This window comes from Streptopelia decaocto, assembly GCF_964273445.1.
Source record: "Streptopelia decaocto genome assembly, contig: HAP1_SCAFFOLD_51, whole genome shotgun sequence".
Taxonomy (NCBI): Eukaryota; Metazoa; Chordata; class Aves; order Columbiformes; family Columbidae; genus Streptopelia; species Streptopelia decaocto.
Window position 1 is genome coordinate 332526 of NW_028117052.1, and position 70880 is coordinate 403405.

Sequence of the window (70880 nt, forward strand, 5' to 3'; positions counted from 1 at the left end):
CGTGATGCTACGCTGTCGTTGATGGTGAGGTTGTCTGCTTGGGAAGAAGTCTTGAATGGTTTTGTGCTGTTGACCCTATCTTTGCTTGCACTCGATGGCTCTTTTCCTCCTTTGGCTTTTATCCTTGATATCTTGCTTGAGGGTCATGCCAGCCCTCTCAGGCTTGGTCTTGCTCCTTGCAGCTGTTGTCTTCTTCTGTAGGCCCTCCGTGATCCTAACCAACTACGTAGTCTTGGTTTGCTTTCATCCCAGCTGGACTTGATCTTTCCTGAAGCCGAGGAATGAGAAATGTCCGTAGTCGTCCAGGCGAGTTCTCAGCGGGGCTTTGCACCAGGCTTGCCTGACACACCAGAATGCATTTGCCTGTATCACATTTGTGGCTCACAGTCGGGCTGTGACCTACTTGTGCCTGCAGGAGCATTTTCCTACTCTGCTGTGTGCAAGCAGTGCCGGAAACTCCTGGTGCTCCACGTGATGCTGTATTCCCTATTTCTAGGCTGTAGATCTTCAGGCGGGCTTTCTTGATGTAGGGGATTTCTCCTGTGTCAGAGCTTCAGCTGGGAGGGAGTGTGGGGGCTGTAGAACTCCACTGTGAGAGAAGAGCTTCTTCTGGTTCATGGATGCTGAGGACCTGGGATGTGTCTAGTTTGGAGAGATGGAGGCTGAGAGGCGACCTCGTTGCTCTCTACAGCTTCCGCGGAGGGAAAATGGAGAGGGAGCTGCTGATCCCTTCTTCCCGGCAGCCAATAGCAGAAGGCTCAAAGCTGCATCCATCCCTCAGGGGAGCTTTGGACTTGACAAGAGAAAAGTTTTCTTTCCCAAGAGGGTGGTCAAACAGGGTGGAACAGGGCTCCCGGAGCCCAGGTGGGCGATGCCCCATGCCTGTCAGTGTTGAAGAGGCATTTGGACGATGCCCTTAATACCATGTTTCAACTTTTGGCCAGCCCCGAAGTGGTCAGGCCTTTGGACTAGATGATGACTGTAGGTCCCTTCCAGCTGAAGTCTTCTCTCCTCTCCTTCTGTTCCTACCTCCTCCTTTCCCTAGCAGTAGCAGACGCTGAGGAAATTTCGGATGTCCTTGCTTCCCATCCCTGCACTAACAGAAGGCATTGAATAACCTGAAGCGTGCCCCATCTTCGGCACTTGCTCCGTCACCTTGTGGCAAGGAGGCACGTAGCTTCTGATGCGGGTGAGAGCCCTAGGCCCCCTTGCAACATCTGGGCATCCCACTTCTTAGAGCTACTGCCCCTGGCTCTGCAGGGCATGATGATGGTGAGCTCTGCAGTGCTCCTCAAGAAGGACTTCCCTTGGTCCTGCCACTGCTACCCAGTGGAAAAGGATTTCCAGGCATCAGATGAGTTTGGGAAGTGGCCCTGCTAGGAGATTGTCTTGCAGTGGAGAACCTCCCGTAGCTTCATCCAAGGTCTTCCTCCCTCAGCTGCTGCCCTGGGATTCCGCCAGCCAGCTCCCCAAGTGCTTCATCTGGGATGTGTTTGGGCTGCCCCCGGGCCAGCTCTGGCGGTGGACACGGGGGGCTGCTCCTTTTTATCCTGCCCGGGGCATTGTGACCTCAGCGTTGCCGGGTGCTGGCATTGTGACGTGGGGGTGACAGAGCCCCCGTGTGCAGCCCCGCCCGCCGCCCCTGCGCCCAGCGCCCTTTGGAAGAAGCCTTTGGGGTGCTGGAGGGCCCCGGATCAGTCCCCGTGCCTACGAGATAGGGGACTAATCAACCTAATCGTGTCCCTTTTTGGCAAAAATACAGTGCGGTTTTGTTGCCGGTCCAGCCTTCCTTCCAGTAGCGATACTGCCCGTGACCACCTCCCGTTCGATTCCACGAAGGTGCCTTGTGTCTGGCACCTGGGGCAATGTCTGGCTCTGTTTTGACTTTCTCTTCCTTAGACAGCTCCCGCCTCAGTGAGTGTTTTGGCACCGATGGGTTTGGGGACCCAGCGGGTTTTCTCTCCTTGGCTGTTTAACACTGGGACCTTCCTACCCGTGCCCTCTGACCGTGGCTTCCACAGCGAAGTGTTGGCTCTGGGCCAGTTTGCAAATCAGCCCTTCTCGTGCAGCTCTGGACAGTATGTGATGGGGAGAAGGTAACAGTGCAATCTTTTGCACGCATGCAGTCCAGTGACGCATTTTGTTTACAACCGTGATAGGGCTTGTAAACCACCATTGTGCTCTCTCTAGATCGTGCTTTGGAGGGCTTGCTTTTGCTGGAAGCAGCCGCTAATGACCTGATAGTTAAGAAACAGTCTGCCCTGGACAGACACAGAGAGTTTTCTAATGGACACAATGTTGCTATCTTGCTGCTTTTCCTGCGGCGAATTGCAGGTGGCATCTTGAATAAAAAGGTGAAGCTTGATTGCGTTGGGTTTAGTGTGACTTGTGCAGGAGCGAGGCTGATGAGAACAGGCCCGTGTGTGCGTGCGATCCCACCCGTCTCTGTGCCGGCAGGTTGGGCAGTCCCCCTCATGGCCACCTTTTCACTCTGTGCCTTGTCCACTGTTAGTGCACGAGAGGAGGCAAGAGCCAAGAGGTGCCAAAGCTGGGGAAGTTTTCTGAGGTGAGGTGGCTGCGTGTAGGAGAGAGCCCTGGCAGAGCTCCCAGCTGGGCCTGACCCTTGGAGAACCCGGAGTCCCCGGCAGCTCAGCCGCATCTCTCAGCGCTCAGGGACCCGGCTGCTGCGGGCACATCTGCTGCCTCCTGGAACATCTCCCTTTCCTCAGTGCAAAGAGGAGAAAGCAACCGTTCCTCCAGGGAGCCTGCACTTGGTATGGTGAGCAAGCACAGCAGGGCCGTGGATGTAGCCACAAGTGCTGTTGACAATCCCTAAGCGAGCACCTATTTCAAAGGCACGGAAGGAAGTGTTTGGAAGTCTACTTCTGCCAGGGTCCTGGGGGTGCTCCTAGGCCTCAGCAGCTGGGACCGGCCTCCCCTGGGACCCCCACCCACCGCCACCGTCTCCTGCCAAGGGCCCAGCTCAACATGGGGCCTTGGGTCCCTGCCTGAGCCATGGTGTAGGTGTGTGTGCCCGTCTGCGCCCTGCAGAGAGCTGCTCTCCTGGATGGAGCCCTCAGGGCTCGGTCAGGGCTTGCCCTGCAGAAGTCCAGGCTCCCAAGAGAGCAGAACTTTTCTGTTCTATTTGCTCACCATGAATCGAGCAACGATGAGACTACTGTTTCCCAGAAATGCCAGGGGGGTTTTGGCTCCAAGAAGACTTTCAAGGACGCAAAACACACAGAAAAAAAGTGGGACCAGGGTTTTGTTTCTTTAATGTAGTTCTATTTTGTTGTTCATTTTTGTTTGATGGTAGGTAGGCTGACGGTTGCAGGTTGGCTGCTTGGTTTAGGCGGGGTTGTTTAGGCTGGTCGGTTGAGGTTTGGTTGAGGGTGGTTTGGGTTGGTTTTAGATTGTATTTGGTTGGTTTGGATGTGAGAGCAATTTGTCTGAGACCCATGTCACCCCATTGATCTGCCAGGGTTGATTGGGCTGATCTGGCCGGCTAGGCAGGTGTCCCCTTCCTCCCTCCCTGCTCCCTGCGTGTCCTTCCCGAAGCTAGGTGGTCAGTCCAAGAGGATGAGCTTCCCAGTTGGAGGGGTACCGTTCATGGGTCAAGAGTATACAGTAGCTGCACTCCCCTTCTAGAAGCTCCAAAGAAGCTCAAGGTGCATTTGTAGGAGAACCTGGCTGGGGTAGCGGAGCTTCCAAGACTGCAGACACATCCAAGTGAGGCACTGCATGAGGTCAGGCGGGGTTTGGGTTGGTTGGGTGTTTTTGGTCATGTAGGCTTTTTGGGGTGTTTTAGCTTGTTTGTTGAAGTGTTGGCTGGTTGAGACTGTTTTTTAGCTTGGTTGTTTTAGGTTGGGTTTGGTGGTTCTATTTCGGCTTAGGCAATTTGCTTAAATCATTTTGTTCAGGTTGCTTATGTTGTTTGGTTTCCTGTTTTGGGGGTTGGTTTAAGTTGTTTAGTCTAGGTGGTTATTTTAGCTTGGTTGTTTCAGGCGGTTTTAGGCTTTATGAGGTGGCTTTGAAGTTGTTTGAGATTGTTGCTTTAGGTTGATTAAGGTGGGTCTGTTTAGATGTCTTCAGCTTGTTTAGATCAGGGTTGCCGAAGGGTGTTTGAGGAATGCTGGTTTATGTAGTTTGAGGTTGTTTTCGGTAGGATTTTTTAGGTCATTTGTTTTAGGTAGGTTTGTTTGAGGGTGTTGAGGTTGCTTTAGTTGGTTTGGCTTAGGTTGGTTGAGGTAATTTGTTGTAGATGGTTTCAGGTGCTTTTTAGGTTGTTGTTGGCTGATTGTTTGAAGTTTTTGAAGGCAGATTGAGATTGGTTTAGGTTCTCGAAGGCTGATTGTTTTCAGCTGTTTAAGATTGGCTTAGGTTAGTTGTTCTATGCTGGTTTAGGTAGGCTGTCCTAGCTAAGTTTAGGGCCACCTCGTGGAGCAGCAGGCACCCAGCCCAAATGGCCCAAAGAAGCCGCGGCAAGTGGGCCATGCTCAGTGCTGCAGAGGAAGGCAAAAAACCCCCAGAGACACTTGGTGTCCCACATGGGGGGAAAAAAAAGCCTTCCTCCCCCCAGCTGCAGGGCACGAGAGGCCATCTTCCTGGTGCTTGAGCAGCAGGTAGGAAGCGAGCCAAAAGGGCCCAGAGGAGCTCTGAAAAGTGGTCATGCTCAATGCTGCAGAGGAAGGCAAAAAACCCCCGGGGACCAGTGCCAATCTGCCCCGGGAGAAAAAATTCCTTCCTGACCCCAGTGCTGGCGATCGGCTGTTCCCTGAGCATGTGAGCCAGACCGGGCTCCTTGTCCCACAAGCTGCTCACGCCTCCCAGGAGCTGCACAAGCCCTATCCTCCCTTGAGCTGGAGCCATCTCGGGGACTTCCCAGAGTGCCCAAATGCCTCTGACCTGATGGACCTTGGGGGCGAGAATCCTTCCTGTGCCTGGTGGGACACCAGTGGGTGCTCCAAAGCACTGCAGCCCCTTGCAAGCCCTCTGTATCCTATGTCTGATGGCTCCTGAGCCTGTCTGCGCATGGGATGAAGATGGTGAGCTCTGCAGTGCTCTTCAAGAAGGCATTCCCTTTGTCTTGTCCCACAGCTATGCACCTGAAGAGGCTTGCCAGCCAGCCAGCTAGCCCGCCAGCCATCACATAAGCTTGGAAGGTGGCCCTGGCAGTCCCTGTGCCATTCCTTCCCAATGCAGCAAGTGATACGTGATGCTACGCTGTCGTTGATGGTGAGGTTGTCTGCTTGGGAAGAAGTCTTGAATGGTTTTGTGCTGTTGACCCTATCTTTGCTTGCACTCGATGGCTCTTTTCCTCCTTTGGCTTTTATCCTTGATATCTTGCTTGAGGGTCATGCCAGCCCTCTCAGGCTTGGTCTTGCTCCTTGCAGCTGTTGTCTTCTTCTGTAGGCCCTCCGTGATCCTAACCAACTACGTAGTCTTGGTTTGCTTTCATCCCAGCTGGACTTGATCTTTCCTGAAGCCGAGGAATGAGAAATGTCCGTAGACGTCCAGGCGAGTTCTCAGTGCGGCTTTGCACCAGGCTTGCCTTTCCTCTGGCAATGCCTTGTCTGACACACCAGAATGCATTGGCCTGTGTCACATTTGTGGCTCACAGTCGGGCTGTGACCTACTTGTGCCTGCAGGAGCATTTTCCTACTCTGCTGTGTGCAAGCTGGAAACTCCTGGTGCTGGAAACTCATGGTGCTCCACGTGACGCTGTATTCCCTATTTCTGGGCTGTAGATCTTCAGGCGGGCTTTCTTGATGTAGGGGATTTCTCCTGTGTCAGAGCTTCAGCTGGGAGGGAGTGTGGGGGCTGTAGAACTCCACTGTGAGAGAAGAGCTTCTTCTGGTTCATGGATGCTGAGGACCTGGGATGTGTCTGGTTTGGAGGGATGGAGGCAGAGAGGCGACCTCGTTGCTTTCTACAGCTTCCGCGGAGGGAAAATGGAGAGGGAGCTGCTGATCCCTTCTTCCCGGCAGCCAATAGCAGAAGGCTCAAAGCGGCATCCATCCCTCAGGGGAGCTTTGGACTTGACAAGAGGAAAGTTTTCTTTCCCAAGAGGGTGGTCAAACAGGGTGGAACAGGGCTCACGGAGCCCAGGTGGGCGATGCCCCATGCCTGTCAGTGTTGAAGAGGCATTTGGACGATGCCCTTAATACCATGTTTCAACTTTTGGCCAGCCCCGAAGTGGTCAGGCCTTTGGACTAGATGATGACTGTAGGTCCCTTCCAGCTGAAGTCTTCTCTCCTCTCCTTCTGTTCCTACCTCCTCCTTTCCCTAGCAGTAGCAGACGCTGAGGAAATTTCGGATGTCGTTGCTTCCCATCCCTGCACTAACAGAAGGCATTGAATAACCTGAAGCGTTCCCTATCTTCGGCACTTGCTCCGTCACCTTGTGGCAAGGAGGCACGTAGCTTCTGATGCGGGTGAGAGCCCTAGGGCCCCTTGCAACATCTGGGCATCCCACTTCTTAGAGCTACTGCCCCTGGCTCTGCAGGGCATGATGATGGTGAGCTCTGCAGTGCTCCTCAAGAAGGACTTCCCTTGGTCCTGCCACTGCTACCCAGTGGAAAAGGATTTCCAGGCATCAGATGAGTTTGGGAAGTGGCCCTGCCAGGAGATTGTCTTGCAGTGGAGAACCTCCCGTAGCTTCATCCAAGGTCTTCCTCCCTCAGCCGCTGCCCTGGGATTCCGCCAGCCAGCTCCCCAAGTGCTTCGTCTGGGATGTGTTTGGGCTGCCCCCGGGCCAGCTCTGGTGGTGGACACGGGGGGCTGCTCCTTTTTATCCTGCCCGGGGCATTGTGACCTCAGCGTTGCCGGGTGCTGGCATTGTGACATGGGGGTGACAGAGCCCCCGTGTGCAGCCCCGCCCGCCGCCCCAGCGCCCAGCGCCCTTTGGAAGAAGCTTTTGGGGTGCTGGGGGGCCCCGGATCAGTCCCCGTGCCTACGAGATAGGGGACTAATCAACCTAATCGTGTCCCTTTTTGGCAAAAATACAGTGCGGATTTGTTGCCGGTCCAGCCTTCCTTCCAGTAGCGATACTGCCCGTGACCACCTCCCGTTCGATTCCACGAAGGTGCCTTGTGTCTGGCACCTGGGGCAATGTCTCGCTCTGTTTTGACTTTCTCTTCCTTAGACAGCTCCCGCCTCAGTGGGTGTTTTGGCACCGATGGGTTTGGGGACCCAGCGGGTTTTCTCTCCTTGGCTGTTTAACACTGGGACCTTCCTACCCGTGCCCTCTGACCGTGGCTTCCACAGCGAAGTGTTGGCTCTGGGCCAGTTTGGAAATCAGCCCTTCTCGTGCAGCTCTGGACAGTATGTGATGGGGAGAAGGTAACAGTGCAATCTTTTGCATGCATGCAGTCCAGTGACGCATTTTGTTTACAACCGTGATAGGGCTTGTAAACCACCATTGTGCTCTCTCTAGATCGTGCTTTGGAGGGCTTGCTTTTGCTGGAAGCAGCCGCTAATGACCTGATAGTTAAGAAACAGTCTGCCCTGGACAGACACAGAGAGTTTTCTAATGGACACAGTGTTGCTATCTTGCTGCTTTTCCTGTGGCGAATTGCAGGTGGCATCTAGAATAAAAAGGTGAAGCTTGATTGCGGTGGGTTTAGTGTGACTTGTGCAGGAGCGAGGCTGATGAGAACAGGCCCGTGTGTGCGTGCGATCCCACCCGTCTCTGTGCCGGCAGGTTGGGCAGTCCCCCTCATGGCCACCTTTTCACTCTGTGCCTTGTCCACTGTTAGTGCACGAGAGGAGGCAAGAGCCAAGAGGTGCCAAAGCTGGGGAAGTTTTCTGAGGTGAGGTGGCTGCGTGTAGGAGAGAGCCCTGGCAGAGCTCCCAGCTGGGCTGGACCCTTGGAGAACCCGGAGTCCCCGGCAGCTCAGCCGCATCTCTCAGCGCTCAGGGACCCGGCTGCTGCGGGCACATCTGCTGCCTCCTGGAACATCTCCCTTTCCTCAGTGCAAAGAGGAGAAAGCAACCGTTCCTCCAGGGAGCCTGCACTTGGTATGGTGAGCAAGCACAGCAGGGCCGTGGATGTAGCCACAAGTGCTGTTGACAATCCCTAAGCGAGCACCTATTTCAAAGGCACGGAAGGAAGTGTTTGGAAGTCTACTTCTGCCAGGGTCCTGGGGGTGCTCCTAGGCCTCAGCGGCTGGGACCGGCCTCCCCTGGGACCCCCACCCACCGCCACCGTCTCCTGCCAAGGGCCCAGCTCAACATGGGGCCTTGGGTCCCTGCCTGAGCCATGGTGTAGGTGTGTGTGCCCGTCTGCGCCCTGCAGAGAGCTGCTCTCCTGGATGGAGCCCTCAGGGCTCGGTCAGGGCTTGCCCTGCAGAAGTCCAGGCTCCCAAGAGAGCAGAACTTTTCTGTTCTATTTGCTCACCATGAATCGAGCAACGATGAGACTACTGTTTCCCAGAAATGCCAGGGGGGTTTTGGCTCCAAGAAGACTTTCAAGGACGCAAAACACACAGAAAAAAAGTGGGACCAGGGTTTTGTTTCTTTAATGTAGTTCTATTTTGTTGTTCATTTTTGTTTGATGGTAGGTAGGCTGACGGTTGCAGGTTGGCTGCTTGGTTTAGGCGGGGTTGTTTAGGCTGGTCGGTTGAGGTTTGGTTGAGGGTGGTTTGGGTTGGTTTTAGATTGTATTTGGTTGGTTTGGATGTGAGAGCAATTTGTCTGAGACCCATGTCACCCCATTGATCTGCCAGGGTTGATTGGGCTGATCTGGCCGGCTAGGCAGGTGTCCCCTTCCTCCCTCCCTGCTCCCTGCGTGTCCTTCCCGAAGCTAGGTGGTCAGTCCAAGAGGATGAGCTTCCCAGTTGGAGGGGTACCGTTCATGGGTCAAGAGTATACAGTAGCTGCACTCCCCTTCTAGAAGCTCCAAAGAAGCTCAAGGTGCATTTGTAGGAGAACCTGGCTGGGGTAGCGGAGCTTCCAAGACTGCAGACACATCCAAGTGAGGCACTGCATGAGGTCAGGCGGGGTTTGGGTTGGTTGGGTGTTTTTGGTCATGTAGGCTTTTTGGGGTATTTTAGCTTGTTTGTTGAAGTGTTGGCTGGTTGAGACTGTTTTTTAGCTTGGTTGTTTTAGGTTGGGTTTGGTGGTTCTATTTCGGCTTAGGTGATTTGCTTAAGGTCATTTTGTTCAGGTTGCTTATGTTGTTTGGTTTCCTGTTTTGGGGGTTGGTTTAAGTTGTTTAGTCTAGGTGGTTATTTTAGCTTGGTTGTTTCAGGCGGTTTTAGGCTTTATGAGGTGGCTTTGAAGTTGTTTGAGATTGTTGCTTTAGGTTGATTAAGGTGGGTCTGTTTAGATGTCTTCAGCTTGTTTAGATCAGGGTTGCCGAAGGGTGTTTGAGGAATGCTGGTTTATGTAGTTTGAGGTTATTTTCGGTAGGATTTTTTAGGTCATTTGTTTTAGGTAGGTTTGTTTGAGGGTGTTGAGGTTGCTTTATTTGGTTTGGCTTAGGTTGGTTGAGGTAATTTGTTGTAGATGGTTTCAGGTGCTTTTTAGGTTGTTGTTGGCTGATTGTTTGAAGTTTTTGAAGGCAGATTGAGATTGGTTTAGGTTCTCGAAGGCTGATTGTTTTCAGCTGTTTAAGATTGGCTTAGGTTAGTTGTTCTATGCTGGTTTAGGTAGGCTGTCCTAGCTAAGTTTAGGGCCACCTCGTGGAGCAGCAGGCACCCAGCCCAAATGGCCCAAAGAAGCCGCGGCAAGTGGGCCATGCTCAGTGCTGCAGAGGAAGGCAAAAAACCCCCAGAGACACTTGGTGTCCCACATGGGGGGAAAAAAAAGCCTTCCTCCCCCCAGCTGCAGGGCACGAGAGGCCATCTTCCTGGTGCTTGAGCAGCAGGTAGGAAGCGAGCCAAAAGGGCCCAGAGGAGCTCTGAAAAGTGGTCATGCTCAATGCTGCAGAGGAAGGCAAAAAACCCCCGGGGACCAGTGCCAATCTGCCCCGGGAGAAAAAATTCCTTCCTGACCCCAGTGCTGGCGATCGGCTGTTCCCTGAGCATGTGAGCCAGACCGGGCTCCTTGTCCCACAAGCTGCTCACGCCTCCCAGGAGCTGCACAAGCCCTATCCTCCCTTGAGCTGGAGCCATCTCGGGGACTTCCCAGAGTGCCCAAATGCCTCTGACCTGATGGACCTTGGGGGCGAGAATCCTTCCTGTGCCTGGTGGGACACCAGTGGGTGCTCCAAAGCACTGCAGCCCCTTGCAAGCCCTCTGTATCCTATGTCTGATGGCTCCTGAGCCTGTCTGCGCATGGGATGAAGATGGTGAGCTCTGCAGTGCTCTTCAAGAAGGCATTCCCTTTGTCTTGTCCCACAGCTATGCACCTGAAGAGGCTTGCCAGCCAGCCAGCTAGCCCGCCAGCCATCACATAAGCTTGGAAGGTGGCCCTGGCAGTCCCTGTGCCATTCCTTCCCAATGCAGCAAGTGATACGTGATGCTACGCTGTCGTTGATGGTGAGGTTGTCTGCTTGGGAAGAAGTCTTGAATGGTTTTGTGCTGTTGACCCTATCTTTGCTTGCACTCGATGGCTCTTTTCCTCCTTTGGCTTTTATCCTTGATATCTTGCTTGAGGGTCATGCCAGCCCTCTCAGGCTTGGTCTTGCTCCTTGCAGCTGTTGTCTTCTTCTGTAGGCCCTCCGTGATCCTAACCAACTACGTAGTCTTGGTTTGCTTTCATCCCAGCTGGACTTGATCTTTCCTGAAGCCGAGGAATGAGAAATGTCCGTAGACGTCCAGGCGAGTTCTCAGTGCGGCTTTGCACCAGGCTTGCCTTTCCTCTGGCAATGCCTTGTCTGACACACCAGAATGCATTGGCCTGTGTCACATTTGTGGCTCACAGTCGGGCTGTGACCTACTTGTGCCTGCAGGAGCATTTTCCTACTCTGCTGTGTGCAAGCTGGAAACTCCTGGTGCTGGAAACTCATGGTGCTCCACGTGACGCTGTATTCCCTATTTCTGGGCTGTAGATCTTCAGGCGGGCTTTCTTGATGTAGGGGATTTCTCCTGTGTCAGAGCTTCAGCTGGGAGGGAGTGTGGGGGCTGTAGAACTCCACTGTGAGAGAAGAGCTTCTTCTGGTTCATGGATGCTGAGGACCTGGGATGTGTCTAGTTTGGAGAGATGGAGGCTGAGAGGCGACCTCGTTGCTCTCTACAGCTTCCGCGGAGGGAAAATGGAGAGGGAGCTGCTGATCCCTTCTTCCCGGCAGCCAATAGCAGAAGGCTCAAAGCGGCATCCATCCCTCAGGGGAGCTTTGGACTTGACAAGAGGAAAGTTTTCTTTCCCAAGAGGGTGGTCAAACAGGGTGGAACAGGGCTCACGGAGCCCAGGTGGGCGATGCCCCATGCCTGTCAGTGTTGAAGAGGCATTTGGACGATGCCCTTAATACCATATTTCAACTTTTGGCCAGCCCCGAAGTGGTCAGGCCTTTGGACTAGATGATGACTGTAGGTCCCTTCCAGCTGAAGTCTTCTCTCCTCTCCTTCTGTTCCTACCTCCTCCTTTCCCTAGCAGTAGCAGACGCTGAGGAAATTTCGGATGTCGTTGCTTCCCATCCCTGCACTAACAGAAGGCATTGAATAACCTGAAGCGTGCCCCATCTTCGGCACTTGCTCCGTCACCTTGTGGCAAGGAGGCACGTAGCTTCCGATGCGGGTGAGAGCCCTAGGCCCCCTTGCAACATCTGGGCATCCCACTTCTTAGAGCTACTGCCCCTGGCTCTGCAGGGCATGATGATGGTGAGCTCTGCAGTGCTCCTCAAGAAGGACTTCCCTTGGTCCTGCCACTGCTACCCAGTGGAAAAGGATTTCCAGGCATCAGATGAGTTTGGGAAGTGGCCCTGCCAGGAGATTGTCTTGCAGTGGAGAACCTCCCGTAGCTTCATCCAAGGTCTTCCTCCCTCAGCCGCTGCCCTGGGATTCCGCCAGCCAGCTCCCCAAGTGCTTCGTCTGGGATGTGTTTGGGCTGCCCCCGGGCCAGCTCTGGCGGTGGACACGGGGGGCTGCTCCTTTTTATCCTGCCCGGGGCATTGTAACCTCAGCATTGCCGGGTGCTGGCATTGTGACATGGGGGTGACAGAGCCCCCGTGTGCAGCCCCGCCCGCCGCCCCTGCGCCCAGCGCCCTTTGGAAGAAGCCTTTGGGGTGCTGGGGGGCCCCGGATCAGTCCCCGTGCCTACGAGATAGGGGACTAATCAACCTAATCGTGTCCCTTTTTGGCAAAAATACAGTGCGGGTTTGTTGCCGGTCCAGCCTTCCTTCCAGTAGCGATACTGCCCGTGACCACCTCCCATTCGATTCCACGAAGGTGCCTTGTGTCTGGCACCTGGGGCAATGTCTCGCTCTGTTTTGACTTTCTCTTCCTTAGACAGCTCCCGCCTCAGTGGCTGTTTCGGCACCGGTGGGTTTGGGGACCCAGCGGGTTTTCTCTCCTTGGCTGTTTAACACTGGCACCTTCCTACCCGTGCCCTCTGACCATGGCTTCCACAGCAAAGTATTTGCTCTGGGCCAGTTTGCAAATCAGCCCTTCTCGTGCAGCTCTGGACAGTATGTGATGGGGAGAAGGTAACAGTGCAATCTTTTGCACGCATGCAGTCCAGTGACGCATTTTGTTTACAACCGTGATAGGGCTTGTAAACCACCATTGTGCTCTCTCTAGATCGTGCTTTGGAGGGCTTGCTTTTGCTGGAAGCAGCCGCTAATGACCTGATAGTTAAGAAACAGTCTGCCCTGGACAGACACAGAGAGTTTTCTAATGGACACAATGTTGCTATCTTGCTGCTTTTCCTGTGGCGAATTGCAGGTGGCATCTTGAATAAAAAGGTGAAGCTTGATTGCGTTGGGTTTAGTGTGACTTGTGCAGGAGCGAGGCTGATGAGAACAGGCCCGTGTGTGCATGCGATCCCACCCGTCTCTGTGCCGGCAGGTTGGGCAGTCCCCCTCATGGCCACCTTTTCACTCTGTGCCTTGTCCACTGTTAGTGCACGAGAGGAGGCAAGAGCCAAGAGGTGCCAAAGCTGGGGAAGTTTTCTGAGGTGAGGTGGCTGCGTGTAGGAGAGAGCCCTGGCAGAGCTCCCATCTGGGCTGGACCTTGGAGAACCCGGAGTCCCCGGCAGCTCAGCCGCATCTCGCGGCGCTCAGGGACCCGGCTGCTGCGGGCACGTCTGCTGCCTCCTGGAACATCTCCTTTTCCTCAGTGCAAAGAGGAGAAAGCAACCGTTCCTCCAGGGAGCCTGCACTTGGTATGGTGAGCAAGCACAGCAGGGCCGTGGATGTAGCCACAAGTGCTGTTGACAATCCCTAAGCGAGCACCTATTTCGAAGGCACGGAAGGAAGTGTTTGGAAGTCTACTTCTGCCAGGGTCCTGGGGGTGCTCCTAGGCCTCAGCGGCTGGGACCGGCCTCCCCTGGGACCCCCACCCACAGCCACCGTCTCCTGCCAAGGGCCCAGCTCAACATGGGGCCTTGGGTCCCTGCCTGAGCCATGGTGTAGGTGTGTGTGCCCGTCTGCGCCCTGCAGAGAGCTGCTCTCCTGGATGGAGCCCTCAGGGCTCGGTCAGGGCTTGCCCTGCAGAAGTCCAGGCTCCCAAGAGAGCAGAACTTTTCTGTTCTGTTTGCTCACCATGAATCGAGCAACGATGAGACTACTGTTTCCCAGAAATGCCAGGGGGGTTTTGGCTCCAAGAAGACTTTCAAGGACGCAAAACACAAAGAAAAAAAGTGGGACCAGGGTTTTGTTTCTTTAATGTAGTTTTATTTTGTTGTTCATTTTTGTTTGATGGTAGGTAGGCTGACGGTTGCAGGTTGGCTGCTTGGTTTAGGCGGGGTTGTTTAGGCTGGTCGGTTGAGGTTTGGTTGAGGGTGGTTTTGGTTGGTTTGAGATTGTATTTGGTTGGTTTGGATGTGAGAGCAATTTGTCTGCGACCCGTGTCACCCCATTGATCGGCCAGGGTTGATTGGGCTGATCTGGCCGGCTAGGCAGGTGTCCCCTTCCTCCCTCCCTGCTCCCTGCGTGTCCTTCCCGAAGCTAGGTGGTCAGTCCAAGAGGATGAGCTTCCCAGTTGGAGGAGTACCATTCATGGGTCAAGAGTTTAGAGCAGCTGCACTCCCCTTCTAGAAGCTCCAAAGAAGCTCAAGGTGCATTTGTAGGAGAACCTGGCTGGGGTAGCGGAGCTTCCAAGACTGCAGACACATCCAAGTGAGGCACTGCATGAGGTCAGGCGGGGTTTGGGTTGGTTGGGTGTTTTTGGTCATGTAGGCTTTTTGGGGTGTTTTAGCTTGTTTGTTGAAGTGTTGGCTGGTTGAGACTGGTTTTTAGCTTAGTTGTTTTAGGTTGGGTTTTGTGGTTCTATTTCGGCTTAGGTGATTTGCTTTAGGTCATTTTGTTCAGGTTGCTTATGTTGTTTGGTTTCCTATTTTGGGGGTTGGTTTAAGTTGTTTAGTCTAGGTGGTTATTTTAGCTTGGTTGTTTCAGGCGGTTTTAGGCTTTATGAGGTGGTTTTGAAGTTGTTTGAGATTGTTGCTTTAGGTTGATTAAGGTGGGTCTGTTTAGATGTCTTCAGCTTGTTTAGATCAGGGTTGCCGAAGGGTGTTTGAGGAACGCTGATTTATGTAGTTTGAGGTTGTTTTCGGTAGGATTTTTTAGGTCATTTGTTTTAGGTAGGTTTGTTTGAGGGTGTTGAGGTTGCTTTATTTGGTTTGGTTCAGGTTGGTTGAGGTAATTTGTTGTAGATGGTTTCAGGTGCTTTTTAGGTTGTTGTTGGCTGATTGTTTGAAGTTTTTGAAGGCAGATTGAGATTGGTTTAGGTTCACGAAGGTTGGTTGTTTTCAGCTGTTTAAGGTTGGCTTAGGTTAGTTGTTCTATGCTGGTTTAGGTAGGCTGTCCTAGCTAAGGTTCGGGCCACCTCTTGGAGCAGCAGGCACCCAGCCCAAATGGCCCAAAGAAGCTGCGGCAAGTGGGCCATGCTCAATGCTGCAGAGGAAGGCAAAAAACCCCCAGAGACACTTGGTGTCCCACATGGGGGGAAAAAAAAGCCTTCCTCCCCCCAGCTGCAGGGCACGAGAGGCCATCTTCCTGGTGCTTGAGCAGCAGGTAGGAAGCGAGCCAAAAGGGCCCAGAGGAGCTCTGAAAAGTGGTCATGCTCAGTGCTGCAGAGGAAGGCAAAAAACCCCCGGGGACCAGTGCCAATCTGCCCCGGGAGAAAAAATTCCTTCCTGACCCCAGTGCTGGCGATCGGCTGTTCCCTGAGCATGTGAGCCAGACCGGGCTCCTTGTCCCACAAGCTGCTCACGCCTCCCAGGAGCTGCGCAAGCCCTATCCTCCCTTGAGCTGGAGCCATCTCGGGGACTTCCCAGAGTGCCCAAATGCCTCTGACCTGATGGACCTTGGGGGCGAGAATCCTTCCTGTGCCTGGTGGGACACCAGTGGGTGCTCCAAAGCACTGCAACCCCTTGCAAGCCCTCTGTATCCTATGTCTGATGGCTCCTGAGCCTGTCTGCGCATGGGATGAAGATGGTGAGCTCTGCAGTGCTCTTCAAGAAGGCATTCCCTTTGTCTTGTCCCACTGCTATGCACCTGAAGAGGCTTGCCAGCCAGCCAGCTAGCCCGCCAGCCATCACATAAGCTTGGAAGGTGGCCCTGGCAGTCCCTGTGCCATTCCTTCCCAATGCAGCAAGTGATACGTGATGCTACGCTGTCGTTGATGGTGAGGTTGTCTGCTTGGGAAGAAGTCTTGAATGGTTTTGTGCTGTTGACCCTATCTTTGCTTGCACTCGATGGCTCTTTTCCTCCTTTGGCTTTTATCCTTGATATCTTGCTTGAGGGTCATGCCAGCCCTCTCAGGCTTGGTCTTGCTCCTTGCAGCTGTTGTCTTCTTCTGTAGGCCCTCCGTGATCCTAACCAACTACGTAGTCTTGGTTTGCTTTCATCCCAGCTGGACTTGATCTTTCCTGAAGCCGAGGAATGAGAAATGTCCGTAGTCGTCCAGGCGAGTTCTCAGCGGGGCTTTGCACCAGGCTTGCCTTTCCTCTGGCAATGCCTTGTCTGACACACCAGAATGCATTTGCCTGTATCACATTTGTGGCTCGCAGTTGGGCTGTGACCTACTTGTGCCTGCAGGAGCATTTTCCTACTCTGCTGTGTGCAAGCAGTGCCGGAAACTCCTGGTGCTCCACGTGACGCTGTATTCCCTATTTCTAGGCTGTAGACCTTCAGGCGGGCTTTCTTGATGTAGGGGGTTTCTCCTGTGTCAGAGCTTCAGCTGGGAGGGAGTGTGGGGGCTGTAGAACTCCACTGTGAGAGAAGAGCTTCTTCTGGTTCATGGATGCTGAGGACCTGGGATGTGTCTAGTTTGGAGAGATGGAGGCTGAGAGGCGACCTCGTTGCTCTCTACAGCTTCCGCGGAGGGAAAATGGAGAGGGAGCTGCTGATCCCTTCTTCCCGGCAGCCAATAGCAGAAGGCTCAAAGCGGCATCCATCCCTCAGGGGAGCTTTGGACTTGACAAGAGGAAAGTTTTCTTTCCCAAGAGGGTGGTCAAACAGGGTGGAACAGGGCTCCCGGAGCCCAGGTGGGCGATGCCCCATGCCTGTCAGTGTTGAAGAGGCATTTGGACGATGCCCTTAATACCATGTTTCAACTTTTGGCCAGCCCCGAAGTGGTCAGGCCTTTGGACTAGATGATGACTGTAGGTCCCTTCCAGCTGAAGTCTTCTCTCCTCTCCTTCTGTTCCTACCTCCTCCTTTCCCTAGCAGTAGCAGACGCTGAGGAAATTTCGGATGTCCTTGCTTCCCATCCCTGCACTAACAGAAGGCACTGAATAACCTGAAGCGTGCCCCATCTTCGGCACTTGCTCCGTCACCTTGTGGCAAGGAGGCACGTAGCTTCTGATGCGGGTGAGAGCCCTAGGCCCCCTTGCAACATCTGGGCATCCCACTTCTTAGAGCTACTGCCCCTGGCTCTGCATGGCATGATGATGGTGAGCTCTGCAGTGCTCCTCAAGAAGGACTTCCCTTGGTCCTGCCACTGCTACCCAGTGGAAAAGGATTTCCAGGCATCAGATGAGTTTGGGAAGTGGCCCTGCCAGGAGATTGTCTTGCAGTGGAGAACCTCCCGTAGCTTCATCCAAGGTCTTCCTCCCTCAGCCGCTGCCCTGGGATTCCGCCAGCCAGCTCCCCAAGTGCTTCGTCTGGGATGTGTTTGGGCTGCCCCCGGGCCAGCTCTGGCAGTGGACACGGGGGGCTGCTCCTTTTTATCCTGCCCGGGGCATTGTGACCTCAGCGTTGCCGGGTGCTGGCATTGTGACATGGGGGTGACAGAGCCCCCGTGTGCAGCCCCGCCCGCCGCCCCTGCGCCCAGCGCCCTTTGGAAGAAGCCTTTGGGGTGCTGGGGGGCCCCGGATCAGTCCCCGTGCCTACGAGATAGGGGACTAATCAACCTAATCGTGTCCCTTTTTGGCAAAAATACAGTGCGGATTTATTGCCGGCCCAGCCTTCCTTCCAGTAGCGATACTGCCCGTGACCACCTCCCGTTCGATTCCACGAAGGTGCCTTGTGTCTGGCACCTGGGCCAATGTCTCGCTCTGTTTTGACTTTCTCTTCCTTAGACAGCTCCCGCCTCAGTGGGTGTTTTGGCACCGATGGGTTTGGGGACCCAGCAGGTTTTCTCTCCTTGGCTGTTTAACACTGGGACCTTCCTACCCGTGCCCTCTGACCGTGGCTTCCACAGCGAAGTGTTGGCTCTGGGCCAGTTTGCAAATCAGCCCTTCTCGTGCAGCTCTGGACAGTATGTGATGGGGAGAAGGTAATAGTGCAATCTTTTTCACGCATGCCGTCCAGTGACGCATTTTGTTTACAACCATGATAGGGCTTGTAAACCACCATTGCGCTCTCTCTAGATCATGCTTTGTAAGGCTTGCTTTTGCTGGAAGTAGCCGCTAATGACTGGATAGTTAAGAAACCGTCTGCCCTGGACAGACACAGAGAGTTTTCTAATGGACACAATGTTGCTATCTTGCTGCTTTTCCTGTGGCGAATTGCAGGTGGCATCTTGAATAAAAAGGTGAAGCTTGATTGCGTTGGGTTTAGTGTGACTTGTGCAGGAGCGAGGCTGATGAGAAGAGGCCCGTGTGTGTGTGCGATCCCACCCGTCTCTGTGCCGGCAGGTTGGGCAGTCCCCCTCATGGCCACCTTTTCACTCTGTGCCTTGTCCACTGTTAGTGCACGAGAGGAGGCAAGAGCCAAGAGGTGCCAAAGCTGGGGAAGTTTTCTGAGGTGAGGTGGCTGCGTGTAGGAGAGAGCCCTGGCAGAGCTCCCATCTGGGCTGGACCTTGGAGAACCCGGAGTCCCCGGCAGCTCAGCCGCATCTCGCGGCGCTGAGGGACCCGGCTGCTGTGGGCACGTCTGCTGCCTCCTGGAACATCTCCTTTTCCTCAGTGCAAAGAGGAGAAAGCAACCGTTCCTCCAGGGAGCCTGCACTTGGTATGGTGAGCAAGCACAGCAGGGCCGTGGATGTAGCCACAAGTGCTGTTGACAATCCCTAAGCGAGCACGTATTTCAAAGGCACGGAAGGAAGTGTTTGGAAGTCTACTTCTGCCAGGGTCCTGGGGGTGCTCCTAGGCCTCAGCGGCTGGGACCGGCCTCCCCTGGGACCCCCACCCACCGCCACCGTCTCCTGCCAAGGGCCCAGCTCAACATGGGGCCTTGGGTCCCTGCCTGAGCCATGGTGTAGGTGTGTGTGCCCGTCTGCGCCCTGCAGAGAGCTGCTCTCCTGGATGGAGCCCTCAGGGCTCAGTCAGGGCTTGCCCTGCAGAAGTCCAGGCTCCCAAGAGAGCAGAACTTTTCTGTTCTGTTTGCTCACCATGAATCGAGCAACGATGAGACTACTGTTTCCCAGAAATGCCAGGGGGGTTTTGGCTCCAAGAAGACTTTCAAGGACGCAAAACACAAAGAAAAAAAGTGGGACCAGGGTTTTGTTTCTTTAATGTAGTTTTATTTTGTTGTTCATTTTTGTTTGATGGTAGGTAGGCTGACAGTTGCAGGTTGGCTGCTTGGTTTAGGCGGGGTTGTTTAGGCTGGTCGGTTGAGGTTTGGTTGAGGGTGGTTTTGGTTGGTTTTAGATTGCATTTGGTTGGTTTGGATGTGAGAGCAATCTGTCTGCAACCCGTTTCACGCCATTGATCGGCCAGGGTTGATTGGGCTGATCTGGCCGGCTAGGCAGGTGTCCCCTTCCTCCCTCCCTGCTCCCTGCGTGTCCTTCCCGAAGCTAGGTGGTCAGTCCAAGAGGATGAGCTTCCCAGTTGGAGGAGTACCATTCATGGGTCAAGAGTTTAGAGCAGCTGCACTCCCCTTCTAGAAGCTCCAAAGAAGCTCAAGGTGCATTTGTAGGAGAACCTGGCTGGGGTAGCGGAGCTTCCAAGACTGCAGACACATCCAAGTGAGGCACTGCATGAGGTCAGGCGGGGTTTGGGTTGGTTGGGTGTTTTTGGTCATGTAGGCTTTTTGGGGTGTTTTAGCTTGTTTGTTGAAGTGTTGGCTGGTTGAGACTGGTTTTTAGCTTAGTTGTTTTAGGTTGGGTTTGGTGGTTCTATTTCGGCTTAGGTGATTTGCTTTAGGTCATTTTGTTCAGGTTGCTTATGTTGTTTGGTTTCCTATTTTGGGGGTTGGTTTAAGTTGTTTAGTCTAGGTGGTTATTTTAGCTTGGTTGTTTCAGGCGGTTTTAGGCTTTATGAGGTGGTTTTGAAGTTGTTTGAGATTGTTGCTTTAGGTTGATTAAGGTGGGTCTGTTTAGATGTCTTCAGCTTGTTTAGATCAGGGTTGCCGAAGGGTGTTTAAGGAACGCTGATTTATGTAGTTTGAGGTTGTTTTCGGTAGGATTTTTTAGGTCATTTGTTTTAGGTAGGTTTGTTTGAGGGTGTTGAGGTTGCTTTATTTGGTTTAGTTCAGGTTGGTTGAGGTAATTTGTTGTAGATGGTTTCAGGTGCTTTTTAGGTTGTTGTTGGCTGATTGTTTGACGTTTTTGAAGGCAGATTGAGATTGGTTTAGGTTCTCGAAGGCTGATTGTTTTCAGCTGTTTAAGGTTGGCTTAGGTTAGTTGTTCTATGCTGGTTTAGGTAGGCTGTCCTAGCTAAGGTTAGGGCCACCTCGTGGAGCAGCAGGCACCCAGCCCAAATGGCCCAAAGAAGCCGCGGCAAGTGGGCCATGCTCAGTGCTGCAGAGGAAGGCAAAAAACCCCCAGAGACACTTGGTGTCCCACATGGGGGGAAAAAAAAGCCTTCCTCCCCCCAGCTGCAGGGCACGAGAGGCCATCTTCCTGGTGCTTGAGCAGCAGGTAGGAAGCGAGCCAAAAGGGCCCAGAGGAGCTCTGAAAAGTGGTCATGCTCAGTGCTGCAGAGGAAGGCAAAAAACCCCCGGGGACCAGTGCCAATCTGCCCCGGGAGAAAAAATTCCTTCCTGACCCCAGTGCTGGCGATCGGCTGTTCCCTGAGCATGTGAGCCAGACCGGGCTCCTTGTCCCACAAGCTGCTCACGCCTCCCAGGAGCTGCGCAAGCCCTATCCTCCCTTGAGCTGGAGCCATCTCGGGGACTTCCCAGAGTGCCCAAATGCCTCTGACCTGATGGACCTTGGGGGCGAGAATCCTTCCTGTGCCTGGTGGGACACCAGTGGGTGCTCCAAAGCACTGCAACCCCTTGCAAGCCCTCTGTATCCTATGTCTGATGGCTCCTGAGCCTGTCTGCGCATGGGATGAAGATGGTGAGCTCTGCAGTGCTCTTCAAGAAGGCATTCCCTTTGTCTTGTCCCACTGCTATGCACCTGAAGAGGCTTGCCAGCCAGCCCGCCAGCCATCACATAAGCTTGGAAGGTGGCCCTGGCAGTCCCTGTGCCATTCCTTCCCAATGCAGCAAGTGATACGTGATGCTACGCTGTCGTTGATGGTGAGGTTGTCTGCTTGGGAAGAAGTCTTGAATGGTTTTGTGCTGTTGACCCTATCTTTGCTTGCACTCGATGGCTCTTTTCCTCCTTTGGCTTTCATCCTTGATATCTTGCTTGAGGGTCATGCCAGCCCTCTCAGGCTTGGTCTTGCTCCTTGCAGCTGTTGTCTTCTTCTGTAGGCCCTCCGTGATCCTAACCAACTACGTAGTCTTGGTTTGCTTTCATCCCAGCTGGACTTGATCTTTCCTGAAGCCGAGGAATGAGAAATGTCCGTAGTCGTCCAGGCGAGTTCTCAGCGGGGCTTTGCACCAGGCTTGCCTTTCCTCGGGCAATGCCTTGTCTGACACATCAGAATGCATTTGCCTGTATCACATTTGTGGCTCGCAGTTGGGCTGTGACCTACTTGTGCCTGCAGGAGCATTTTCCTACTCTGCTGTGTGCAAGCAGTGCCGGAAACTCCTGGTGCTCCACGTGACGCTGTATTCCCTATTTCTAGGCTGTAGACCTTCAGGCGGGCTTTCTTGATGTAGGGGGTTTCTCCTGTGTCAGAGCTTCAGCTGGGAGGGAGTGTGGGGGCTGTAGAACTCCACTGTGAGAGAAGAGCTTCTTCTGGTTCATGGATGCTGAGGACCTGGGATGTGTCTAGTTTGGAGAGATGGAGGCTGAGAGGTGACCTCGTTGCTCTCTACAGCTTCCGCGGAGGGAAAATGGAGAGGGAGCTGCTGATCCCTTCTTCCCGGCAGCCAATAGCAGAAGGCTCAAAGCGGCATCCATCCCTCAGGGGAGCTTTGGACTTGACAAGAGGAAAGTTTTCTTTCCCAAGAGGGTGGTCAAACAGGGTGGAACAGGGCTCCCGGAGCCCAGGTGGGCGATGCCCCATGCCTGTCAGTGTTGAAGAGGCATTTGGACGATGCCCTTAATACCATGTTTCAACTTTTGGCCAGCCCCGAAGTGGTCAGGCCTTTGGACTAGATGATGACTGTAGGTCCCTTCCAGCTGAAGTCTTCTCTCCTCTCCTTCTGTTCCTACCTCCTCCTTTCCCTAGCAGTAGCAGACGCTGAGGAAATTTCGGATGTCCTTGCTTCCCATCCCTGCACTAACAGAAGGCATTGAATAACCTGAAGCGTTCCCTATCTTCGGCACTTGCTCCGTCACCTTGTGGCAAGGAGGCACGTAGCTTCTGATGCGGGTGAGAGCCCTAGGCCCCCTTGCAACATCTGGGCATCCCACTTCTTAGAGCTACTGCCCCTGGCTCTGCAGGGCATGATGATGGTGAGCTCTGCAGTGCTCCTCAAGAAGGACTTCCCTTGGTCCTGCCACTGCTACCCAGTGGAAAAGGATTTCCAGGCATCAGATGAGTTTGGGAAGTGGCCCTGCCAGGAGATTGTCTTGCAGTGGAGAACCTCCCGTAGCTTCATCCAAGGTCTTCCTCCCTCAGCTGCTGCCCTGGGATTCCGCCAGCCAGCTCCCCAAGTGCTTCATCTGGGATGTGTTTGGGCTGCCCCCGGGCCAGCTCTGGCGGTGGACACGGGGGGCTGCTCCTTTTTATCCTGCCCGGGGCATTGTGACCTCAGCGTTGCCGGGTGCTGGCATTGTGACGTGGGGGTGACAGAGCCCCCGTGTGCAGCCCCGCCCGCCGCCCCTGCGCCCAGCGCCCTTTGGAAGAAGCCTTTGGGGTGCTGGGGGGCCCCGGATCAGTCCCCGTGCCTACGAGATAGGGGACTAATCAACCTAATCGTGTCCCTTTTTGGCAAAAATACAGTGCGGTTTTGTTGCCGGTCCAGCCTTCCTTCCAGTAGCGATACTGCCCGTGACCACCTCCCGTTCGATTCCACGAAGGTGCCTTGTGTCTGGCACCTGGGGCAATGTCTGGCTCTGTTTTGACTTTCTCTTCCTTAGACAGCTCCCGCCTCAGTGAGTGTTTTGGCACCGATGGGTTTGGGGACCCAGCGGGTTTTCTCTCCTTGGCTGTTTAACACTGGGACCTTCCTACCCGTGCCCTCTGACCGTGGCTTCCACAGCGAAGTGTTGGCTCTGGGCCAGTTTGCAAATCAGCCCTTCTCGTGCAGCTCTGGACAGTATGTGATGGGGAGAAGGTAACAGTGCAATCTTTTGCACGCATGCAGTCCAGTGACGCATTTTGTTTACAACCGTGATAGGGCTTGTAAACCACCATTGTGCTCTCTCTAGATCGTGCTTTGGAGGGCTTGCTTTTGCTGGAAGCAGCCGCTAATGACCTGATAGTTAAGAAACAGTCTGCCCTGGACAGACACAGAGAGTTTTCTAATGGACACAATGTTGCTATCTTGCTGCTTTTCCTGCGGCGAATTGCAGGTGGCATCTTGAATAAAAAGGTGAAGCTTGATTGCGTTGGGTTTAGTGTGACTTGTGCAGGAGCGAGGCTGATGAGAACAGGCCCGTGTGTGCGTGCGATCCCACCCGTCTCTGTGCCGGCAGGTTGGGCAGTCCCCCTCATGGCCACCTTTTCACTCTGTGCCTTGTCCACTGTTAGTGCACGAGAGGAGGCAAGAGCCAAGAGGTGCCAAAGCTGGGGAAGTTTTCTGAGGTGAGGTGGCTGCGTGTAGGAGAGAGCCCTGGCAGAGCTCCCATCTGGGCTGGACCCTTGGAGAACCCGGAGTCCCCGGCAGCTCAGCCGCATCTCTCGGCGCTCAGGGACCCGGCTGCTGCGGGCACGTCTGCTGCCTCCTGGAACATATCCCTTTCCTCAGTGCAAAGAGGAGAAAGCAACCGTTCCTCCAGGGAGCCTGCACTTGGTATGGTGAGCAAGCACAGCGGGGCCGTGGATGTAGCCACAAGTGCTGTTGACAATCCCTAAGCGAGCACGTATTTCAAAGGCACGGAAGGAAGTGTTTGGAAGTCTACTTCTGCCAGGGTCCTGGGGGTGCTCCTAGGCCTCAGCGGCTGGGACCGGCCTCCCCTGGGACCCCCACCCACCGCCACCGTCTCCTGCCAAGGGCCCAGCTCAACATGGGGCCTTGGGTCCCTGCCTGAACCATAGTGTAGGTGTGTGTGCCCGTCTGCGCCCTGCAGAGAGCTGCTCTCCTGGATGGAGCCCTCAGGGCTCGGTCAGGGCTTGCCCTGCAGAAGTCCAGGCTCCCAAGAGAGCAGAACTTTTCTGTTCTATTTGCTCACCATGAATCGAGCAACGATGAGACTACTGTTTCCCAGAAATGCCAGGGGGGTTTTGGCTCCAAGAAGACTTTCAAGGACGCAAAACACACAGAAAAAAAGTGGGACCAGGGTTTTGTTTCTTTAATGTAGTTCTATTTTGTTGTTCATTTTTGTTTGATGGTAGGTAGGCTGACGGTTGCAGGTTGGCTGCTTGGTTTAGGCGGGGTTGTTTAGGCTGGTCGGTTGAGGTTTGGTTGAGGGTGGTTTGGGTTGGTTTTAGATTGTATTTGGTTGGTTTGGATGTGAGAGCAATTTGTCTGAGACCCGTGTCACCCCATTGATCTGCCAGGGTTGATTGGGCTGATCTGGCCGGCTAGGCAGGTGTCCCCTTCCTCCCTCCCTGCTCCCTGCGTGTCCTTCCCGAAGCTAGGTGGTCAGTCCAAGAGGATGAGCTTCCCAGTTGGAGGGGTACCGTTCATGGGTCAAGAGTATACAGTAGCTGCACTCCCCTTCTAGAAGCTCCAAAGAAGCTCAAGGTGCATTTGTAGGAGAACCTGGCTGGGGTAGCGGAGCTTCCAAGACTGCAGACACATCCAAGTGAGGCACTGCATGAGGTCAGGCGGGGTTTGGGTTGGTTGGGTGTTTTTGGTCATGTAGGCTTTTTGGGGTGTTTTAGCTTGTTTGTTGAAGTGTTGGCTGGTTGAGACTGTTTTTTAGCTTGGTTGTTTTAGGTTGGGTTTGGTGATTCTATTTCGGCTTAGGCAATTTGCTTAAGGTCATTTTGTTCAGGTTGCTTATGTTGTTTGGTTTCCTATTTTGGGGGTTGGTTTAAGTTGTTTAGTCTAGGTGGTTATTTTAGCTTGGTTGTTTCAGGCGGTTTTAGGCTTTATGAGGTGGCTTTGAAGTTGTTTGAGATTGTTGCTTTAGGTTGATTAAGGTGGGTCTGTTTAGATGTCTTCAGCTTGTTTAGATCAGGGTTGCCGAAGGGTGTTTGAGGAATGCTGGTTTATGTAGTTTGAGGTTGTTTTCGGTAGGATTTTTTAGGTCATTTGTTTTAGGTAGGTTTGTTTGAGGGTGTTGAGGTTGCTTTAGTTGGTTTGGCTTAGGTTGGTTGAGGTAATTTGTTGTAGATGGTTTCAGGTGCTTTTTAGGTTGTTGTTGGCTGATTGTTTGAAGTTTTTGAAGGCAGATTGAGATTGGTTTAGGTTCTCGAAGGCTGATTGTTTTCAGCTGTTTAAGATTGGCTTAGGTTAGTTGTTCTATGCTGGTTTAGGTAGGCTGTCCTAGCTAAGTTTAGGGCCACCTCGTGGAGCAGCAGGCACCCAGCCCAAATGGCCCAAAGAAGCCGCGGCAAGTGGGCCATGCTCAGTGCTGCAGAGGAAGGCAAAAAACCCCCAGAGACACTTGGTGTCCCACATGGGGGGAAAAAAAAGCCTTCCTCCCCCCAGCTGCAGGGCACGAGAGGCCATCTTCCTGGTGCTTGAGCAGCAGGTAGGAAGCGAGCCAAAAGGGCCCAGAGGAGCTCTGAAAAGTGGTCATGCTCAATGCTGCAGAGGAAGGCAAAAAACCCCCGGGGACCAGTGCCAATCTGCCCCGGGAGAAAAAATTCCTTCCTGACCCCAGTGCTGGCGATCGGCTGTTCCCTGAGCATGTGAGCCAGACCGGGCTCCTTGTCCCACAAGCTGCTCACGCCTCCCAGGAGCTGCACAAGCCCTATCCTCCCTTGAGCTGGAGCCATCTCGGGGACTTCCCAGAGTGCCCAAATGCCTCTGACCTGATGGACCTTGGGGGCGAGAATCCTTCCTGTGCCTGGTGGGACACCAGTGGGTGCTCCAAAGCACTGCAACCCCTTGCAAGCCCTCTGTATCCTATGTCTGATGGCTCCTGAGCCTGTCTGCGCATGGGATGAAGATGGTGAGCTCTGCAGTGCTCTTCAAGAAGGCATTCCCTTTGTCTTGTCCCACTGCTATGCACCTGAAGAGGCTTGCCAGCCAGCCAGCTAGCCCGCCAGCCATCACATAAGCTTGGAAGGTGGCCCTGGCAGTCCCTGTGCCATTCCTTCCCAATGCAGCAAGTGATACGTGATGCTACGCTGTCGTTGATGGTGAGGTTGTCTGCTTGGGAAGAAGTCTTGAATGGTTTTGTGCTGTTGACCCTATCTTTGCTTGCACTCGATGGCTCTTTTCCTCCTTTGGCTTTTATCCTTGATATCTTGCTTGAGGGTCATGCCAGCCCTCTCAGGCTTGGTCTTGCTCCTTGCAGCTGTTGTCTTCTTCTGTAGGCCCTCCGTGATCCTAACCAACTACGTAGTCTTGGTTTGCTTTCATCCCAGCTGGACTTGATCTTTCCTGAAGCCGAGGAATGAGAAATGTCCGTAGACGTCCAGGCGAGTTCTCAGTGCGGCTTTGCACCAGGCTTGCCTTTCCTCTGGCAATGCCTTGTCTGACACACCAGAATGCATTGGCCTGTGTCACATTTGTGGCTCACAGTCGGGCTGTGACCTACTTGTGCCTGCAGGAGCATTTTCCTACTCTGCTGTGTGCAAGCTGGAAACTCCTGGTGCTGGAAACTCATGGTGCTCCACGTGACGCTGTATTCCCTATTTCTGGGCTGTAGATCTTCAGGCGGGCTTTCTTGATGTAGGGGATTTCTCCTGTGTCAGAGCTTCAGCTGGGAGGGAGTGTGGGGGCTGTAGAACTCCACTGTGAGAGAAGAGCTTCTTCTGGTTCATGGATGCTGAGGACCTGGGATGTGTCTAGTTTGGAGGGATGGAGGCAGAGAGGCGACCTCGTTGCTTTCTACAGCTTCCGCGGAGGGAAAATGGAGAGGGAGCTGCTGATCCCTTCTTCCCGGCAGCCAATAGCAGAAGGCTCAAAGCGGCATCCATCCCTCAGGGGAGCTTTGGACTTGACAAGAGGAAAGTTTTCTTTCCCAAGAGGGTGGTCAAACAGGGTGGAACAGGGCTCACGGAGCCCAGGTGGGCGATGCCCCATGCCTGTCAGTGTTGAAGAGGCATTTGGACGATGCCCTTAATACCATGTTTCAACTTTTGGCCAGCCCCGAAGTGGTCAGGCCTTTGGACTAGATGATGACTGTAGGTCCCTTCCAGCTGAAGTCTTCTCTCCTCTCCTTCTGTTCCTACCTCCTCCTTTCCCTAGCAGTAGCAGACGCTGAGGAAATTTCGGATGTCCTTGCTTCCCATCCCTGCACTAACAGAAGGCATTGAATAACCTGAAGCGTTCCCTATCTTCGGCACTTGCTCCGTCACCTTGTGGCAAGTAGGCACGTAGCTTCTGATGCGGGTGAGAGCCCTAGGGCCCCTTGCAACATCTGGGCATCCCACTTCTTAGAGCTACTGCCCCTGGCTCTGCAGGGCATGATGATGGTGAGCTCTGCAGTGCTCCTCAAGAAGGACTTCCCTTGGTCCTGCCACTGCTACCCAGTGGAAGAGGATTTCCAGGCATTAGATGAGTTTGGGAAGTGGCCCTGCCAGGAGATTGTCTTGCAGTGGAGAACCTCCCGTAGCTTCATCCAAGGTCATCCTCCCTCAGCTGCTGCCCTGGGATTCCGCCAGCCAGCTCCCCAAGTGCTTCGTCTGGGATGTGTTTGGGCTGCCCCCGGGCCAGCTCTGGTGGTGGACACGGGGGGCTGCTCCTTTTTATCCTGCCCGGAGCATTGTGACCTCAGCGTTGCCGGGTGCTGGCATTGTGACATGGGGGTGACAGAGCCCCCGTGTGCAGCCCCGCCCGCCGCCCCAGCGCCCAGCGCCCTTTGGAAGAAGCCTTTGGGGTGCTGGGGGGCCCCGGATCAGTCCCCGTGCCTACGAGATAGGGGACTAATCAACCTAATCGTGTCCCTTTTTGGCAAAAATACAGTGCGGATTTGTTGCCGGTCCAGCCTTCCTTCCAGTAGCGATACTGCCCGTGACCACCTCCCGTTCGATTCCACGAAGGTGCCTTGTGTCTGGCACCTGGGGCAATGTCTCGCTCTGTTTTGACTTTCTCTTCCTTAGACAGCTCCCGCCTCAGTGGGTGTTTTGGCACCGATGGGTTTGGGGACCCAGCGGGTTTTCTCTCCTTGGCTGTTTAACACTGGGACCTTCCTACCCGTGCCCTCTGACCGTGGCTTCCACAGCGAAGTGTTGGCTCTGGGCCAGTTTGGAAATCAGCCCTTCTCGTGCAGCTCTGGACAGTATGTGATGGGGAGAAGGTAACAGTGCAATCTTTTGCACGCATGCAGTCCAGTGACGCATTTTGTTTACAACCGTGATAGGGCTTGTAAACCACCATTGTGCTCTCTCTAGATCGTGCTTTGGAGGGCTTGCTTTTGCTGGAAGCAGCCGCTAATGACCTGATAGTTAAGAAACAGTCTGCCCTGGACAGACACAGAGAGTTTTCTAATGGACACAGTGTTGCTATCTTGCTGCTTTTCCTGTGGCGAATTGCAGGTGGCATCTAGAATAAAAAGGTGAAGCTTGATTGCGGTGGGTTTAGTGTGACTTGTGCAGGAGCGAGGCTGATGAGAACAGGCCCGTGTGTGCGTGCGATCCCACCCGTCTCTGTGCCGGCAGGTTGGGCAGTCCCCCTCATGGCCACCTTTTCACTCTGTGCCTTGTCCACTGTTAGTGCACGAGAGGAGGCAAGAGCCAAGAGGTGCCAAAGCTGGGGAAGTTTTCTGAGGTGAGGTGGCTGCGTGTAGGAGAGAGCCCTGGCAGAGCTCCCAGCTGGGCCTGACCCTTGGAGAACCCGGAGTCCCCGGCAGCTCAGACGCATCTCTCAGCGCTCAGGGACCCGGCCGCTGCGGGCACATCTGCTGCCTCCTGGAACATCTCCCTTTCCTCAGTGCAAAGAGGAGAAAGCAACCGTTCCTCCAGGGAGCCTGCACTTGGTATGGTGAGCAAGCACAGCAGGGCCGTGGATGTAGCCACAAGTGCTGTTGACAATCCCTAAGCGAGCACCTATTTCAAAGGCACGGAAGGAAGTGTTTGGAAGTCTACTTCTGCCAGGGTCCTGGGGGTGCTCCTAGGCCTCAGCAGCTGGGACCGGCCTCCCCTGGGACCCCCACCCACCGCCACCGTCTCCTGCCAAGGGCCCAGCTCAACATGGGGCCTTGGGTCCCTGCCTGAGCCATGGTGTAGGTGTGTGTGCCCGTCTGCGCCCTGCAGAGAGCTGCTCTCCTGGATGGAGCCCTCAGGGCTCGGTCAGGGCTTGCCCTGCAGAAGTCCAGGCTCCCAAGAGAGCAGAACTTTTCTGTTCTATTTGCTCACCATGAATCGAGCAACGATGAGACTACTGTTTCCCAGAAATGCCAGGGGGGTTTTGGCTCCAAGAAGACTTTCAAGGACGCAAAACACACAGAAAAAAAGTGGGACCAGGGTTTTGTTTCTTTAATGTAGTTCTATTTTGTTGTTCATTTTTGTTTGATGGTAGGTAGGCTGACGGTTGCAGGTTGGCTGCTTGGTTTAGGCGGGGTTGTTTAGGCTGGTCGGTTGAGGTTTGGTTGAGGGTGGTTTGGGTTGGTTTTAGATTGTATTTGGTTGGTTTGGATGTGAGAGCAATTTGTCTGAGACCCGTGTCACCCCATTGATCTGCCAGGGTTGATTGGGCTGATCTGGCCGGCTAGGCAGGTGTCCCCTTCCTCCCTCCCTGCTCCCTGCGTGTCCTTCCCGAAGCTAGGTGGTCAGTCCAAGAGGATGAGCTTCCCAGTTGGAGGGGTACCGTTCATGGGTCAAGAGTATACAGTAGCTGCACTCCCCTTCTAGAAGCTCCAAAGAAGCTCAAGGTGCATTTGTAGGAGAACCTGGCTGGGGTAGCGGAGCTTCCAAGACTGCAGACACATCCAAGTGAGGCACTGCATGAGGTCAGGCGGGGTTTGGGTTGGTTGGGTGTTTTTGGTCATGTAGGCTTTTTGGGGTGTTTTAGCTTGTTTGTTGAAGTGTTGGCTGGTTGAGACTGTTTTTTAGCTTGGTTGTTTTAGGTTGGGTTTGGTGATTCTATTTCGGCTTAGGCAATTTGCTTAAGGTCATTTTGTTCAGGTTGCTTATGTTGTTTGGTTTCCTATTTTGGGGGTTGGTTTAAGTTGTTTAGTCTAGGTGGTTATTTTAGCTTGGTTGTTTCAGGCGGTTTTAGGCTTTATGAGGTGGCTTTGAAGTTGTTTGAGATTGTTGCTTTAGGTTGATTAAGGTGGGTCTGTTTAGATGTCTTCAGCTTGTTTAGATCAGGGTTGCCGAAGGGTGTTTGAGGAATGCTGGTTTATGTAGTTTGAGGTTGTTTTCGGTAGGATTTTTTAGGTCATTTGTTTTAGGTAGGTTTGTTTGAGGGTGTTGAGGTTGCTTTAGTTGGTTTGGCTTAGGTTGGTTGAGGTAATTTGTTGTAGATGGTTTCAGGTGCTTTTTAGGTTGTTGTTGGCTGATTGTTTGAAGTTTTTGAAGGCAGATTGAGATTGGTTTAGGTTCTCGAAGGCTGATTGTTTTCAGCTGTTTAAGATTGGCTTAGGTTAGTTGTTCTATGCTGGTTTAGGTAGGCTGTCCTAGCTAAGTTTAGGGCCACCTCGTGGAGCAGCAGGCACCCAGCCCAAATGGCCCAAAGAAGCCGCGGCAAGTGGGCCATGCTCAGTGCTGCAGAGGAAGGCAAAAAACCCCCAGAGACACTTGGTGTCCCACATGGGGGGAAAAAAAAGCCTTCCTCCCCCCAGCTGCAGGGCACGAGAGGCCATCTTCCTGGTGCTTGAGCAGCAGGTAGGAAGCGAGCCAAAAGGGCCCAGAGGAGCTCTGAAAAGTGGTCATGCTCAATGCTGCAGAGGAAGGCAAAAAACCCCCGGGGACCAGTGCCAATCTGCCCCGGGAGAAAAAATTCCTTCCTGACCCCAGTGCTGGCGATCGGCTGTTCCCTGAGCATGTGAGCCAGACCGGGCTCCTTGTCCCACAAGCTGCTCACGCCTCCCAGGAGCTGCACAAGCCCTATCCTCCCTTGAGCTGGAGCCATCTCGGGGACTTCCCAGAGTGCCCAAATGCCTCTGACCTGATGGACCTTGGGGGCGAGAATCCTTCCTGTGCCTGGTGGGACACCAGTGGGTGCTCCAAAGCACTGCAACCCCTTGCAAGCCCTCTGTATCCTATGTCTGATGGCTCCTGAGCCTGTCTGCGCATGGGATGAAGATGGTGAGCTCTGCAGTGCTCTTCAAGAAGGCATTCCCTTTGTCTTGTCCCACTGCTATGCACCTGAAGAGGCTTGCCAGCCAGCCAGCTAGCCCGCCAGCCATCACATAAGCTTGGAAGGTGGCCCTGGCAGTCCCTGTGCCATTCCTTCCCAATGCAGCAAGTGATACGTGATGCTACGCTGTCGTTGATGGTGAGGTTGTCTGCTTGGGAAGAAGTCTTGAATGGTTTTGTGCTGTTGACCCTATCTTTGCTTGCACTCGATGGCTCTTTTCCTCCTTTGGCTTTTATCCTTGATATCTTGCTTGAGGGTCATGCCAGCCCTCTCAGGCTTGGTCTTGCTCCTTGCAGCTGTTGTCTTCTTCTGTAGGCCCTCCGTGATCCTAACCAACTACGTAGTCTTGGTTTGCTTTCATCCCAGCTGGACTTGATCTTTCCTGAAGCCGAGGAATGAGAAATGTCCGTAGACGTCCAGGCGAGTTCTCAGTGCGGCTTTGCACCAGGCTTGCCTTTCCTCTGGCAATGCCTTGTCTGACACACCAGAATGCATTGGCCTGTGTCACATTTGTGGCTCACAGTCGGGCTGTGACCTACTTGTGCCTGCAGGAGCATTTTCCTACTCTGCTGTGTGCAAGCTGGAAACTCCTGGTGCTGGAAACTCATGGTGCTCCACGTGACGCTGTATTCCCTATTTCTGGGCTGTAGATCTTCAGGCGGGCTTTCTTGATGTAGGGGATTTCTCCTGTGTCAGAGCTTCAGCTGGGAGGGAGTGTGGGGGCTGTAGAACTCCACTGTGAGAGAAGAGCTTCTTCTGGTTCATGGATGCTGAGGACCTGGGATGTGTCTAGTTTGGAGGGATGGAGGCAGAGAGGCGACCTCGTTGCTTTCTACAGCTTCCGCGGAGGGAAAATGGAGAGGGAGCTGCTGATCCCTTCTTCCCGGCAGCCAATAGCAGAAGGCTCAAAGCGGCATCCATCCCTCAGGGGAGCTTTGGACTTGACAAGAGGAAAGTTTTCTTTCCCAAGAGGGTGGTCAAACAGGGTGGAACAGGGCTCACGGAGCCCAGGTGGGCGATGCCCCATGCCTGTCAGTGTTGAAGAGGCATTTGGACGATGCCCTTAATACCATGTTTCAACTTTTGGCCAGCCCCGAAGTGGTCAGGCCTTTGGACTAGATGATGACTGTAGGTCCCTTCCAGCTGAAGTCTTCTCTCCTCTCCTTCTGTTCCTACCTCCTCCTTTCCCTAGCAGTAGCAGACGCTGAGGAAATTTCGGATGTCGTTGCTTCCCATCCCTGCACTAACAGAAGGCATTGAATAACCTGAAGCGTTCCCTATCTTCGGCACTTGCTCCGTCACCTTGTGGCAAGTAGGCACGTAGCTTCTGATGCGGGTGAGAGCCCTAGGGCCCCTTGCAACATCTGGGCATCCCACTTCTTAGAGCTACTGCCCCTGGCTCTGCAGGGCATGATGATGGTGAGCTCTGCAGTGCTCCTCAAGAAGGACTTCCCTTGGTCCTGCCACTGCTACCCAGTGGAAGAGGATTTCCAGGCATTAGATGAGTTTGGGAAGTGGCCCTGCCAGGAGATTGTCTTGCAGTGGAGAACCTCCCGTAGCTTCATCCAAGGTCATCCTCCCTCAGCTGCTGCCCTGGGATTCCGCCAGCCAGCTCCCCAAGTGCTTCGTCTGGGATGTGTTTGGGCTGCCCCCGGGCCAGCTCTGGTGGTGGACACGGGGGGCTGCTCCTTTTTATCCTGCCCGGAGCATTGTGACCTCAGCGTTGCCGGGTGCTGGCATTGTGACATGGGGGTGACAGAGCCCCCGTGTGCAGCCCCGCCCGCCGCCCCAGCGCCCAGCGCCCTTTGGAAGAAGCCTTTGGGGTGCTGGGGGGCCCCGGATCAGTCCCCGTGCCTACGAGATAGGGGACTAATCAACCTAATCGTGTCCCTTTTTGGCAAAAATACAGTGCGGATTTGTTGCCGGTCCAGCCTTCCTTCCAGTAGCGATACTGCCCGTGACCACCTCCCGTTCGATTCCACGAAGGTGCCTTGTGTCTGGCACCTGGGGCAATGTCTCGCTCTGTTTTGACTTTCTCTTCCTTAGACAGCTCCCGCCTCAGTGGGTGTTTTGGCACCGATGGGTTTGGGGACCCAGCGGGTTTTCTCTCCTTGGCTGTTTAACACTGGGACCTTCCTACCCGTGCCCTCTGACCGTGGCTTCCACAGCGAAGTGTTGGCTCTGGGCCAGTTTGGAAATCAGCCCTTCTCGTGCAGCTCTGGACAGTATGTGATGGGGAGAAGGTAACAGTGCAATCTTTTGCACGCATGCAGTCCAGTGACGCATTTTGTTTACAACCGTGATAGGGCTTGTAAACCACCATTGTGCTCTCTCTAGATCGTGCTTTGGAGGGCTTGCTTTTGCTGGAAGCAGCCGCTAATGACCTGATAGTTAAGAAACAGTCTGCCCTGGACAGACACAGAGAGTTTTCTAATGGACACAGTGTTGCTATCTTGCTGCTTTTCCTGTGGCGAATTGCAGGTGGCATCTAGAATAAAAAGGTGAAGCTTGATTGCGGTGGGTTTAGTGTGACTTGTGCAGGAGCGAGGCTGATGAGAACAGGCCCGTGTGTGCGTGCGATCCCACCCGTCTCTGTGCCGGCAGGTTGGGCAGTCCCCCTCATGGCCACCTTTTCACTCTGTGCCTTGTCCACTGTTAGTGCACGAGAGGAGGCAAGAGCCAAGAGGTGCCAAAGCTGGGGAAGTTTTCTGAGGTGAGGTGGCTGCGTGTAGGAGAGAGCCCTGGCAGAGCTCCCAGCTGGGCCTGACCCTTGGAGAACCCGGAGTCCCCGGCAGCTCAGCCGCATCTCTCAGCGCTCAGGGACCCGGCCGCTGCGGGCACATCTGCTGCCTCCTGGAACATCTCCCTTTCCTCAGTGCAAAGAGGAGAAAGCAACCGTTCCTCCAGGGAGCCTGCACTTGGTATGGTGAGCAAGCACAGCAGGGCCGTGGATGTAGCCACAAGTGCTGTTGACAATCCCTAAGCGAGCACCTATTTCAAAGGCACGGAAGGAAGTGTTTGGAAGTCTACTTCTGCCAGGGTCCTGGGGGTGCTCCTAGGCCTCAGCAGCTGGGACCGGCCTCCCCTGGGACCCCCACCCACCGCCACCGTCTCCTGCCAAGGGCCCAGCTCAACATGGGGCCTTGGGTCCCTGCCTGAGCCATGGTGTAGGTGTGTGTGCCCGTCTGCGCCCTGCAGAGAGCTGCTCTCCTGGATGGAGCCCTCAGGGCTCGGTCAGGGCTTGCCCTGCAGAAGTCCAGGCTCCCAAGAGAGCAGAACTTTTCTGTTCTATTTGCTCACCATGAATCGAGCAACGATGAGACTACTGTTTCCCAGAAATGCCAGGGGGGTTTTGGCTCCAAGAAGACTTTCAAGGACGCAAAACACACAGAAAAAAAGTGGGACCAGGGTTTTGTTTCTTTAATGTAGTTCTATTTTGTTGTTCATTTTTGTTTGATGGTAGGTAGGCTGACGGTTGCAGGTTGGCTGCTTGGTTTAGGCGGGGTTGTTTAGGCTGGTCGGTTGAGGTTTGGTTGAGGGTGGTTTGGGTTGGTTTTAGATTGTATTTGGTTGGTTTGGATGTGAGAGCAATTTGTCTGAGACCCATGTCACCCCATTGATCTGCCAGGGTTGATTGGGCTGATCTGGCCGGCTAGGCAGGTGTCCCCTTCCTCCCTCCCTGCTCCCTGCGTGTCCTTCCCGAAGCTAGGTGGTCAGTCCAAGAGGATGAGCTTCCCAGTTGGAGGGGTACCGTTCATGGGTCAAGAGTATACAGTAGCTGCACTCCCCTTCTAGAAGCTCCAAAGAAGCTCAAGGTGCATTTGTAGGAGAACCTGGCTGGGGTAGCGGAGCTTCCAAGACTGCAGACACATCCAAGTGAGGCACTGCATGAGGTCAGGCGGGGTTTGGGTTGGTTGGGTGTTTTTGGTCATGTAGGCTTTTTGGGGTGTTTTAGCTTGTTTGTTGAAGTGTTGGCTGGTTGAGACTGTTTTTTAGCTTGGTTGTTTTAGGTTGGGTTTGGTGGTTCTATTTCGGCTTAGGCAATTTGCTTAAATCATTTTGTTCAGGTTGCTTATGTTGTTTGGTTTCCTGTTTTGGGGGTTGGTTTAAGTTGTTTAGTCTAGGTGGTTATTTTAGCTTGGTTGTTTCAGGCGGTTTTAGGCTTTATGAGGTGGCTTTGAAGTTGTTTGAGATTGTTGCTTTAGGTTGATTAAGGTGGGTCTGTTTAGATGTCTTCAGCTTGTTTAGATCAGGGTTGCCGAAGGGTGTTTGAGGAATGCTGGTTTATGTAGTTTGAGGTTATTTTCGGTAGGATTTTTTAGGTCATTTGTTTTAGGTAGGTTTGTTTGAGGGTGTTGAGGTTGCTTTATTTGGTTTGGCTTAGGTTGGTTGAGGTAATTTGTTGTAGATGGTTTCAGGTGCTTTTTAGGTTGTTGTTGGCTGATTGTTTGAAGTTTTTGAAGGCAGATTGAGATTGGTTTAGGTTCTCGAAGGCTGATTGTTTTCAGCTGTTTAAGATTGGCTTAGGTTAGTTGTTCTATGCTGGTTTAGGTAGGCTGTCCTAGCTAAGTTTAGGGCCACCTCGTGGAGCAGCAGGCACCCAGCCCAAATGGCCCAAAGAAGCCGCGGCAAGTGGGCCATGCTCAGTGCTGCAGAGGAAGGCAAAAAACCCCCAGAGACACTTGGTGTCCCACATGGGGGGAAAAAAAAGCCTTCCTCCCCCCAGCTGCAGGGCACGAGAGGCCATCTTCCTGGTGCTTGAGCAGCAGGTAGGAAGCGAGCCAAAAGGGCCCAGAGGAGCTCTGAAAAGTGGTCATGCTCAGTGCTGCAGAGGAAGGCAAAAAACCCCCGGGGACCAGTGCCAATCTGCCCCGGGAGAAAAAATTCCTTCCTGACCCCAGTGCTGGCGATCGGCTGTTCCCTGAGCATGTGAGCCAGACCGGGCTCCTTGTCCCACAAGCTGCTCACGCCTCCCAGGAGCTGCGCAAGCCCTATCCTCCCTTGAGCTGGAGCCATCTCGGGGACTTCCCAGAGTGCCCAAATGCCTCTGACCTGATGGACCTTGGGGGCGAGAATCCTTCCTGTGCCTGGTGGGACACCAGTGGGTGCTCCAAAGCACTGCAACCCCTTGCAAGCCCTCTGTATCCTATGTCTGATGGCTCCTGAGCCTGTCTGCGCATGGGATGAAGATGGTGAGCTCTGCAGTGCTCTTCAAGAAGGCATTCCCTTTGTCTTGTCCCACTGCTATGCACCTGAAGAGGCTTGCCAGCCAGCCCGCCAGCCATCACATAAGCTTGGAAGGTGGCCCTGGCAGTCCCTGTGCCATTCCTTCCCAATGCAGCAAGTGATACGTGATGCTACGCTGTCGTTGATGGTGAGGTTGTCTGCTTGGGAAGAAGTCTTGAATGGTTTTGTGCTGTTGACCCTATCTTTGCTTGCACTCGATGGCTCTTTTCCTCCTTTGGCTTTCATCCTTGATATCTTGCTTGAGGGTCATGCCAGCCCTCTCAGGCTTGGTCTTGCTCCTTGCAGCTGTTGTCTTCTTCTGTAGGCCCTCCGTGATCCTAACCAACTACGTAGTCTTGGTTTGCTTTCATCCCAGCTGGACTTGATCTTTCCTGAAGCCGAGGAATGAGAAATGTCCGTAGTCGTCCAGGCGAGTTCTCAGCGGGGCTTTGCACCAGGCTTGCCTTTCCTCGGGCAATGCCTTGTCTGACACATCAGAATGCATTTGCCTGTATCACATTTGTGGCTCGCAGTTGGGCTGTGACCTACTTGTGCCTGCAGGAGCATTTTCCTACTCTGCTGTGTGCAAGCAGTGCCGGAAACTCCTGGTGCTCCACGTGACGCTGTATTCCCTATTTCTAGGCTGTAGACCTTCAGGCGGGCTTTCTTGATGTAGGGGGTTTCTCCTGTGTCAGAGCTTCAGCTGGGAGGGAGTGTGGGGGCTGTAGAACTCCACTGTGAGAGAAGAGCTTCTTCTGGTTCATGGATGCTGAGGACCTGGGATGTGTCTAGTTTGGAGAGATGGAGGCTGAGAGGCGACCTCGTTGCTCTCTACAGCTTCCGCGGAGGGAAAATGGAGAGGGAGCTGCTGATCCCTTCTTCCCGGCAGCCAATAGCAGAAGGCTCAAAGCGGCATCCATCCCTCAGGGGAGCTTTGGACTTGACAAGAGGAAAGTTTTCTTTCCCAAGAGGGTGGTCAAACAGGGTGGAACAGGGCTCCCGGAGCCCAGGTGGGCGATGCCCCATGCCTGTCAGTGTTGAAGAGGCATTTGGACGATGCCCTTAATACCATGTTTCAACTTTTGGCCAGCCCCGAAGTGGTCAGGCCTTTGGACTAGATGATGACTGTAGGTCCCTTCCAGCTGAAGTCTTCTCTCCTCTCCTTCTGTTCCTACCTCCTCCTTTCCCTAGCAGTAGCAGACGCTGAGGAAATTTCGGATGTCCTTGCTTCCCATCCCTGCACTAACAGAAGGCATTGAATAACCTGAAGCGTGCCCCATCTTCGGCACTTGCTCCGTCACCTTGTGGCAAGGAGGCACGTAGCTTCTGATGCGGGTGAGAGCCCTAGGCCCCCTTGCAACATCTGGGCATCCCACTTCTTAGAGCTACTGCCCCTGGCTCTGCAGGGCATGATGATGGTGAGCTCTGCAGTGCTCCTCAAGAAGGACTTCCCTTGGTCCTGCCACTGCTACCCAGTGGAAAAGGATTTCCAGGCATCAGATGAGTTTGGGAAGTGGCCCTGCCAGGAGATTGTCTTGCAGTGGAGAACCTCCCGTAGCTTCATCCAAGGTCTTCCTCCCTCAGCCGCTGCCCTGGCATTCCGCCAGCCAGCTCCCCAAGTGCTTCGTCTGGGATGTGTTTGGGCTGCCCCCGGGCCAGCTCTGGCAGTGGACACGGGGGGCTGCTCCTTTTTATCCTGCCCGGGGCATTGTGACCTCAGCGTTGCCGGGTGCTGGCATTGTGACATGGGGGTGACAGAGCCCCCGTGTGCAGCCCCGCCCGCCGCCCCTGCGCCCAGCGCCCTTTGGAAGAAGCCTTTGGGGTGCTGGGGGGCCCCGGATCAGTCCCCGTGCCTACGAGATAGGGGACTAATCAACCTAATCGTGTCCCTTTTTGGCAAAAATACAGTGCGGATTTGTTGCCGGTCCAGCCTTCCTTCCAGTAGCGATACTGCCCGTGACCACCTCCCGTTCGATTCCACGAAGGTGCCTTGTGTCTGGCACCTGGGGCAATGTTTCTTCTCCTCTCCTCTCCTCTCCTCTCCTCTCCTCTCCTCTCCTCTCCTCTCCTCTCCTCTCCTCTCCTCTCCTCTCCTCTCCTCTCCTCTCCTCTCCTCTCCTCTCCTCTCCTCTCCTCTCCTCTCCTCTCCTCTCCTCTCCTCTCCTCTCCTCTCCTCTCCTCTCCTCTCCTCTCCTCTCCTCTCTTTTCCTCATGTCCAACCCAAACCTCTCCTGGCACATATTCTGCCATTCCCTGGGTTCTGTCATTGGTTGCCAGACAGATCAGTGCCTGCCCTTCCTCCTCCCCTTGTGAGGAGGCTGCAAACCGTGATGAGGTCTCCTCTTAGTCTTCTCTTCTCCAGGCTGAACAAACCAAGTGACTTTAACTGCTCCTCATATGGCTTCTTCTCCAAACCCTTCACCAGCCTCTTCTGGACACCCTCCAATAGCTTTGTCTCCTTTTTATCCTGTGGCGCCCAGAACTGCACCCAGAAACCCCAGATCCCTCTGCAGAGCTGCTCTCCAGCATCTCGTGCCCCAGTCTGTATGTACAGCCAGGGCTGCTGGCACTAAGATGGATGCTTGTGGAACCCACCAGTGACTGGTGTCCAACCCAACATGGCCCCATTTACCAGAACGCTTTGAGCCCGGCCCGTCAGCCGATTGCTCACCCACTGCACTGTGTGTTTATCCAGCTGTGTGCTGGATGTCTTGTCCAGGAGAATGCTGTGAGAGACACTATCAAAGCTTTACTGAAATCCAAAAACGATTTATTTATTCCCGGTATACATACATTCAAACTTCTGTTATACATGAAAATCTCTGTGAAATAAATTGGGGGAGCACTCTGATTAGAGATTTTTTCATCTCTGTACATATTAATTTGAAGTACTCGCTTCATCCCATTCTCCGCTCTACGTATGGTTCTTGGTTTTTTTTGCCCTTCCAAGTCTTCTTGGCTCTGTTGTCAAAATAGATATACAGAGAAATTTTTCTACATTACTGACTAGAATAAATCTACATGCTCTTTCAGAAACATGTTCAGACACAGGCTGCCTGCTCTGTGGACATCTCGGAGAGCGGGCCAAATGCTGCGCCGAGAGCCCCCCTTAGGCAGGATGGCTGCCTGAGGAAATCTCCCGGGACCAGGATTCCCTCATCTCCCCATGTGGGTGAGTGAAATAATTCCTCGCAGGATCACGGGTCTCTGTTTATTTTTCCTCACTTAGGCAAAGTGAGTGTATTCTGTGTTTAAATATAAGCACATGTATTTTCTTTAGTAATTCCTTGCCAGATTCAGGCAAGTGTGTACTTTTCCCGGAGTCAGGGAGGGCTCTGGCGTTGTATTTGGTGAGCCACGAGCACACTGTGGATCCCCATTGTTATTATTTGCTGCACCCCAATAATTTCCTCAACTGATACTCAAACCTGTATTTATGTTCTTGGAGTGCTAAAACCCCGTTCTTTACCGGTTAATCTGCTGCACCTTTTTGACCAGAATAAAAGTTTGTTTTGAACCCTGTTGTCTGCCTAAAACTAACTTTTGGGGTGCCTCTGTGACACACGGGATGGGGGACACAGGGGACATAGAGGGGACGTGGGGGGTGACATGGGGGTGGGGGGACAAAGCGGACCTGGAAGGGACATGAGGGTCACAGGGGGGGACACATCCCCCGCTTTTCCCCCCTGCACCACAATTTACCCCCCATTTTCCTCCGGTTTTAGAATCCCCAAATAACTTCCGTTGGAAAAGACCTTTAAGATCATGGAGTCCAACTGTTCCCCCGATACCCAATCGGAGTTGAAACGCCCGTCGCCAGTTTCCTGCGAATCCCTTTGGGCCTTGAGTGTTTTATTCCCCCTGAGCGACCCCCAGATGAAACACCCTGACACTCAAGTTCTCGCGTTTGCAGCAAAATCCCCATTTTGCCCCGTTTTAGTTTCTCAAACTGGGATGAACATCCCGGGCTCTTCTCAAATGCAAAATAACGGGGGTTTCGCTGCCCTCTGGGCTGGACTTTGCTGCTGCTTAATGGAGATAAACCTGGCATTTTTATTAGTGTGAATTTCCTTAAGTGGGATCTTCCCTATGATCCTAATGGGGATGAACTTATATTTTTTTTTAACAGTGTTGATTTCCTTAAACTCAGCTTCTTTGTTAGTGTGAATTTCCTTAAACTCAGCCTTTATATTAGCATTGAGTTCCTTCGTTGGGATCTTCCCTACGATCTTAAAGGGGGTAGACTCGGCTTTTTTAATTAGTGTGACTTTCCTTAATTGGGATCTTCCCTATGATCCTAATGGGGATAAACTTGTTGTTTTTAACAGGTAGGCTCCCCCATGCACGGCCGGGAGACAGCCCAGAGCAGCCAGACCGTGCAGCAGCCAATTTTCTCCTGCCTGACGCCGTCTGCTCTGCAGGGACGAGCCTGAGCCCGAGCAGCCGTGCGTGCCCATCCCGGCATCAGGCGAGCCACTGCTCCGGCAGCGTTTGCGGGTGAGCCAGGGCCATGCAACGAGGAAGAGGGACCTCCTCCTCTTCAGTGACACCTTGGGCATCGCCAAGCACCAGTAAGATTTGCAGAGCCCAGTGGCCTTTCCTCCCAACCCTGGACATGGCAGCAGGGCAGCAGGGCAGGGACAGCCCAGGAGCAGCCCCAGGTGGCCGGCACCCTGGTGCTGGATGCAGCCATGGCCGTGACCATGGCAGGGGGACTTGGGAGGGGAGCCAGCAGGCTCAGGCACCTCCAGGTCACTCCCTGCCACTCCTCTATGCAGACGTATTCCATATCATGCACCAGCCCCTGGGAAAACTGAAAGGTACAATAGTTTGTTAAAAACTACACTAAAGGCATTGGGTGGTGGAACCTTTTAAAACTGGGAGTCACATTTAGCAAAAGCCACTTGGTTGGTCAACACTAGAGGATCAGTTGATTGAGCTGGGCCTGGGGTGGAATGTCCCGGTTCTGTTAAAATCAAGTTTCTCTTGTAGTGAATTTGCCTGTCAGCTAAAGCTCCATATTAGCTGATTTCCTGAAAAGCCAGATCCATGTTTTGGTAGACATAGCAATGGAATGTGAGGTGACAGTGACAGGCTGGGCTGAAAGGCTCCCCCTCCCCTAGGGGGCGCTCGGCTGCCACACCCAGCTGACACAGAACCTTTGTCACAATGCCCGCTACCGTGGCGAGGATGCGGTGACTCTGCAGGTGACAGGGACACTGCAGGACTTGGTGTCAGCTCAGCAATTTCTCAGTTCCCTGAAGAAGGTGATTTCTGCAAATGGCTGGTTTGGCTTTTGAAATGATGTCATCAGGTGGGTGTTTTGGTGTAATACGCTGAAAAACAGAGCAGAAATGGTGAAATATTTCCATGATATGCATGATCCCTGCAGCAAACCACCATGACAGAGCCTAACTAGATCTGCAGCTTTTTTTTTGTGCTGCCAGCAGATTGTGGAAGTACAGTATAAAAACCATCCTTATGGAGAGATCCTGTATCAAAAATAGCGTGGTCAGCAGGACAAGGGAAGTGATCCTTCCCCTGTACTCTGCATTGGTGAGGCCACACCTGGAGTACTGTGTTCAGTTCTGGGCCCCTCAGTTCAGGAGAGACATTGAAGTGCTGGAGCGGGTCCAGAGAAGAGCAGCACGACTGGTGAGGGGACTTGAGCATAAGACCTATGGGGAGAGGCTGAGGGAGCTGGGGTTGTTTAGTCTGGAGAAGAGGAGGCTTAGAGGTGACCTCATCACTCTCTATAACTACCTGAAGGGAAGTTACAGCCAGGTGGATCAGGCAGTTAGCAATAGGACAAGGGGGCATGGGCTTAAACTCTGCCAGGGGAAGTTTAGGCTGGATATTAGAAAGAAATTCTTTACAGAGAGAGTGGTCAGGCATTGGAATGGCTGCCCAGGGAGGTGGTGGACTCGCTGTCCCTGCAGGTTTTTAAACTGAGATTGGACATGGCACTTAGTGCCATGATCTAGTCAATGGACTAGAGTTGGACCAAGGGTTGGACTCGATGATCTCTGGGGTCTTTTCCAACCCAGTCGATCCTGTGATTCTGTGATCTTTGCATTTTAGGCTTAGTCTAAGTGTCTCAAGTAGTTGGGGTTTTTGTTTAAGGCTTAATCTAAAAGGTCTGATGGCTTTCCTGATTGTCTAAAGAAGAGTGTGCTGTAAATATAAATAGAAAAACCATCCTTTTGGAGTGATCTTGGTGTTTTAGGCTCAGTGTAAGTTTCCCAAGTAGTTGGGTTGTTTTTTTTCTCTTCTGTGAAAAATATTTTGCTGCTTGTGCATTCTCAAAATGTCTTGATGGTGTGTGGAGACAATAGAAGTGCGATGTTACGTACAAAATTTTGCATTTGTATCTGTAAAGGGATTCTCATATTCATATGCACTCATGAATTGACTAAATAGTTTTTCTTTTCTGTATTTCTGTTATTTTCAGAACACACAGATGACAACACCCCAGTCCTTAAGAACTCACCAGAAACTGTTGCAAGAATCACGTCTGGAGCAGTTAAAGCTCCCGGCAAAACAAACATTTTCTAAGTATTCCTAGGGCTTTGTATTCTTTGTGAGCAGTTTCAGTGTGGTTTAACCTTTTTGATAGATATTAGTTTACAGTGGCATTCAAATGGTATCTTGCTCTGACTCCGTGACTGAGAATCTGTGTCTGTTATATTGACTCTGTGACTGTGATTCTGACTGTGACAGTGATTCTGTGACACTGTGACTGAGACTGTTACTCAGACTCTGGGACTCTGACTCTGTGACTTTGTGACTTTGTGACACTGTGACTGAGACACTTTGACTGTGACACTGTGTCTCTATGACTGACACCGAGACTGTGACTCTGTGTCTTTGTTAGACTGTGACTGTGACTCTGTGACTGTTATTGTGACGGTGACTATATAACTATGACTGAGACTCTATGACTGTGACTCTTTGACTGTTAATGTGATCCTGTGACTCTGTGACACTGTGACTCTGTAACTCTGTGACTGTGACTGTGACTCTGTTCTCTCACTCTGTGACTCTATGATTCTGTGACTCTGACTCTGTGACTGTGACTATGATTCTGTGACTGTGGTACTGCAATTCTGTGACTCTATGACACTTTGACTGTGACTCTGTGACTGTCACTGTGATTTTGTGACTCTGTGACACTGTGACTGTGAGTCTGTTAATCTGTGACTGTCACTGTAATTCTGTGGCTCTGTAACTATAAATGAGACTCTATGACTGTAACTCTGTAGCTGTTACTGCGACTCTGTGAGTGTGACTCTGACTCTGTGACACTGTGACTGTTAATGTGACTCTGTGACTCTGACTCTGTTACTCTGTGACTTTGTGATGCTGTGTATCACAGTATCACAGTATGTTTGGGATTGGAAGAGACCTCAAAAGATCATCTAGTCTGTCGGGGATCGAGACCCCGGCATAGTTTCTGGCCTGCGGCGACGGAGGAAGAAATGCGGCCAATTCAATGTGAATGATAAGCATACTTCTTCCCTTTATTGATACAGAGCACAGACTTTTATAGTGGTTCTATTAGTTATGCCTACTCGTCAAACACCGATTTGATAGCATACGCAATGAGCCCATCCCAACATACATAATGAGTCCATCCCCTTCTGTGGCCCCCCTGGTATGTGAATTCCCTCGTTATCTCGGAGCTGCCTCCTGAGACTTGTTTATCCAGGCCTTTCTCAGGAGCTGCCTCCTGAGACTTGTTTATCCAGGCCTTTCTCAGGCAGTACCTTCTCACTTACCCTCAGCTCATGCTAACTGAGGCCTACTTATGCTAACTAGAAAAGATCCTCCTCGTAGAGAGGGTCTCATGCCCTTTCTCTCTTAGCCATTCTCCAACACTAGCCCTATCCCCCTGCTGGAGCAGGAATGCCCAGGTGAGGTCACACAGGAACATATCCAGGCGGGTTTTGAATGTCTCCAGTGAAGGAGACTCCACAACCTCCCTGGGCAGCCTGGTCCAGTGCTCTGTCACCCTCACTGAGAAGTAGTTTTTTCTCAAAATTAAGTGGAACCTCTTGTGTTCCAGCTTGATCCCATTACCCCTTGTCCTATCATTGTTTGCCACCGAGAAGATCCTGGCTCCGTCCTCATGGCACTCACCCTTTATATATTTATAAACGTTAATAAGGTCACCCCTCAGTCTCCTCCAAACTAAAGAGACCCAGCTCCCTCAGCCTTTCTTCATAAGGGAGGTGCTCCACTCCCTTAATCATCTTTGTTGCCCTATGCTGGACCCTCTCCAGCAGTTCCTTGTCCTTCTTGAACTGAGGGGCCCAGAACTGGACACAATATTCCAGATGTGGTCTCACCAGGGCGGAGTAGAGGGGAAGGAGGACCTCTCTCGATCTACTAACCACCCCCCTTCTAATACACCCCAGGATGCCATTGGCCTTCCTGGCCACAAGGGCCCAGTGCTGGCTCATGGTCATCCTGTTGTCCACCAGGACCCCCAGGTCCCTTTCCTCTACACTGCTCTCTAATATGTAATTTCCCAACCTATACTGGAACCTGGGGTTGTTCCTGCCAAGATGCAGGACTCTACACTTGCCCTTGTTAAATTTCATTAGGTTATTCCCCGCCCAACTTTCCAGCCTGTCCAGGTCTCGCTGGATGGCAGCACAGCCCTCTGGCGTGTCAGCCACTCCTCCCAGCTTAGTGTCATCAGCAAACTTGTTGATAGTACACTCTATTCCCTCGTCTAAATCGTTAATGAATATATTGAATAATACTGGCCCCAGTACTGAACCCTGAGGCACTCCACTAGATACTGGCCTCCAACTAGACTCCGCACCATTGACTACCACTCTCTGGCTTCTCTCCTTAAGCCAGTTTGCAACCCACCTCACTACTCTATTGTCTAGACCGCACGCCCTCAGTTTAGCTGTGAGGATGCTGTGGGAGACTGTGTCAAAGGCTTTACTGAAGTCAAGGTAGACCACATCCACCGCTTTGCCATCATCCATCCACCTTGTTACATTCTCATAAAAGGCTATGAGGTTGGTCAAGCATGACTTACCCTTGGTAAAGCCATGCTGACTGCCCCTAATAACCTTCTTATCCTTGATATGCCTTGAGATGGCACCAAGGACAAGCTGTTCCATTACTTTCCCAGGGACAGAGGTGAGGCTGACCGGTCTATAATTACCCGGGTCCTCCTTCTTGCCCTTTTTGAAGATTGGAGTGACATTTGCTTTCCTCCAATCCTCAGGCACCTCTCCCGTTTCCCAAGACTTGGCAAAGATGATGGAGAGCAGTCCAGCAATGACTTCAGCCAGCTCCCTCAGCACCCGCAGATGCATCCCATCTGGACCCATGGATTCATGGATGTCTAGACTATTTAATTGCTCCCTAACCCAGTCCTCATCGACTAAAGCAAACTCCTCCATTGACCTGGACTCTGACTGAGACTATTTGACTGTCACACTGAGACTCTATGACATAGTGGCACTGTGACTCTGTGAAACTGTGACTCTGTGACTCTGTGATTATGTGACTGTGACTCTGTGACTCTGTTACTCTGAGATTATGGCTGAGTGACTCTGACTCTGTGACTCTGATTCTGTGACTCTGTGACTATGTGACACTGTGACTGTGACTGAGACTCTTTGACTCTGACACTGTGTCTCTATGACACTGTGACACATTGTGAATCTCTGACACTTTGACACTCTGACTGTGACTCTGTTACTCTGACTCTGTTACTCTGTGACTGTGACGCTGTGACTCCGTGACTCTCTGACACTGTAACTGTGACTCTGTTAGTCTGACTCTGTTACTCTTGACTGTGACTCTGATTTTGTGACACTGTGACCGTGACTGAGACTCTCTGACTGAGAATCTGTGACTCAGTGACTGAGACTCTGTCACTCAGTGACACTGTGACTCTGTTACTCTGACTCTGTGACTCTGCGATTCTGTGACTGTCACTCTGGGACACAGTGACCCTGTGACTCTGTGATTCTGTGACTGTCACTCTGTGACACAGTGACCCTGTGACTGTGACTGTGAACAAGACTGTCACTGTGACACTGTGACACTGTGACACAGTGACTGTGACTCTGTGACTCTGTGTCTTTGTGAATCTGTTACTGCGACTCTGTGACTAAGTGACTGTAAATGTGACTCTTTGACTCTTAATCTGTGAGTCTGTGACTTTGTAAAACACTGTGACTGTGACTGAGACTCTTTGACTATGACACTGAGACTCTGTGACACAGTGACCCTGTGACTCTGTGACTGTGATGCTGTGACTGTTATTGTCAGTCTGTGACTCTGTGACTGTCACTGTGATTTTGTGACTCTGTGACACTGTGACTCTGACTCTGTGACTCTCTGATTCTGTGATTCTGACTCTGTGACTCTGCGATTCTGTGACACTGTGACACTATGCCTGTGACTCTGTTACTCTGACTCTGTGACTCTGTGACTCTGATTCTGTGACTGTGTGACACTGTGACATTGTGACTATGACTTTGTTACTTTGATTCTGTGGCTCTATGACCCTGTGACTGTGACACTGTGACTCTGTCACTCTGTGACACTGTGTCTCTGTCATTCAGTGACACTGTGACTCTGTTACTCTGACTCCGTGACTCTCTGATTCTGTGACTGTCACTCTGACACAGTGACCCTGTGACTCTGTGATTGTGAACGAGACTGCCACTGTAACACTGTCTCTCTATGACTCTGTGACACTGTGACACAGTGACTCTGTGACTCTGACTCTACGTCTTTGTGAGTCTGTGACTGTGACTCTGTGACTGTTATTGTGACTCTGTGACTAAGCAACTATGACTAAGACTCTATGACTGTGACACTGTGACCATGAATATGACTTTGCCTCTGTGACTTTGTGACACTGTGACTGTGACTGAGACACTTTGACTGTGACACTGTGTCTCTATGACTCTGTGACACTGTGACACTATGACTGTGACTCTGTGACTGTGAATTTTACTCTATGACTCTGTGACTCTGCGACTCTGACTTTGTGACACTGTGACAGTGATTGAGACTCTTTGACTGTGATGCTGTGCCTCTATGACTCTATGACACTGTGACACAGTGACTATGACTCTGTGACCCTGTGACTCTGTGACTATTACTCTGTGACTCTGTGATTCTGTGACTCTGACACTGTGACACAGTGACTGTGACTCTGTGACCCTGTGACTCTGTGACTGTGACTCTGTGACTGTTACTGCGACTCTGTGACTGTGACTCTGACTCTGTGACTAAGTGACTGTAAATCTGACTCTGACTCTGATTCTGTGAGTCTGTGACTTTGTGACACTGTGACTGTGACTGAAACCCTTTGACTGTCACACTGAGACTCTGTGACACAGTGACCCTGTGACTCTGTGAATCTGTGACTCTGTGACTATTACTCTGTGACTCTGTGACTCTGTGACTCTGACACTGTGGCACAGTGACTGTTACTCTGTGACTGTTTCTTTGTGAGTCTGTGACTCTGTGACTGTGATGTGACTCTGTGTACTAAGCAACCATGACTTAGACTTTATGAATGTGACACTGTGACTGTGAATATGACTCTGTGACTCTGTGACTGTGACTCTAACTCTGTGACTCTGACTTTGTGACATGGACTGTGGCTGAGACACTGACTGTGACACTGTGTGTCTATGACTGTGACACTGTGACACAGTGAGCCTGTGACTCTGTGACTCTGACACTGTGACCCTGTGACTCTGTGACACTGTGACACTGTGACTGTGACTCTGACTCTGTGACTCTGTGACACTGTGACACTCTGTCTGTGACTGAGACACTTTGACTGTGACACTGTGTATCTATGAGCCTGTGACTCTCTGACTCTATGACTGTGACTCCGTGACTCTGTGACTCTGACTCTGTGACCCTGTGACTGTTAATGTGTATCTGTGACTCTGTGCCTCTGATTTTGTGACACTGTGACTGTACTCAGACTCCTTGACTGTGACTCTGTGACTGTGAACCTGTGACATATTGACTGTGACTCTGTGACTGTGACTCTGACTCTTTGACTCTGTGAGTATTAATGTGACTCTCTATCTCTGTGATTCTGCAATTGTGTGACTCTGTGACTCTGACTCTGTGTCTCTATGAATCTATTACTGAGACTCTGTGACTGTGATTCTTACTCTGTGATGCTGTGACTGTGACTGAGACCCTTTGACTGTCACACTGAGACTCTTTGACACAGTGAGCCTGTGACTCTGTGACACTGTGACACTGTGAATATGACTCTGTTACTCTGACTCTGTGACTCTGATTATGTGACCGTGAATCTGTGGCTCTGTTACTCTGTGACTCTGTGACTGTTAATGTGACTCTGTGACTCTGTGACCCTGTGACTTTGTGACACTGTGACTGAGACTTGACTGTTACACTGTCTCTCTGACTGTGTGACTCTGTGACTTTGTGACACTGTCTCTGTGTCTTTCTGAGTCTGTGACTGTGACTCTGTGACTGTTATTGTGACTCTGTGACTACGTAACTATGACTGAGACTCTATGATTGTGACTCTGTGATTCTGTGACTGTGACTCTGTGACTCTGATTCTGTGACTCTGTGACTTTGTCACGCTGTTACTGTGACTGAGACTCTTTGACTGTCACACTGAGACTCTGTGACACTGTGAGTCTGTGAATCTGTGACTGTGACTCTGTGACTTTGTGACACTGTGACTGTGACTGAGACTCTTTGACTGTGACACTGTGTCTTTATGACTCAGTGAGTCATTGACTATGACATTGTGCCTCTGTGACTCTGTGACACAGTGACTGTCTATGTGACTATGTGACTTTGTGACTGTGACTCTCTGACTGTCACTGTGACTATGTGATCTGTACGTTTTTAGGCTTACATTTTATAAGCCTACATTTTTAGGCCTACTTTTTCAGGCCTACTTTTTTAGAAGGTGAGGTTCGAACAGCAGTGACTCTTCAGATGATTCAACTGGGTTTGTTCTTGGGGCTGGTTGTTCTGAGACTCAAGTTGTAGATCCCATTTCCTGAACACGGAGAGATTCCTTGGTTTATGTTTTTGCTTTTATAGTAAAGACATTGTAGCATAAACTTGGAATTTGTTCCCATCTGGGTAGAGTCTCATTCTCAGTGTTTGACTGTTTCTATCATTTGGGTGAGGGGGGGATATAGCAGGTATTCGTAGGCCTCAAATCTGAGGTTTTTTGCACACTAAAGATTAAGACCAAATAAATATGAAAGAACGAAGTGGCAGTTCAATGAGTATGTGGAATCTCAACAAGTTTTCAAGTGTCATAAATATTTCCTAAAATATCGCAGTGCTTTCAAGATTACTTTAAAGCACTTAATGCAGTTTCTGGTAATTAAGACCTTTTATTTGGTTTCTTTTTGGTCTGTTGCAGGGCTCCAAAATAACACAAAACCCTTGTAACTGCTTTCAAATGACATTTCTACTGCTATTTTCAGTCAATACGGCATATATTTTATGACATATTATGTATTTTGGTGCTTTCGTGGCTAAACATGGCAAAGACTTGATCACAGTGCTTGGGCTTCCACAAAGAAACACTCTTCTAAAGAGATTTTAGTTGTGTTTTCCTCAGATGACTAATTAGAGTGATTAGTTACCAAATACAAATGTAATTTTGGTGTGGTTTATTTTTCAGTTGCACTGAATGCACCTGGAGAGAAGAGTTTATGCATAAGAATAAATTTCCACATTCCTTAGGCAATCAGAACATAAAGTTTGATGTTCAAGCTTTAGAATCTGGTTTCACTGCTTGTTGTTGGTTCCGGATGCTTTATTTAAGTTCTGATCACCTTTATTTCTCCTTCTAGAAGTCAAAAGGAGCCAGTGAGTGGAACATCAAAAGCAGTATGTAAAAACATAATCTCACCCTTTTTCCTACACACCGTGCTGAATTTTAACCAACGCAGCCTTGTATGAATTTTCCAAGCATTAACATAATGTATTTTCTAGTAAATGTTTAAAATATTGGACTCAACAAGGTAAAAAGTGAGTCATGCCGTTGTTGTGAGGACAGCTCTGTGCAGCTCCGTGCTTCCTTGTTGTGCCCTTAAGTACTTGGGGATTTGTTCCTAAAACTGTGTAATTGCAGTGATTTTGTTGGGGCCCCTCTGAGTAAAAAAATGTCTTTAATAGATTGCTGTGAATTTAAATATCATTGCTACACAACTATGAATTTACATTTGGGAAAGATGTGGTGTTTTTCTTCAGGTTTGCAAACACTGTCATTCTGCTGCTAAAATATTATATAAATGCGAAACACAAGGCAACACTTGACTGGTTTGGATCTGGATTTGCCGCTTTTGTCGAATACTATGTGTCACTCACTTGGTTTTTATATTTTGTCTTGATTTTAATGTAAATTGCATTTATTGTATTGCAACTAAAACAGATGAGTTTTTATTTCTTGAAAACAGTTATTTTTCTCTCTCTCTTTTTTTTGGTTTTTTTTTTTTGTTTTTTTACTAGCATGTGTATCCACACAAAATCAGTCTTCATAAATACAGTTTATTTGGCTTTTTTCCATGTTTCTGTATGTATTTCAAACCAGAAGTTAGTCTGATAGGAATAAATCACTGGAAAGTTTGTCCATAATTGTGGAACAGTAAGACAACAACATTTGAATTTGTTACAGATTTGTTGTGCTGCTGTCCCGCTGTCCCGCTGTTACTACGCTCTGTCTTGAATGTACAATTGAACATGTGTCTAATTTTTTGTGAACAGATCAATGACTCTCCTGCATCTCTTTCTCTGGCACACCTTATTAAGGTATTACAATAGAATATAAGGTATAAATTCTTGTCAAATACTTTAATAATTTCTGGAAGAGAAAATGAAAAGAAACCAACCAAACCAAATCTGAGAGGAAAAAGCTGGGGAGAGTGACAGCTTTGAAATAATGTAATATTTTTCTGTGTTGTGCTTTCTTAAGGTCCAAGTCTCCTGTAGTGCTTTGTCTTACCCTAGAAGTTCGTATACCCACTGCAAGTCACGATCAGGTTCTTCCTGTGCTCGCTCCAGCTCTCGATCACGGAGTCGTTCCCGTTCCCATTCCTACTCGCCATTGCTGCCGTCTCCAAGAAGAGGCAAAGGGAAGAGTCATAACTATTGTTCTAGGTCAAAGTTGCATGGTGATCACCACTCATGGTCAAGGTGTTCTTAAAAGACATGAAGCGAGATGAGGCCAGCCCCATCGCTGAGGAACTGGCCGAAGAGCTCCGGCCCCTATTTGACTCTGTCAGACCCTGTCAGGCTCTTTCAGGCTTTTTCATGCTCTGTCAGGTCCGTTTGGGCTCTGTTGGTCTCTGTTGGACTCTGTCAGGCTTTGAAAGGACCTGTCAGGCTCTGTTGGGCCCTGTTGGGCTCTGTCAAGCCTTGTCAGGCTCTTTCGGTCTTTGTTGGGCTCTATCAGGCTCTGTCGAGCACTGTCTGGCTCTGTTGGTCAGCTTAGTCAGGATCTGTCAGCTTAGTCAGGATCTGTCAAGCCTTGTCAGGCTGTGGCGGGCTCTGTTGGGCTCTGTCAGGCTGTGTCAGGCTCTGTCGGCTTTGTTGGGCCCTGTCCAGGTTTGAGGCTTTGTACAGGCCCTGCCAGGCTTTGCCAGGTGTTGTCAGGCTCTCTCATGCTCTATCGGGCTCTGTTGAATCCTCTTGGGCTTTTTTGGGCCCTGTCAGGTGCTATGGGGTTTTGTCAGGCTCTGTCCAGCCCTGTCAGACTTTGTCTGGCTTTGTCAGGCTTTGTCAGGCTCTGTTGGGCTTTGTTGGGTTTTGTTGGGCCCTGTCAGTTGCTGTTGGGCTTTGTTGGGCTCTGTCAGTCACTGTTGGGCTTTGTCGGGCTCTGCTGGGCTTTGTCAATCTCTGTCGGTCTTTATTGGGCTTTATCAGACTTTGTCTAGCTCTGTCAGGCTCTGTTGGGCTCTGTCAGGCCTGGTTAGTCTCTTTCAGGCTTTATTGGGCTTCCTTCAGCTCTGTTGGGCTTTACCAGGCCCTGTTGGGCTCTGTCAGGCTCTGTTGGGCTTTGTCAGATTTTTCTGGGCTCTGTTGGGTTCTACAGGACTTTGTCGGGCTTTATTGGGCTTTGTCGGTCTTTGTCAGGCCCTGTCAATCTCTTTTGGTCTCTTTTGGCAAAGCTCAACACAGCCCAACAAACCTTGAAAGAGCCTGACAGAGCCCGACACAGCCCGACAGAGCCAGACAAAACCCAGATCCTGACAAAACCCAACAGAGCCCAATAAAGCCTGACAAAGACCTATAGAGCCTTACAGAGCCCAAAAAAGTCTGACAGAGCTCAACAGGGCTTGACCAAGCCTGACAAATCCCAATAAAGCCCAACAAAGTCCCTTAAAGCCCGACAGAGACCCCAAAAGCCGAAGAGAGCCCGACAAAGCCTAGCAGAGACCAACAGAGACCAACAAAGCTCAAACAAGACAAACAGAGCCTGACAGAGGCTGACAGAGGCCAACAGAGCCCAACAGGGCTGGACAAAGCCCAGCAGAGCCCAACAGAGCCCAACAAAGCCCAACAAAGCCCCAAAGAGACCATCAGAGCCTGACAGCCAGGCAAAGTCTGACAGGGCCGGACAGAGCCCGACAAAGCCCAATAAAGACCGAGAGAGCCTGACAAAGCACAACAGGGCCTGACAAAGCTTCAGAAAGCCCCACAAAACCCCATGGAGCCTGACAGAGCTTGAAAAAACCCAACAGAGCCTGACAGGGCCCAACAGTGCCTGATAGAGCTCAAGAGAGCTCAACAAGGCCTGACAAAGACTGACAGACCCCAACAGGGCCCAACAGAGCCCGACAGGTCCTGACAGGGCCTGACAGAGCCCAACAAATCCTGAAAGCACCCAACAAAGCCTGAAAGCACCCGGAAGACCCCAATAGAGTCCAAGAGGACATGAAAAAGCCTGACAGAGCTTGACAGAGTCCGACAGGGCCCAACAGAGCCTGACAGAGTTTCACAAAGCCTGACAGGGCCCAAAGAACCTGATTGTGACTTGCAGTGGGTATATGAACTTCTAGGGTAAGACAAAGCACTACAGGGAGACTTGGACCTTCAAAAAACACAACACAGAAAAAAACAATTACATTATTTCAAAGCAAGCACTCTCCCCAGATTTTTTTCCTCTCAGATTTGGTTTGGTTAGGGTTTTTTTTCTCTTCCAGACAGCAAGTCGCAAGGGCTATAGTGCAGTATCAAATAGCAAGAAAACATGATTTAGCCTGCAGACAGTCACTCCTGATTTTAAAATGCTAGTCTAGTCTGTTTAACTTTACTACTTATTTGGCAATTTGTAGAGGATGCAAAGCACTTGTACTGCAATCCTATATACTATTTAATCCTCTGTACTATTTAATCCTCCATACTGTTTAATCAACACTTCCAGCCAGATGTCCCTGCAAAATCTTGCACCTACCCTGATCTCTGACCAGGAACGGTGACCACATGTTGATCAAATCACCTCTAAAAGCTTCTAAACTCAGTTTCTAGAAACATGACAGATCCTGGCACCATGACTAATAGAGAGCTCTTCAGACTCCTGCCCAAGGGATTTGGGGGATAGAAAACATCAGCTGCCCTGATTCTTTTTTTTTTTTTTTTTTTTTTTTTCCACAAACTTTCCCTTTATTATTTTTTGAAGAGTCATTTCACATTATTCCACATATGTTCATTAGCATCATTCCTCCTCTAAATGTCCTTCACCAATTGAAAATTTCTTTACAAACAAGTCTGATGTTTTAATTCCTAAGTTAACCATGTCAGCAAAAGACTAGTGGAAGTCACCAGTCTGCAGTCCAGGTTAAAATCTCTCTGGGTATCCATGTGAGAGAAAAGAAAAATGAAATGAGGACAGTTTCTCTGACCATATTTGAGCTGTAAATCACACAGGAAACTCCTGTCACTGCAAACCCTGAAGTCATCCAATCCACCCAATGACAGAGATGTGGAATGGAACTCCTCTGGCTTCTTCTAGACAATCTTCTTCTCCATTACAGACATATAAAGCAGTTACTTGGTGTCGAGGGTTAAGATTGCGGGGTGACAATAAAACCCTGGCAGATGTATTGTTAACCTCCTCTCCCCCCCACTTCCCCCTTTTGCCCCTCCCTCTCCCCCCTTCCCACTAAGGACAGGCGATCGGGAGGGAAAGAAGAACAGAGAGAAGAGAGTTGGAAAAATTAAAGATGTTTTACTAATGCTACTAATAAGAATAGAGAAAATAATACAAAATATACAAAACCAATCTTGAAAGTCTCAGTAACTGCAGAGCCGGCCACCAAAGTCCTGGATTAGACTCTGCAGCCAAGTGGAGCTGGATTCAGTCTCTCACTAGGCCTCAGTTCTCAGGGACGACCAGCCAGATCCTCTCCTAAGGTCGGCCATAAGGAAAAAAAGGGCGAGATCCTCGTGGTCTCCCACTTTTATATGAAGTATTCACGTGAATGGAATGTTATACACAGTTGGTCAGTTTCTTAGTCACTTGTTTCTCGTTGCCCCTCTCGCGAGATGTCCATCCATGCTTATCAATATGTTTGCATTCCATTGCTAGGTTTTCCAAAACATGTGTCTGGTTCTCCAGGAAAATGCAGTTAATATGAAGGCTTTAGCTGACAGGCAAAATTCACTGAAAGAGAAACTTGTTTTTAACAAAACCAGGACACTTGGAAAATGAATACGTACGCTCCTTTGGACTCCTTTCCTATTCCATCAGTTCCTGGGAACAGGCTAAAAAGGTTTGTGCTGTTACGAACAGAAATCCAGACATCTCTCACCGTAAGACCCACACTTGCAATGACATTTCACTGATTACTTTAACTAGCAAAAGCTTTTAATCCTTTTGTCAAACATACGGGCTGCAAGGCAAGGAAAGGCAAGGCTAGGCTGCAGGACGTTTATTTCCTTTATATTTTCTACCACATCCACCTTCAGAGGAGGAGGAAAGCCATCAGACCTTATGGATTAGGCCCAAACAAAACCCCCAGCTACTTGAGACAGACTAAGCCTAAAATGCAAAGATCTCTCCATAAAGATGGTTTTTATACTGTACTTCCACAATCTGCTGGCAGTACAAAAAAATCAGCTGCAGATCTCCTTAGGCTGAGTCATGGTGGTTTGGTGCAGGGATCATGCGTATGATGGGAATATTTCACCAGTTCTGCTGTGGTTTTCAGTGTATTACACCAAAACACCCACCTGATGACATCATTTCAACAGCAAAGGCAGCAATTGGCAGAATTCAGCTTCTTTGGGGAACTGAGAAATTGCTGAGCTGATACCAAGTCCTGCAGTGTTCCTGTCACCTGCAGAGTCACCGCATCCTCGCCATGGTAGCGGGCATTGTGACAAAGGTTCTATGTCAGCTGGGTGTGGCAGCCGAGCGCCCCCTAGCGTAGGGGGAGCCTGTCAGCCCAGCCTGTCACTGCCTGCTGTCCCTGCTGTCACCAGCCAGGCCTCTGAAAACTGGCCAAACCATGCCCAGACTTGGGGCCAAAGTGGCCCAAAGTCTCCAAGAGACAAGTTGGGAAGAAAGATATGGGAGAGAGGGAGAAAGCGAAGGGAGCAGGAGAAAGGGAAGGAAGAATAAAAAGTAGTGTTGGGCTGCAGGAGTGAAATGGAGGATTTGAAAGAAAAGAGGCAGGAAGCAGGGGAGTGAGAGAAAAGGAAAGAAGAGAGGTGTCCTGGTTTTGTTAAAAACAAGTTTCTCTTTCAGTGAATTTTGCCTGTCAGCTAAAGGCTTCATGTTAACTGCATTTTCCTGGAGAACCAGACACATGTTTTGGTAAACCTAGCAATGGAATGTAAACTTATTGATAAGCATGGATGCACATCTCACGAGAGGGGCAACAAGAAACAAGTGACCAAGAAACTGACCAACTGTGTATAACATTCCATTCACGTGAATACTTCATATAAAAGTGGGAGATCACAAGGATCTCGTCCCTTTTCTCTTTTGCCTTTGCTTTTTCCCTTCTGCTTATGGCCGACATTAGGAGAGGACCTTGCTAGTCATCCCTGCGAACTGAGGCCTAGTGAGAGACTGAATCCAGCTCCGGTTGGCTGCAGAGTCCAGTCCAGGACAGTGGCCAGCACTGCAGTTGCTGAGACTTTCAAGATTGGGTTGGACTCGATGATCTCTGAGGTCTTTTCCAACCCAGTCGATTCTGTGATTCTGTGTGATTCTGTATATTTTGTATTATTTTCTCTATTCTTATTAGTACCATTAGTAAAACATATTTAATTCTCCCAACTCTCTTCTCTCTGTCCTTCTTTCCTTCCCGATCGCCTGTCCGGAGTGGGAAGCGGGGAGAGGGAGGGGCCAAAGGGGGGAAGTGGTGTGGAGAGGAGGTTAACAATACATCTGCCAGGGTTTTATTGTCACCCTGCAATCTTAACCCACAACAGATAATTGGTGCCCAATGTGTGGCAAGAGAAAGGGGTAAAGTTGAAGATTTTTGGCTTCTCTACTGCTCTGATGTACCTTTCAATTTTCTTGGCACGGTGCCAACTCATAGAGTTGTGATACTCGCGTGTCTTGTTTGCTTCGGACATTATTTAGTGGTATTAAGGCAAAGTGAATTGATTTAAAGATGTTATGGCATAAGTTGTATCAGTTATTTTCTACATTGTGCTCATTGATTCCATATCTGTGTTGGGCCTTCTTTTTAAATCGAAGTATTCACTATATATAAACAAGGAACTTGACAACGGTCATGATGATACTGTGTGGTTTGTCACTGGTTTATTTCATTATACTGCAGCCGCTAATGAATTTCTACTCGCTTCTGCTTTACCTTGAAAAGCCTCCAGGAGAGATTAAAGAGCAGTATGGTTCTGTGTTTGCTAATTGGTCAAGTGAATCTTTAGAAAGGCTGACTAACAATACTTTCTTTTTTTCGCTAGGACAGTTCGCAAATGTTTTAGAGAGCTTTGAATATCCTTGGAGTTTTGATAGAACTGTGATGGTGTTATCTGGTTTGCTGAATGTGTGTCAGTTTGTGTTACTCTTAAGAGAAATAGGGTTCAACAGGAGGTTTGTGTCTCTTTTTAGTCCTGAGATTTGCGGTGCGTCTTCGGAAGCTTTAGCAAAAAGCTCTACTAGCCGCTCGAGAAAGAGCAAAACAGCGAAAGCTGCCGCTGCAGCCACTGCCCCCCCAAAGGTGGTTTCGCAGGCTGAAGCTACAGCTCCTCTGCAGAGGTCCTCTGCCAAGGCCACTGCAGATAACATTACTTCTCCAGCCTCAAAGGCTAACAAAGCAGCCCCCACTTCTTCACACACTGGTCACTGTTGCTGCTGTAACCACAGCAATCACTGTGACAGTCATTCAGACTCTGGAAATGAATCAAATGATGGTGAACCCATATCAGCATCAGTTGCTGGTTGTAAGAAAGTCACTAGAAAGACTACCCGTGCAGCAGATGTTGGCACAGGGCCACCATCAACCCAAGGGGCACCATCAGGACAGGGAGGAGATGAAGTGACCACCACTCGGTCCTTTTCTCCAGGTGAGCTGAGAGATTTGCGAAAAGACTTTAGTCGTCGTGAAGGCGAGAATATTTTAACCTGGCTGCTCCGATGCTGGGACAATGGGGCAGAAACAATTGAATTGGAAGGTGGTGAAGCCAGGAAGCTGGGATCTCTGTCAAAAGATTCCACCATTGATAGGGCAATTTCAAGAGAGTCTAATGCCACTACCCTCTGGACCCGACTCTTGGCAGCTATGAAAGTAAGATTTCCTTACAAGGAAGATTGTATATCCAAGTTAGGGAAATGGAATACTATGGAGAGAGTTATTCAGTTCCTGAGAGAATTAGCTGTGCGAGAGATCATTTATTTTGGGCCAAACAGCCAAGAGGGGACAGACCCAGATAGAATCAATTGTACACGACCTCTGTGGCACAGATTTGTACAAAGTGCACCACCTGCATATGCTCAGTCATTGGCAGGAATGGTCTGGTCAGCTGGAGGTGCACAAGATATTACTGAAGTGATAGAGCAGCTCCGGAACTTTGAGGACAGCCTTGCTGGTTCTCTATGGGCTTGTGTCTCTGCTGTGGAGAAACTGTGAAAAATCTGATGACCGGTTTGAAAAGCTGTTGCAAGAAATCAAAGAACTCAGAGAAGACACATACCATTCACGACCTGCACAAACCTGTGTTTCAGCTGTTAGGAAAAGGCGTTTCCAATCTCGAGAGAGAGGACAGAGGCAGCCCACAAAAAGAGGTTCACTGTGGTTCTTCCTACATGAGCAGGGAGAAAACATGAATAAGTGGCATGGAAGACCTACCTCAGAACTTCAAGAACGCGTACGTGAGATCAAAGGAAAAACTCCTAGGAAGGTGGCTGCTCCAGTTTACAAAAGGAGCAGAAGAGATTCTGATGCTCTTGAAGGAACCTCTAATTCACACCAGAGACTGTGCAAAGCAGAAATTAGAGGTGCCCTGCCTCCAACCAGGTGGAGGAAAGGGATAACAGAGTTTATTGGACTGTACAAATATGATGGCCTGGTACAACACACCCCCAGGAGTACAAAGCTTTAGTGGACACTGGTGCTCAGTGCACGATAATTCCATCAATCCATCAATATTGTTGGAGTGACTGGGGGATCCCAGGAACTGACTGTTGTAGAGGCTGAAATGAGCCTAACTGGAAAAAACTGGCAAAAGCATCCCATTGTGACTGGTCCAGATGCTCTGTGCATCCTTGGCATAGACTACCTCAAGAGAGGGTATTTTAAGGACCCAAAAGGGTATAGGTGGGCATTTGGTATAGCAGCTGTGGACACTGAGAAAATTGAACAGCTGTCTGATTTGCCTGGTCTTTCAGATAATCCTTTGTGGAGTTTTTGGGCTGTATGCTGTGAACAAGCCAGGGCTTGAGGTGGCTGGGGTGCACTAGGACCGCACGGAAGTAAACAGAAGCTGGTCTGCCCTCGACCCAGGCTGCAGGAGGCCGCCGTCGTCGTCGCTGCGCATGTGGACAGTGCCCTGCAGCTAATCACCATCGTCGGGGGGGGAAGAATGACTGCAAGTGTAACCAATCGTAGCCCGTGCTTGCCGCATGGCCTTTTGGGTATAGAGTATATAAGGGTTGGAAAAACGTGGTCTTGGGGACATTGATATTCAGTGTTGTTAAGAGTTCATTAAAGGGTATTGATGTTAAATTCATATTGAATTAGACTCATTACTCTCGCCGGCCCGCCCGTCATGCTCAAAGAGCTCCTGCCGGCAATTTTGCATTCTCCACATCGTCTCACGACAATCCTTCTGTTGTAGGACTGCTGATGGTTGACGATCAGCAGGTGCCAATTGCTACCACGTCGGCAATATCGCACCAATCGAGACTCATTGATTCCTATCCAGAAGTTGATCCGTCAATTGAAAAGCCAGCGTGTGATCAGTAAGACTCGCTCACCTTTTAACAGCCCAATCTGGCCAGTGCGTAAGTCTAGTGACGAGTGGAGACTAACTGTGGACTATCGTGGCCTGAATGAAGTTACGCCACCACTGAGTGCTGCTGTGCCTGACATGCTAGAACTGCAATTTGAACTGGAGTCAAAGGCAGCTAAGTGGTATGCTACAATTGACATTGCTAATGCATTTTTCTCTATTCCTGTAGCAGCAGAGTGCAGGCTGCAGTTTGCTTTCACCTGGAGAGGCATCCAGTACACGTGGAATCGCTTGCCCCAGGGGTGGAAACACAGTCCTACCATCTGCCATGGACTGATCCAGACCACGCTGGAGCAAGGTAAAGCTCCAGAACACTTGCAATATATTGATGACATCATTGTATGGGGCGACACAGCAAAAGAAGTCTTCGAGAAAAGTGAGAGAATAATTCAGATTCTTTTGGATGCTGGTTTTGCCATAAAACGAAGCAAGGTCAAGGGACCTGCACGAGAGATCCAGTTTTTAGGAATAAAATGGCAAGATGGCCGTCGTCAGATCCCAATGGATGTGATCAACAAAATTGCTGCAATGTCTCCACCTACTAATAAAAAGGAGACACAGACTTTCTTGGGCGTTGTAGGTTTTTGGAGGATGCATATCCCTGACTACAGCCAGATTGTGAGCCCTCTCTATCGAGTGACTCGAAAAAAGAACCAGTTTGAGTGGGGCCCTGAACAACGACAAGCCTTTGAACAAATGAAGCGTGAGATAACTCATGCGGTGGCCCTTGGACCAGTTCGGACTGGACTAGATGTTAAAAATGTGCTCTACAGCGCAGCCGGAGATAATGGACTTACCTGGAGCCTCTGGCAGAAAGCACCAGGAGAAACCCGAGGTCGACCCTTAGGTTTTTGGAGTCAAGGATACAAAGGATCTGAGGCCAACTATACTCCAACTGAAAAAGAGATACTAGCAGCATATGAAGGAGTTCGAGCTGCTTCAGAAGTGATCGGTACTGAAGCACAGCTCCTCCTGGCACCTCGACTGCCGGTGCTGAGCTGGATGTTCAAAGGGACAGTTCCCTCTCCACATCATGCGACCGAAGTTACGTGGAGTAAATGGATTGCATTGATCACGCAACGAGCTCGAATTGGAAATCCCAATCGCCCAGGGATCTTAGAAGTGATTACAGACTGGCCAGAAAGCAAAGACTTTGGGATGTCTCCAGATGAGGAGGAAGTAAAACGTGCTGAAGAAGCACCACCGTATAATACTCTTTCAGAGACTGATAATCAATAAGCACTGTTCACAGATGGATCCTGTCGTCTTGGAGGTAAACATCGAAGGTGCAAAGCTGCTGTGTGGAGTCCCACACGACAAGTTACAGAAGCCACTGAAGGACAAGGTGAATCGAGACCATTTGCAGAAGTGAAAGCCATCCAGCTGGCTTTGGACATTGCTGAACGAGAGAAGTGGCCAATAATTTATCTCTATACCGACTCATGGATGGTAGCAAATGCCTTGTGGGGGTGGCTACAGCAATGGAAGAAAAGCAACTGGCAGCGCAGAGGTAAACCCATTTGGGCTGCCACACTGTGGCAAGACATTGCTGCTCGGCTAGAGAGCCTGCCTGTGAGAGTTCGGCATGTAGATGCTCATGTGCCTAAAAGTCAAGCCACCGAGGAACATCTAAACAACCAACAAGCGGATCAAGCTGCTAAGATCAAAGTAGCTGAGGTGGACTTGGACTGGCAACATAAAGGTGAACTTTTCCTAGCTCGGTGGGCCCATGATGCTTCAGGGCATCAAGGTAGAGATGCAACGTATAAATGGGCTCGCGATCGAGGGGTGGATTTAACTATGGACACTATTTCACAGGTTATTCATGAATGTGAAACTTGCGCCGAAATCAAACAAGCGAAACGGTTAAAGCCTGTATGGTATGGGGGGCGATGGTTAAAGTATAAGTATGGAGAAGCTTGGCAGATTGATTATATTACACTTCCACAAACACGTCAAGGTAAGCGTTATGTACTTACAATGGTGGAAGCAACCACTGGATGGTTGGAAACATATGCTGTACCTCATGCTACAGCCCGAAACGCTATCTTGGGCCTTGAAAAGCAAGTCCTTTGGCGACATGGTACGCCAGAAAGAATTGAATCAGACAATGGTACTCATTTCAAAAACAGTATTATAGACAATTGGGCCAAAGAACATGGTATTGAGTGGGTATATCATATTCCATATCATGCACCAGCCTCTGGGAAAATTGAAAGGTACAATGGTTTGCTAAAAACTACACTAAAGGCAGTTGGTCGTGGAACCTTTAAAAACTGGGATTCACATTTAGCAAAAGCCACTTGGTTGGTCAACACCAGGGGATCAACCAATCGATCCGGGCCTGCCCAATCAGAAATTCTACGGACTGTAGAAGGAGATAAAGTCCCTGTAGTACACATGAAATACATGTTAGGAAAGGCAGTCTGGGTTCCTCCTGCCTCAGGCAAAGGCAAACCCATTCGCAGGATTGTTTTTGCCCAGGGACCTGGCAGCACCTGGTGGGTGATGCTTAAGGATGGAGAAGGTCGGTGTGGACCTCAAGGGGATTTGAGTTTAGGTGAAAATATTCAATACTGAACTGCAGGATGTGAATTGCCATACTAACAGTATTTAATAAGTGTCTTTCAGATCAAAACAGTGATGATGAAACCAGAGCTGGCTTCTTCGAGTGGCGCCTGACAAATTCTTCGAAGTTGATGTCTTTAACCCACAAACAGTGGTCATGAGATGCACTTGTACCATTTTTCCTGCCCTGGGAGACTGTTGTGACAAAATGAACTTAATGAACTTTTTAAAGGATGGTCCACTGATTAATTACTCCTGTGTATATATGTATATATATATATATAGTAGTAGTGATTAATTAGATTGTGTTGATAGATTGTATTGATAAGGTTTAAGTATTCAGTGAATGGCATATTATAAGGGGTGGAATGTCCTGGTTTTGTTAAAAACAAGTTTCTCTTTCAGTGAATTTTGCCTGTCAGCTAAAGCCTTCATATTAACTGCATTTTCCTGGAGAACCAGACACATGTTTTGGTAAACCTAGCAATGGAATGCAAACTTATTGATAAGCATGGATGGACATCTCGCGAGAGGGGTAACGAGAAACAAGTGACTAAGAAACTGACCAACTGTGTATAACATTCCATTCATGTGAATACTTCATATAAAAGTGGGAGATCACAAGGATCTCGTTCCCTTTTGCCCTTTTCCCTTCTGCTTATGGCCGACATTAGGAGAGGACCTTGCTGGTCGTCCCTGCAAACTGAGGCCTAGTGAGAGACTGAATCCAGCTCCGCTTGGTTGCAGAGTCTAATCCAGGACTTTGGTGGCCGGCTCTGCAGTTGCTGAGACTTTCAAGATTGGTTTTGTATATTTTGTATTATTTTCTCTATTCTTATTAGTAGCATTAGTAAAACATCTTTAATTTTTTCCAACTCTCTTCTCTCTGTCCTTCTTTCCCTCCTGATCGCCTGTCCTTAGTGGGAAGGGGGGAGAGGGAGGGGCAAAAAGGGGGAAGTGGGGGGGGAGAGGAGGTTAACAATACATCTGCCAGGGTTTTATTGTCACCCCGCAATCTTAACCCTCGACATGCTGCAATCACATCTTCTCCAAACTGAAAAGTATTAAAATACACCCTTTACAATAGAAAGACTTTTTTATCAGAAGCTTTTTGAAATCTTTCTCCATAACTACACAAAGAAAGCTCTCTAATTAACTATACAAGATTGGAAGGACATTACAAGAAGAGACATGGTTTATTAGAGCTTTCTTGAGTGTAATGAGCCCCATGGTGCATTTGGTGCTGAGTCCTTGAACATTACTCAGGTGCTGAGAGGAGATTGCACAAACCTTTGAGAAGTCAAAGCCAGAAGAAAAAAGCACTAAGTTCCTTGAAGTATTAATGAGTTCCACTGAGGGCAAGTACCAGCAAAGCCTCCCCAGGGACTCGTTAGAGCAGAGAATTGGAGGCCATGATGGCAGATAAACAAAGGGAAACGTGCAGGCAGCTGAGGTGCTGAGAAAACCCTGGTTTAGTTGGATGAAGCAGAGAGGCCAAGGCCTGACCCCCAGCCCCTGGGAAGGCAGATCCTGTCCCTCACACATTGCTCAGGGCTCTTCCTGGGGCAGGGGGATGTGGGCTGTGTGGTGCTGAGTGAAGGACAACGGTGTGACAGTTCCCAACCTTACTGGGGGTGTGCTAGGAGGCCATGAGGTGCCCCAGTGCCTGAGGACAACATGTCTCCTCACAGGCCTTGGTGGCAGAGAGAATTGCCATAGCCAAGGGGACAAAGACCTGGGTTCTCTTGGTGACATCCAGCCTTGCCAGTGCCCTTTGCCATCTCCACCACAGGTTGTCCTACACTGTCCCTCAGCTGCTTCTGTTTCCCTGCAGGCTGTAGACACCTATCTTGCTTCCTCCCCTTGCTCTCACCCTGGTATTTCCATACATTGACTGATGTGTCTCCACTCTCATGCTCTGTTCCTGGAAACACAAGTACATGGACTGATCTCCTGCTCCTTCTGGATGATTTCTCGTACCACAGCACTGCCCTTTGAGTGACATTTCTTTCTGCTCATGTCCAGTCTCCACCTTCTAATCTAGAACGGTGTGGCAGTGTTTCTCTGCTCTGCTGTAGAAAGGAGGATCCTGAAAATTACTGATCTGTCAGCCTCTTACCTGTGCCTGGGAAGATCACGGCTCAGATCCTCCTAGAAGCTGTGCAAAGGCACAAGGAGGACAGGGAGGTGATTTGAGACAGCCATCACGGCTTCAACCAAGGGCAAGTCCTGCCTAACTAACCTAGTGGCCTTCTACGATGGAGTAACTACATCAGTGGACAAAGGAAGGGTATGGATGTCATCTATCTGGACTTCTGTAAAGCCTTTGACATGGTCTCTCACAACATCCTTCTCTTTAATTTGGAGAGGTATGGATTTGATGGCTGGACTGTTCTGTGTGTGAGGAACTGGCTCAATGGTCGCACCCAGAGAGTGGTGGTCAAAGGCACAATGTCTGGATGGCCACTGGTGACAAGTGATGTCCCTCAGGGGTCCATACTGGGATCAGTACTGTTTAATATCTTCATCAATGACATAGTGGGATCAAGTGCAGCCTCAGCAAGTTTGCAGATGTCACCAAACTGAGCAGTGTTCCTGATATGCCTGAGGGACAGATGCCATCAAGAAGGGCCAGGATAAGCATGAGAAGTGGACCCATGTGAATCCCAGGAAAGACATGAGTGTGTTGGAGAGGGCCCAGAGCAGGGTGACCAAGATGATCAGAGGGATGGAACAGCTCTGCTGGGAGGACAGGCTGGGAGAGTTTTTGCAGTTCAGCCTGGAGAAGAGAAGGCTCCGGGGGGACCTTATTGCCGCTTTTGTGTACTTAAAAGAAGACAATAAGAATGATGGGGACAGACTTCTGAGCAGGACATGTTGTGATAGGACAAGGGGTCATGGTTTTCAACTAGAAGGGGAGAGTTAAAGGCCAGACATGAGGAAGACATTTTTTACAATGGAGAAGATGAAATAACAGCACCAATTGCCCAGAGAGGTGGTGGATGCCCCATCCCTGGAGACATCCCAGGCCAGGCTGGATGGGACTCTGAGCAACCTGAGCTGGTTGAAGACATCCCTGCTCATAGAAGGTGTTGGACTAGACGGCCTTTCAAGCTCCATTGCAACACTCTCTATGATTCTATGATTCCTTCTTCCAAGGAAAGCTCCACCACCTGGGAAATGACCCTTCAAGCAGAGAATCACAGGATCATAGAATCATAGAATCATTTGAATTGGAAGAGACCATTAAGATCATGGAGTCCAACCATAACCTAACTCTAGAACTAAACCATGTCCCTAAGAGCTTCATCTATACGTCTTTTAGACACCTCCAGGAATGGTGACTCAACCACTTCCCTGGGCAGCCTGTTCCACTGCTTCACAAACTTTTCCATGAAGAAATGTTTCCTAATATCAATTCTGCACATTTTCTGGCACAAGCTGAGGCCGTTTCCTCTCATCCTATCACTTGCTACTCAGGAGAAGACCAACACCCTCCATGCTACAACCTCTTTTCAGACAGTTGTAGAGAGTGAGAAGGTCTCCCCTCAGTCTCCTTTTCTCCAGGCTAAACACCCCCTTGTCCCTCAGCTGCTCCTTAGAAGTCTTGTGCTCCAGACCCTCAACAGCCTTGTCCCCCTCCTCTTCACTCGCTCCAGCACCTCAAGGCTTTTGCAATAGTGAGGAGCCCAAAACTGAACCAAGGATTTGAGTTGTGGCTTCACCAGCATCAAGTACAAGGGGACGATAACTGCCCTGTTTCTGTCCACTACTCTATTCTTAATACAAGCCAGGAGGCCATTGGCCTTTTTGGCCACCTGGGCACACACTGGCTCATGTTCAGCTGCTGTCAATCAACACCCCCAGATTTTACATCTCTGCTTCTGCCTCTTTGTTTTCTTCTTCTTCTGTCTATTCTGACGTGAAAGAGCTCTCCATGGAAAAGATTCATGGAATCCTACAATAACACAGGTTGGAAGAGACCCCTGAACACCATCTCTGTCCCAATGACCTTTATGGCACCCCAAGGAATAGCTGACAGCGGTTGTGCTCTCTTGGGTTCATCTCACCACATGCACACAGTGGACATGCACATGATGTGTATGTTTACAACTCATCTGCACAATGAAAACATGGACTTTTGACCTAGTGTTTCATAGAATCTTAGAATGTCCTGAGTTGGAAGGACCCACGAGGATCATGGAGTCCAACTCCTGTCCCTGCACAGGACACCCCACAGGTCACCCCGTGTGTCTGAGGATGTTGTCCAGTCTCTCCTTGATCACTGTCAGGTTGGGGCCGTGACACCTCCCTGGGGAGCCTGTTCAGTGTCCAGCACCTCTGGGGGAAGAACCTTTTCCTCATGTGCAACAGACCTTCCCCTGGCACACACTTCTTCCATTCCCTTGGGTTCTCTCAGTGGTCACCAGTGAGAAGAGATCAATAACTTCCCTTCCTTCTCCCCTTGTGAGGAAGCTGTAGCCACCATGGGGTCTCCTTTGAGTGTTTTCTTCAGCTCTGATGCTCAGAAACCCCTTGGTTTGCTTTCTGAAGCAGAAAGGAGAAGCCATGACCTTCAGGCAATGGGAAGGGGGATCCTGTCCCTCACAAACGGCTCAGGGCTCTTCCTGGGACCGTGGGATGTGGGTGTGCAAGGCCCAGGGAAGGACAACACTGGTACAACAACTTCCAGCTTCCCCATGGGGCTGCAAGGAAGCACCGAGGCCCCAGTGCCATGAGGACAGCATGTCTTCTCCTGGGCCCCAGTGGCAGAGACAACTGCCCTGGCCAAGGGGACAGAGACCTGGGTTCTGTGAGTCCCTTCCAGCCTTACAGTGCCCTTTGCCATCTCCACCACAGGCTGTTCTACACGGTCCCACACCTTCCCCTCTTTCCCTGCAGGCTGCAGACACCCATCTCGCTTCCCCACCTGCTCTCACCCCAGCATTTCTGCACCTTCACTGCTGTGTCTGCACCCTCACTGGCTGCTCTTTGGCACACAAACCATGGGCTGATCCCTCTGGGTGACCTCTTGAACCACAGCACTGCCCTTCCAGTTTCATTTCTTCCTCCTCATATCCAGTCCTCACCTTCCAAGCTGTACTTTCTGACATTTTTTTGTCTTTCCTGCCTCTTCCCACTATCAAGGGAAGCTCAGACACTTCAGAAACTGCCCTTCATGCAGGAAACCCAACCTGTTAGGCTTCTTATGGTCTTTTACCTGACCATAGAGAAGTCATCTCACCATGATCTTCTAAATCCCACAACTGCTGCTGTTCTTTCAGCTTCTCTGACAGACATGACCATGTTGCTGCTGCTGTCCCATCATGTTCTCAGGTGGGATGGACATGACAACCCATCTCTCTTCCTGGGTAGGGCCTGTGGGCACTTTGGCAGAGGTTCTTTCCCAGCCATGTCCCTGCTGCTGGGCTGTCACCTCCAGACACAGAACTGACCTCACTGTCCCCTTCACAGCCACATGATTCCGCCTGGATTATGAGTGTCTGAGACACAACTGACCTCATAATACCACACACACCCATCCCCCTCCTTGGCACCCAGGACCTGACCAAGACTGAACTGTGCTCTACACAGTCCTACCCCTGCCCCTCTTTCCCACTGGCTGTAGACATCCATCTCGCTTCCTCACCTTGTTCAAATATGTCAAATATATTTCCTACTAACAATGAGAGTGAAAAGCACTCCTCACTGGAACTTCTGTATTTATGTTAACACAGCACATATGTCCTCTTTTGCCTTTTTTTTTTTTCCTATTCTTCCACCTATTCTCTCTCCAGAAACCTGTCCAAGGCAAAAATTCTGTCCAATAACAGAATAACTCAGGTTTGCAGAGAGCCCTTGTCTCACTCGTCTCACTCTCCTGCTCAGGGCAGAGTGAACCAGGTGAGGTTGCTCAAGGCCTCCACCCAGGTTTGCATCATCCTCAAAGGCACTAAAGATTCACTCTGTTACATCATAGAAGGGGAGAATAAAGATGTTCAACAGTGTTGTCCAAGTGCTGGTCACTGAGGGATGACACCAGTAACTGGCTGCACACAGGACTTTGTACCACTGGTGACATTTGTGCTGGATGGTTCAGCCAACTTCCCACCCAGCATCCACTTCTTGAGCCCCATCAGCACCACTCTGGCCAGAAAGAGACCATGTCTGAGCCTTGCAAATGCCCTGTACACAACATGCCTTGCTTTCCCCTGTCCATTTGGGTTCAGCAATCCCTTCCTTGTCCTTCACATTCCTGGAAATGGCTGCAGGAGGACATGTCCCATCCCCTTCCAGGGAGGGAAGAATGGTGGCCAGCCTGTGTTTATCCCAGTTCTAATTCCTGCTCTTCTTGAAGATGGGTTTGAGGTTTTTGTTTTCTAAGGACCCCAGAACCATTCTGGTTTTTACGGCACTTTTGAGATCACAATCTGGAATCACAAGAAAGGGTGACAGAGCAGACTGGAGCACTTGAAATGATCCTTTCCAAGGCAGCTGAGACGAATCTCACTGATCCAGTGGGGTTTGTTCCTGGAGTCACACACAGAAATGTCAGGTTCTGTCAGGCATCCATATCTGAGTTGGTCTCAGGACTCCTTGTTCACCCAGGGATGCTCAGAGACAGAATCTGTCCCTTTTACACACAGAGGCAGGAGTCACAGTGTCCCTCTGGCCTCCTGTTTCCACTCCCAAAGGACGGGAGACACCTCAGCCCTGTGGTGTGTCACCTGCTCTGCACTCATCTGAGATGTCCCACGTCATGAGGAATGGACACAGGGAGCTCAGTCAAAGGAAGCACAACCCAGTGCTGCATTCAGGTCATTTTCCACAGGTTGTTCCTCCCAATATGAAGTGACCTCAAGACCTCGTCTGTCTCGCAGGCCTTCATGGAATGGAAAGGAATAGTTGATGGTGTTTGTGCTCACTCAGGTTCATATCACCTCACGTACATGATGTGCATGCTCACATCTCATCTGTACAAGGAAAACATGGACTATTCATTGAGTGTCCATCCATGGAGAGAAAACAGCCTCTGTGGGTGAGAAGCCAGTGCTGGAAATGGTGGTTGTGAGGGGCCAGTCCATGGTGACTGACCTGGGGCTCCTTCCATGGGGTGTCCAGTGCACAGGGGCACAGCCCAGCCCCTGCTCTGCTGGTCCTGCAGGTCTCTGGCAGGAGCCTGGCTGTGAGAGGACACTGCTGTGTGCCAGCCCTGCACACACACACTGCTCAGCTGTACTCTGGTGTTTCATCTGTGGGTCACTTTCTTGAAAATGTTATTGAGAAAAACTTTGTAAGAAGATGTAAACCTTCAGGTCCTGCCCTGACCAGATCACCTTTCTGTCTGGAAAGGCTGTTGTGAGGCCAGCTCTGTCACAGCAGTGCCCATTGCCTGTCCCTGCCTGCGCCCACAGCACTGACACACAGCAGGACGGTGACCAAGCTGCCAGAGCACTCAGGCCTTGCACCAACACAAGGGATGGGAAGGAGAGTGTGGGAGTGGAACCAGAACAGCTCTGGAAGAACAAGCGCTGGTGCTCCCTGGCAGGGCTGACATGATGGACTCTTTTCCCTCCTCCCATGGACAGGAACTGTTCCTGCAAGTCCAAAAGGCCTTGTAGGAAGGATATAGTGAAAATCAAGTCACTACAGGACCCTTTACTTTGTTTAAATACACACAGATCATGGCTCCTCATTTACACAACCAGGGGTTATAAAAGAAAAGCAGACAGTGATTTGGAAAGGGGATGACAACATTATCAGAACGAAAAATGCCAACGACAACAGAAAATACAGATGAGAAGCTGGACCTGCAACAAGTTACATTAAAAATTGTATGTAGAAGCAGATGAGCAGTTTATTGCTTCAGAAAACACTAAGATATGAGTTTCCACAGAGCATCCTTGAGCTCCTGGTTCCTCATGCAGTAGATGAGGGGGTTCACTGCTGGAGGCACCACCAACTACAGAACAGACACCACTAGATCCAGCCATGGGGAGGAGATGGAGGGGGGCTTCAGGTAGGCAAACATGGCAGTGCTGAGGAACAGGGAGACCACGGCCAGGTGAGGGAGGCAGGTGGAAAAGGCTTTGTGCCGTCCCTGCTCAGAGGGAATCCTCAGCACGGCCCTCAAGATCTGCACATAGGACACCACAATGAACACAAAACACATGAAAACTAAACAGGCACTAACCACAATAAGCTCAAGTTCCCTGAGGTAGGAGTGTGAGCAGGAGAGCTTGAGGATCTGGGGGATTTCACAGAAGAACTGGCCCAGGGCATTGCCCTTGCACAGGGGC